The sequence below is a fragment of the Accipiter gentilis genome, chromosome 9 (genome assembly GCF_929443795.1).
Source record: "Accipiter gentilis chromosome 9, bAccGen1.1, whole genome shotgun sequence".
Classification (NCBI taxonomy): Eukaryota; Metazoa; Chordata; class Aves; order Accipitriformes; family Accipitridae; genus Astur; species Astur gentilis.
In genome coordinates, this window is record NC_064888.1 from 9312049 (window position 1) to 9384137 (window position 72089).

Below are 72089 nucleotides of genomic sequence, written 5' to 3' on the forward strand. Positions count from 1 at the left end.
ACTGGTTGTATTAGCTTGACCTCAGACCCATTAGCTTAGACTTGGTGCCATAATAATTACTTTCATAGAAATTCCAGCGAGTTCAGATCATGGAGGAAGAACTTAATTGTAAGATACTATGCAGAGGTACCCACAGTGTAAGCAAAAGCAGTGACATTAACTTTTAGCTTACAAACTTATCTTGGCAACTGTCTTAAAGCCTGAAATATTTTGCCTGTATGCCTAGTGTTCCATCTGTGAAAGGAGGTGAGCTTTTCACTAGCAATAGCTGCACCAGGAACCTGTGCCTAGCCACCATTTCATTGTGCCCCAAACTTGCACATTTTTCCTGCAGGGTCGTCACATGATTCTTACACTAGAAAACAGGAAAGAGAATGACTGGAAAGACCAGTCAAAGGATTCCTAGACAAAACTGGAAAGTGTTCCTCTTTGCTGAGAATGAATGTTACAGTTTTCCAGTGTTTGTAACTTTAGGGATCCCACTTCAACCATGGTTGAAATAGTGCCTTAGAACAAGGTTGTTTCCATTCTTCGAAATATGCAGTGGTGTAGAACTCCTGTGTGTTCCTAGAAATAAAGCCCAGACTGGTGGAGGAATTACAAATCCAAATAGAAATACTTGAAACTGTTTGTTGGGGTTTTTCCCCCTCCTAGTTCTTTAAGAAAAAACAGTCCTTCCAGAAGGCTTTTTTCTGAACTGTAAAACCAACAGAAAAATGTGTATAACTGTAGAAATTTATAAACTGCTCATATGCTTTCCCCCAACTTTTAACAGAGGGGAAAACATACCCCCCTGCCATATTTTGGGGCTGCAGAAGCTTTGATGTTAGGGGAGCTCTGCCAGCTCACACCATCTGACACTGTGGCCAGGGACCTAGTGCTCATTGCAGACCCATGCCCACTAATAAATGGCAATGTCATGTAGTAAGTGCTTTCACCTTCCTTTCTAAAATGCTGTACTCACGATTCATTAAAATATGAACTGAAGTTTGTGCCAAGGTCACTCTCCTGAATCAGTCCTGTCTTGGAAGGCAGCGGCCCACAATAGGTGGTAGCTATCCAAAACAGCCAACCATGAGATGGGCTCCATCGTCCAAGAAAGGGATATAGAGGAGGAGAGAAATGACTACAAGCACAAAAAGGGAAGCACGGAGTGAAAATTTTGTCCAGGTTCTAGAGGGGAAAGAGAGAAAATGAGAACAGGCTGGCCACTGGAAGCCTTTTGCTCTCTTTCTTTGTATGATGCAGTTTTGCACTTTGGATGATAAGCTTGTACAAGTATTTTTTGAGATTGGATTCTGCAGCTGGTGGTGCGGGTACAGGGTGGGACTTTGACTGTGTCTTGTGGCCCTTATAAACTTAGTCACAAATAGAAAAGTGCCCCAAAATACTGGGGGATGGATTTTCAGATTGGGGTGGTTTTTTACTTGCCTCCTTTCCTCTGAACAGAGGCAGGATGGCTTGCTCTATTGGAGACTAAAGAAAGCTTTTTTTTTTAAAAAAAAAAAAAAAGAAAGAAAAAGGAAGGGGAATAGGGGCAGAAGCAGGCTTATAAGAAAGAAGAGATATGATTTGTAATGTTCATGAAGCCAAAAGCTAAGAAATTAGACAAAAGAGAACTATCAAGAGGTATATTCTTGTGATTACTGAAACTGAGACTGCAAAGTTCTTTTTAAGTGAATTATGATTTACTGGCTAACAGATACAGAAAGATTTCCCCACCACCACCTGTAAAACTGCATTGGTTTTTATCAAGTAGCTCCTGTTGAGCCCATCTAGTTGATGAACATTCTTATCAACTAGCAAATATAAATGACTTATGGGGATAATATTTCAATATATAATGACATTGGTATATCTTGGATTCTTTTAAGATCTGGGTTATTAAATATTAAATATCAAAGCTGTAAATTATTGTAGCAGCTTTATACAACTAAATTAAATTCAAACAAAACCTAATTTCCTTAATCATTGACTGTAATCCTCCAGGAACATGTGCTATTAACTCAGCTACAAATGGCACAGAAATTGTATGACTTCAGTTAAGTTATTTTATATCAAATTCTAATCCAGGGCAGAGTCCTCAGTAAATCTCCTGCAGGGATTTTAATGCTTCTGCAATCATATTGGCTCTTTACTGGAGAGCTAATCTTTTTATACTCTGTTTTTTCACTCCTTTATCCATTTCCTTCACACCCTTACTGAGCTATAGCTAGTACCTTCTATCACATACCATGTTTTGAAAGATTTGGCTTTCCCCTCTTGCATTTGATCGGCAAGATTCAGGCTTTCACTTATGCCAGAATCAGATAGGTTTGGTTTTTTTTGTTTCACATGTGAAACGGAATCATTCCAATTCATTTCAACATGCATGTTAATTGGCACTTGTTATGATCTCTCTATAAGGCTGTCATAATTATTCACAGTTTGCAGTCAAGCATTCAGAAAACAGAACAATTTTCTCCTCTTCAAGAACCCTATTGGAAGTAAAATTAAGCAGATCTAATTTAAGCAAGAAACTTCCTCAGAGACTCAAGACAGTGATCAGATAATAAAGAAATAAACCTTAGAGCTCTAGGAGGTAAGACTCGGAGAAACCTCCAGAGATCTTCCAGTCAGCCCTCTGCCCCAGTCTGATCAAGTAAACTGCTGTCATTCCTGACAGATGTTCCCCTAATCTGTGCTTAAAAGCCTGCGACAATGGAGATTCAATATCTCTCCGTGCAATCTATTTCAGTACTTCACTGTCCTTCCTAGCAAGATATGTCTCCAGACATCTAATTGCAATCTTTCTTGCTGTTTAAACCTTTTACTTCCTCCCTATGCTTTGGGACCGGGAAATGGGCTATTCCTGGCCTCCCTGCAGCAGCTTCGTGAACACTTGGCCACTTCCATCTCTCCTCAATTTTCTCTTCTCTAGACTGAATCACAGCACCCCCTTATTCTTTCCTCAGCAGTCTTGTTCTTCTATGGACACTATCCTGTCAGTTCAATGCATGACCGGAATTAGGGTAGTTTAGCCGAGGGCCTTCCCAGCATCAAGAAAGGTGGAAGCAGTAACTCAAATCTGGCATGTTACAGGTAAGTTTATACATCCCAGTGCGCCTCCTTCAGAGCAGAACAACACTGCTGACTCACATTGAATTTATGAGCCATTCTCATCCACAGTCTCTTTCAGCTACTTGCTTAATATCCTATAATTATTTCTTTATGAATATTGTAAATCAAATCTTCAGAGTCTCTTGAACTGAAGATGGCAAATAGCCACTATCCCCAAATTTTGCTGCCAAAAGATTCCAGTTTGTAAATAAGCAATAGAAGTAAATTCTGAGACAGACAATCTCATTTGTTCAGATCTCCCATTCAAAAAAAATCCAAACCCAAACACATTACACATGATCACCAAACCCCCCAGAACTTCTGTACTGGAAGTCTTCCTCACAGGATTTCCAGCCCCTGCACTGCTGTCCAAACTGGAGTCTTCCAGGTACTTGAACAAGGGTCTGTTGATTCTATAAGCACTGCAACCTAATAAGGTTGTCACTTTTGCTATTTAAATATGAACCACTTGTTTCTGCAATTTATTAATTTCCTACTATAGAAATACTCTTGCACTTCTCCACTAGATTTTTCCTCGTTGACCAGAAGTAGGGCAGCACTTCAGCTAAGGCTTTCCCAAGTGGAAGAGAGCACTTTGCAGGTTTCGGTTCTGTATCTCTACTAGTGTGACCATCCGTTTCACAATGGCATGGTACTGCTGACTTGCATTCAGCTTGCAATCCATCTCCAGCCCTAGTTTCTTCTTGGGAACTGGTGAACTTTCAGACAGTTATGGGGTCTGTTTAGTGAAATCAGCGTAGTGACTCAACCTAAAAGCTGAAATCGGACAAATGCACGTGCAAAGATTCTGTGGCACGGCTTTTTGAAGTGCCAGATGTCCTGTTCCTGCAGCAGGTCACTGGTGCTGGGGGCACAGTAAGGTTTAACACTTCCCAAATGCATCAGACATGCTGCAATTGGCTATTACATGGAAGAGGCATGCAATAGGTCTTGCCAAGGTGTCTTGGATGAAAATCCCACATGCCATGACATGTTCACACCATTGTGTCCAGGATTTGCCAGAGTACAGCAGCTCATCTGGAAGCATCTAACTCTCAAAGGCTCCCAGACAGAGGAAATTCTCAGGATCTACATGGTCAAAGTTTCCAGACACAAAGAAGAAGAGGGTGTATCATTAGCAGAGCACTCCATACAGACATGAGTCTTGCTTTGAGCTTGGATCCAACCAAAAATACCAACCTACCACATGCATAAATTGTGCTGCTCTCACTCCAGGTCAATTTGTTTAGAGACTTTATAGTCTCTACTCTATTAAAGTAACCATTTCAGGTCAGAGTAAAGGTCCATCTATTCCACTATCTGCCTCCAAGAGTGGACCAAGCTCCATGCTCAGGGAAGAGTACAAGAACAAGGTAAACACAAAATTTCTGCCCCAAGTACTCCCTAGCTTGTGATCAATTAGCCTGACAACTGTAAGTTGCAAGTTAGTAGAAACTATGAAAAGAACAGAGTTAGTGGAACACTAGTACACACATAACATCATAAGGAACCCCCCCCCCACACACACACTATTTCTATAAGCTTTTGTGCAGGAGTCAGTGCCGTTCCGCACTACAGTGTACATTTATACTCATGCTGGGACTCCAAAGAGTTCATCAGCTTCTGCACAGCCTTATCACCCTGAGGGCACAGAAGTGCCACCTGACCATCCACGGACCCCACAATTCCCTGGCAGACTTCCTGTTCACGACGTGTTTGAACAGATAACAGACATTTTAGTTATTGTGCTTTTTCCCAATTTTCCCTCTCATTCCTTCAGCCAGCCGTCATGGTCCCCTGGTCAGCTAGGCAGAGTCAATATTATATATAATTCCTACTTGTGTTTGGGACTTGCACTGATGTGAAGTCTGGGTTGCTCATTGATGAAGTTCCCTTATTAGGCAGTTCAGCTCCAAGGTGTCTTAGTATGCAGAACTACTAGCTATAAGCAAAGCTCACCACGTCCTTCCTGAATACATAATATCATGGGAACATCCCATTGATCATCATCTTCCCAAGTTTGGTATCTGTGCTGTCAGGATCTCCGTGAACAATTAGACATACCAGTTCCCCCATGTCATTTCTTAGACATCAAGCACTCCCACAGAGGAGTATTTGTTTAAACAATCTCTCAATACCGTCTGTTCCCTGTTTCCTCTTCAACTAGGCCTGACCTTAACACCAACGGAAGGGCTGTGAACCAACAGCGCTCAAGGCACGATATGGCAGGGTGGCTGTTGGCAGGGTATTATCAGTAGTAGGCCCTTGACTTGAATTAATTTTCCTGTGAGTGAGAGGAACTTGATTTTGTTGCTTCAGAAATGGACGCTGCACAGTCCATTTATTTACTCAGGCATTTCCTGAGCGAGTGATCTATACCGTGGAATGGCCTTTTGTTTTTCTTTTTTTTCTGGGCAGGGTTATTTTTAAGTAGTCTTCTCCCCTGTCTCCCCCCAAGGGTATCAGCTGGCCAGCACCAGCTTCAGTGCTTCATAGAGAAAGAGGCTTAGTTTTGCAGTGAGGAAAACTTGGATCTTAGTGATTGAGGAAAAACACCTTCTTAGAAAGGTCACAACTCTTAGAAGAGTATCTCCTTGTGTTTAAAGTAGAACAGGATATTAAAAATTAAATCAGCTAGGAAGTGAGGACCTTTGGAGTGCCACAACAGGTTACGTGGACTTGATTCTCCATTTGTATTTTACAATGGTGTATCTCAATTTCAGTGCTTTGGCAGTAAATCAACACAAAACTGGAGCAACACAGTGACAATTTTGAACAAGAAGAAATTTGTCTTCGGTTACCCAAGTGTAAATTCAAATGAAGTTCATAATCACTATGAGAAACATTAAAGCAGTTTTTTAAACACACTCTGTGCTTTCTAAACTGTTCCCACAGAAGACACTATAGGTCAGTCTAGAGGTAACTCACCTAGTAGTCAAAATTCTGTGTATTTCTTGTATGTGTCCCTGGTGGCCTATGTGGCAACATTAGCGTTAGCCCGGATTTCAGCCTAATTTCTGGAGTTCGCCACCGGGCTCCTTCTTAGTCCTGAAGCAGGGTGTAGATTAGACAATATAGTAGTTTGACTAGATTTCAGTACTGGTTAGCTTTGCTAACTTCTGTTGCACACAGGGATTCCACTATTGAACTAAGTACGCAGTTTCTGCTTTCTGTATTGCAGTGCCAAATGAGCAATGTTAAAAGCTCCCCGATATGACTTATATCTTTCAGGAGGAAGGGAAAGAGGGTTTTGCAGTCTCTGTAATGCAGCAGAGCTTTTAGCAAGGAAGATTCAAGTTAATAATGCTTCCTACATTTTGTCTCTGCTAGAAATCTACAAGGTGGGAGCAGCAAGTGGGACTAGCAGAGAGATGGTAACTGTGTGAGATAGAAACCTCCCTGCCATTTAGTCCTTGAGCAGATGATAAAGAGGGGACAGAAAAAAACCCCTTCACGCCCCTGCCTTAGCGTGGTCAGCGCTGTACCGAGCGCTACAAATCACTGCAGCCTGGAAGCGCGAGCTTTTTCTTTTTTTTTTTTTCTTCCCTTTAAAAAGTTTTCAGGAAGTCTGGGGGAGGGGCAATGCTGTTTCTTTTTTGTTATAATGGGCCCCTTTGTGGAGATGGAAGAGGAGAAGAGATCTGTGCGCCTGTGGTGCGCACGCTTCCCAGCGATTCCCAGGGTAACTTCCCAGGGCTCCTAAAAAGCGCTGGGCCCCTGCGGTGCGTGGGGAAGGGGCGGGGGGGGGGGTGGGGGGGGTGGGGGTTGCTGCTCCACCATGGAGCTGATGGTGCTGCTCAATGCTCTGGTTACTCGCCTGCTTTTTGTGTTGCACTCTCTCATCGGGGTCTGGAGAGTGACCGCAGTGAAGAAAGAACCCAAGTACTGGCTGCTGGCACTGCTCAATCTTCTCCTGTGCCTGGAGACAGGGCTCACCCTCAAGTTTAAACAAGGCAGAGGCTACAAATGGTGAGCATTATCCCGCCGGAGCCCCTCTCGCTTCTTTGCATGTACTTGGCTGCAGATGCGAGGCTGCCTTCTGCAGCCGCTGCCCGAGAGCTTCGTTTCTGCCAGGCTTTCAGGGGATTTGCGTCCTTCTCCCCTGCTCCACCTGGGCGGGGGGCGGCGGGGGTGGAAAGCTGGTAGAGCCCCGGCTAGCCCACCGCCCAGCCCGGAGGGCTTTCAGGAGGAGAGGTACATGCTGGGGAGCCGCCGATGGGGTGGGCAGGGGAAGCAGCAGCGTGTCAGGGAGTACACGCGTGGTGTGCCGAAGGGGGCTGGGGGCCCACGCGGGCTATTCCACGCAGATGCCCCGCACCTCTTCGCCCGTCCTGCCGTGCCCCGGGGTTCGCACCTCCTTCCCCGGTTCTGCCTTCCCCTGCTAACGCCCCGCTAGTGCCCGAAACCCAAACCCGGTGACAGGTAAGAGGGGAGCAGCGGCCGCTCTTGCGATATAGCCAAGCGGCTTGCAGATTTGGGTGGGAGAGGCTGTTCCAGAGGGGAACTTTCCCACACGAAAGGCTGCCCCAGAAATGAACAAAAGAGTTCGCCATAGCAGAGTTTGCCCGAGCGCATGGGTTTTTACGTGCATCTAAAGAATGACCGCAGTCATCGACAGCTCGTCGGCACTCAGTCAGCCAAAACAAATGATCTGTAAAAAGGAAGTGGTCATGTAACTGATTGTCAAGATTTCACTAGTACCTTTTATTTTTAAGGACTCAAACTGCAGGCAGGCCCTGGGACGAATCCAGGACAAAAAAAAAAAAGCCCTAGAGTATTTCAATGATCTTAAATTCCTGCCTATTGCAACCTGTGAAACTCATTAGAGCAGAAGCAGCCTTGTGTGACAATTCACACAAGTGTTCTGTGCTCTAAATTTGAATGTAATAAAAGCAGTGATAAAGTCTGGAACACAGGCAAATTTAACCACAGCAGAGCTCCAAATGCACAGTTACGAGTCAGAGGCAGAGTGAGCAGACCCAGTTCACTGGGCTACAGGAGGCAGCAGTAAACTCTTCTTGAAGGAAGACTTGCTATGGCAGCTTTTGGAAAATCCAAAGAAAAATAGATACAGAAAAAGCAGCTACATCTTAGATGAATACATGTGCTAGAAGACTGGGCTAAATTTAGTTAGAAGGAAATTTTACAAATGGATGTCATCCAGCACTTTTAGCAGCACAGTAAAGAACGTTTATAGGCGAGAACTGTAGACAAACGGCCAGCACCTATTTGCATCAGGATAACTTTCTGCTCCAGTGGAAAACGCTCGCATTCAGAACAGGCAGCATCCTCTGCGTTTATAGAAATACCTCCATAGACAATCACTGATCCAAGGAATGGCCAGACAGTGCCACAGGACTCTCCTGCCTCCAAGAGCCTCATATTCTCTCCATTCATTATTGACAAAAGACTGTTACTTATTACACCAGCACAAAAAATTAAATGGCACATGTGGAAAAAAAAGTATTATTGCGGGCCTGGCCATGTGATATTTCCTCTAGATTGCTCCTTCTGAAAGAAAGGCAGGGTTAAAGCCCCTGAAGTCTCCTGGCCTGATCTAGTATCATTAGCTCAGTATTGCTAACCTGCCAGCTGGAGAGATTTTTCATGTGCTCAAGTCCTACAGGAAATACTGTAAAATATGTTAGTTCTCCCATTCAAATGAGGTGTGTTCTCTCCCAAAATGACCAGGCTAAAACCCCACAGAATCACTAACTTAAAAAAGCAAACAACAAAAAAACCCCACTGCCAAAACAACACCCCCTCACCCCCCACCCCCCAAACCCCACCAAACATTAAAACAACAACAACAAAAAAAAACAACAACAAAACCAACCCCCACCCAAAAAAACAAACTAGGACTGTCTTATTTAGAGGGGATTGTTTGAAACACTTCATAGCAGCTCAGCAACACAGTCATTTTCCTGAGCAGCAGGGTTTTTTCTTTTTCTCAATACTTAATCTTCACTGCAAAAGCCACGATTACAAAAATAAAGATACATTCAGGGTAGGAACAAACAATAAATGCAACAACATTTGACAAAAATGTTGCTACAGTTACATACTTATAAGCAATTTAAATTCACTGCAGAATGTGCTGACAATGATGGAATCAAGCAAGTATCCCAAGTTTGACTCCACTGCCCTGTCCTGGGCCAGCACGTACGTGTGATGCAAAGGCCGCTGTGCATCTCAGCAGCATTGCGGTGATGCTCACTCCATACTACAGCAGAGCTAGGTGGAACATTAGTGGCATCAGACCTCATTCCTACTCCAAAAGGATAGGAATTGCCAAAAAAGCCCACCCCAAACGAAACTGTCACATGTTTAATAAGAAAACATCAGCAACCCTCACAAGAATCAGTGCTTGCAGAAGGAGTAATGAAACCTCTCTAGTACTTCTGAATAAACTCAGCTCAAGAAGCTGAAGGTAATAAAGCTTCACCATCATAAGTTATATAGAAGACTGGCAGGGAGAGAAGAACTAGACAGAAATCCTAAATAATTATACAATTGCCAGCACAAATGGGGAAACAAGGCCAAGACCCATTTTCATAAACCAATTTAACCTGCACCAAAAAACCTCCTACTGAAGAAATGGTTGGTTTAGGCAAACTGATGTTATTTCTACCTTTCCCGTTTCAGTGTACAGGATTCCGATCAACAGCCTTTATCCAGCATCATTCAATGAAATGACTTGATGTATTAATTCACCTTTCATGAAATCAAAAAGAGTATGTTAGCTAGAGGCTTTTTTTTTTTTTTTTTTTTTTTTTTTGTAGTACAAAGAATGCTGTGATGGAAATAAAACAGCAAAGTGGCTTTGGTTAGTTCTTAAAAAGGTATTTTAAATAAACTTCCATTTATGATCTTAGTTGGATGTACAAATAAACCTATTATTCATAATACTGACAGCATGAGGAATTCAGCAAGAATAGCAACTCTCATTTGCAGTTACCCTATTTCTTAATATCCCATATGGTAGGAGGCACAAGATACTTTTCCATGCAGATGATAGGATATATGGTATTTACAATGTGATATAATACCAAGCTATCTTTTCTTTTCCTTCTCAGGTTTTCACCAGCAATATTTTTATATCTGATTTGCACAGTACCATCACTATGGCTACTAGAAATTCATCATGGGACTCAGGTACTTATTATGAGACAAGATGGACTAGTTTGAAATTGATGCATTATTTGATGGGTTGGATTTGGGCATACAGACAGAAGTCTGCCAGGTCTTGTTCCAATTTTTCCGTTTTATACTGGTGGGTCTCCCAATCTAGCTACAGCTATCCTATGACAACTGTGCATTTCCTAAATATCAAATAATGAACCTCATTCCTAGCTAAAAATGACATCATTTATCTGTATTTGTCTGGGGTACTGAGGAGCAGAGTTTTGAAAATCAGCCTTTCACCCCCAGGTTACCAGCTTGAGTCTTGCTCAGGATGGTGAAAAATTTCATTGCTTTAGAGGCCTTTGTAAAACAAAGTACAAGTTTCACAGCACTTACAGGCAGATATCACAACTCCAAACAAGCCAAAATTGAGACAGGTATCAGTGAAAGGGGTCTTAAACTCAAATACCTCACATTTGCAGCAACCTAGGAGAATACTCACGGACTGCTACCACAGATAGCTGACATCGTAGTCTGTCAGTGTTTATATCCTTGCTTTGTTCATGCTGCATCGTAATCTGGGAGGCAGGCATCTGGATTCCAGTTCAGGATTAAAACATATGGTAAAATTTTTAAAGGCAATTGTTCTTTTGGCAGATGGGGTCTGTTAGGGCCAGGACAGAGCCACTTAGCCCAGCAGCTCACACGGAGTAAACTACCTCCTCATGCAGGCTGCTTTCAAGTCCCCATAGCACTTCCACATAGAGAAAGGGGGATTTTGCCTGTCCCAGCATTTGCACATATGCAGTAGTTTACATCCACAGCAGAAAAGGGCCTGATAGAAACAGTAGCAAAAAGTAACAGCAGAAAACACATAAATTAGACTAAGACAACATAGTGCCTCATTTTCTCCTTTGAAACATTGTTAGAGCCCACAAAAGCATAATCAAATATTCAAAATTGTGTTTACACTGAAAACGCCTGAGGCTTTTTCTAAATACAGCAGCAGGAATTTATTGTCTTCTTGTTTTGCCAAACCTCCTTAAACAGTCACAGACAGGTAATGTGGATATTGAGAACATTTGTCATAGTTAAATCTGGTCCAAGAAACAGGCTAATTCTGCAGTCAAAGGCAGCAGTTTATTTCCCAAAATGATGTTAGAACATGGCATACTTTGTTCTTATTGATATACTGCTACTGCGAATTAAAGAGGGAGTATATCAAGTTAACAGCTTAGTTTATACCTGGAGAGATAGGATGGAGAGTTCTGGAAACACACAATCTAATAGATTCAAAACCAATACCTCCAGAAGGGGAGCAGCCTTCCTAACAATTATCTCTAACACAGCACCTGGGCTAGTACTACTCCTCATACTGAAGTATTGCTGGGATTTTCCTTACGAAAATAATATCAGAATGGGTAATTATGCAGTTGCTAAATCCCCATACTTAATATATACACCATGAAAACAGTTTGTGGTCTTTAAGGCAGTAGAACTTCGATCTCACATTGAATCTTCAACAGGAAACATCAACTGCTTGTGTCAGTGCTATTCTTTGAGGCACGTACTAACATGCAGTCTCTCTTCCTGAAGACAGAGGCAATTCTGCCTCCGAGTACTGCAGAACTGGACATAAGTAATACCATTCATATATCAACAGTGAAATACTGTCTGCATAGAATCTAGTGCTTTGCAGTAAAGTATTTGGGGATGAAATACATGTTTGGGAGAGACTATAAAGTAAATTGAACTTTACTGAGTGGAAAAAAAATTCCTGTCTGCAAAATAGTGGCAAGAAAATTAAAACCATTTAATCCATTAAAAAACCCAAACATTCTTTCTTAATATTGTAGAAGATCTCAGATAAACAAATACCTCTGTTAACTTTCCAAATGCCTGGTGCATAACTACCACAGAAAGCGATAACTGACCACCTTTTGCAGGGCTCACTGACTACCAGTGCTGTAGTCAACGTAGGCTTCCCAGTCAGTAATGAGATAGATACTTAGCAAACATTTTAAGGGAATAGTGAATATTACTGCCCATTCCCTCAGCCTCATTCCGAAGTGGCATTCCCTTACCAAATAAAATTCTAGTGTATTACTCTCCTAAAAGTAATCTTACGCCTTCGACCATTTCTTCCCTCCCATACCCATTATCTTCCCCAGTTTGGAAAACAGCTTAAGCAATCTTTTCTCCCTCTTTTTATGTTTCAGCTTTCCTATATGAGCAAAATGAAGCAGTGACAGTTGCTTTGAATTTCTGACATCACACATGTTGCCATAGTGACAGCCACACGGTTTCCAGCATATCACAGCGAACAAATGGGGTACCTGTTGCTTGGCAGAGGCCCCGCTCCGGCGGGGGCCGGGGGGCAGCCTAAATGCACATTAACAGGACTGAGGGTACTCTGCCCTGGTATTCCAGCACCAATTTTACCATCTCAGTGCTGGGCCCGTTGTGGAAAGTTTCAGCTAACCTCGTTTTGATTTGGGAATAATGGATTGCGAATAACACGCAAACAGAAATTTGCTGAATTAGCTCAGGGTTTCAGGAGTTCCCCACGCACTGACAGCGAGCTCTCTGCAGGCCACGCGCTAGGACAACACCCTGTCATGCAACAGAGTTTTCATTTTGATTAGATGTTTTATAAATCAGAGAAATGTAAGCTTCATCTCAGAAGAAGTGAAGGAAACCAAGCTAGAATTCATGCAAAATGTGTACAATTTCTTCCCGTTTTATTTTCGCACAGTAGAAAAAAAAAGGCGCTTTTGTTTAGCTGTGCACACAGTCTTGATACCTAGGAGTAACTGGGCTTTAGCAGGAACGAGGTAAATGACGTTTAGCAACTGCCTGTGAAACTTAGTATTCACTTTTGCCTTGTCATATTCCCATTAAGTCACTGCACATACATAATTGGCTAGGCAAATATGCCTGGCACCAACCCCTGCTTACATGCATATACATGATGAAACTAAAGGCTCTTCTCCAGACTTTCAAGTGAATCACCACCACAATCACCACTTAATAAATATTCAGAGAGAAACAAACCAAAACAAGAGATGAACGTATTTAAATTAAAAATCCGGAGGCTACTTAAATGACTGGCTTTGCAGATGTGGTTTTCCATTTCCTGCCTGCGTGCAGTTGAGAAGAGACGTGGACTCAGCCCTGAGGAGTGCCGTTCAGTCGGAGTTCATGGAACTTTGCACTGAAACAGCACCCCTCCATTCAGCTGGGAGTAGTTTCAAAAATTACATGCGAGAAACCTACAAGAGACACTGATAAAGTGAATTAATTTTCTTAAAGTATTCTCCGTACCTTTGTGCCACTAAGGAAAAAAAAAAAAAAAAAAAAAATTGGGAAAGAGCCCCCTTGCAAGCCCCCTGGAAGCTGTGGAGTGCTTTCCTCCACCTCCCTCCAGCAGACCAGCCGCTCTGGTGCTGTGAGAGCACCTGCGCTCTGTTGTTGGCATAGGGAGAGCCACAGAATCTGCTGAGCAGCACCCCTACACCTTGCTATCCACACAGTATAACTGCCACAGGCTCCTATTTCGCTCCTGTCCTTCAGCCAACTGATTTATTTGCTAGGAGTTCTCATAGTGTTTGGGAAGGGATTTTCACCATCCCTGCACATACAGCAAATGCAGCAGGCTGCCTCACGTGGGTCCTGCCTCAAATTTTGGCAAATTCATCCCTGAGAAACAGGGCTTTAAGAAACAAACAAAAAAATCCCCAACCGCTGATGTGAAGTTTAATGCAAGTTCATGGCTCCGTTCCTCTTACCCCTGCCAGACCAGGCAAGGGGGCAGAGAGTCAAGCTCAAATACGGACTTAATGACAAACCAAAGTGAATTGGCCTTCCTCCTCCAGCACAAGTTAGCAATCCCTTTGTCCTACCCAGGCTACTTGTTACAAGGTAGATACTCACTTCTTAGTACTCTGGAGCGGTTATGCCAGTTACGAAGTATTTTTAGGTCATGGTCTCCTCAGCCGACTGCGTCACGCTGACTGCGGGGGCTACTCAGAAAGTTGACTTTGACCTTGGGGGTTGGTCTCCGTAGGATTCAGACTTTTTCTCCAGGCAACAGGTAAAAAGGCTTCTCCAGAGCACCAGTTAAATTTCCTTTCCGAAACATCCTCTGAAAAAGCTGTTCTCTCTCTCTCTCTGGGTTAGCCCTTGAACCAAAGGAGAGATTAGCCCCACAAGGCTGTAGCTGGGCAGAGTACCAGCCCCTCCATCTTACTGTTTCCATGGCCAGAACTTTAGACTTCCCTCTTCCACATGGAAATATCATCTTGCCCACATCTGTGCGTCAACCTTTCAGTGCTCTCACACCCACCTTCCAAATACAGCAAGCATTCAGTATAAGAGCCTTTACCACCAATTATAAAAGCAACAAGCACTGACTTTTTTTTCCAGATTTTTTAGACCATGGGAAGCTTCTCCATTTATTTACGACAAGGTCAGGCAAGAGGCAGCATTTACCCAGATACTAAGCAACATTATCAGAGACCAAGTAAAGTATCAAAGTAGAATCTGAAATTTGCTAGAGTGTGACATTTGCTGGAAAATGTTGCCTTTATACTGGCAGGCATTATGCTGAACACAGCTACTCAGTACGCACTAGAACACATTCTGATTGTTGCAGAAAAATCACTCCCCGTGCAATAAAATGGCGGGGGACCCAGTGGAGAAATGCAAATTATCTGGTGTTCTCTGGCACAAATGGAATAGGATAAAAGTCTTTAATAACAGCATGGTTTGATTTTCTAATTACCCCTTTTTTATTACAATGAAGAGAGATGTTAAGGGATTGTTATGAAGATAGATTTTAGAACCATACCCCAAGCTGCTCCAGGGCCAGCCTTGGGCGTGAAGGTAGAAGGGCAGGGCAGCGCTGCAGTCCTCAGACAGGACAGTCCCACCCACTGGTTTACTGCAGTTGAAGTAACAGTATATTTTAGCCAACATTTAATTTCCCAGAGCACTGGGTACTTGGAGAAAGTAAAAATACCCTTTTTTTTTCCTACTCTGCAGGGGTAGGCAACAACACAGGCCCATTTTTATTAATTATATGTGAATCTCACCTCTCTCACTCTGAATTTCCTTGCAGGATAAGGAACTGGGGGGGGGGGGGGGCAGCAGCAGACATACAACCCAAACATCCTACCCCAACTCCATTCATTTCAGCCTGGGGGAAGTCATACAGAAGAATAAAAAAATGACATTTTTAGATAACTTTCTAGATAGTAGAGGTGAGCAGCAGATATTTTGAGAACAAGTTTGACTATAGAGACTGACCATGAACATAAACCACCAGACTGACCATAACGAATTTTTACCCTGCTTTACTGTTTTAGCCAGAGGGAGACTATGTAGGAAGCCCAGCAGCCTGTTCAGGAGAGCTGCAGGCAGATCGCATTCACAGAGCATGGTCTTAACAGCACAGAGAAGTCACCCACTCCATCAGCCTTTGATTTTTACATCCTGTTCTACAGTACAGTCCTCCACTTTCTCAGGGACCTACCAACACCTCACTCCTGCCCTCACGAGAGGAATTCCTCCCTTCTGAGCAAGAGGGCAATTACAATCCGAGTGAGCATGTACCTTTGTAAACATCAACTGACTTTCACAAATGAACACTCTGCAGTTCAGCAAAACAGGACTCTTCAGCATAGAGCACATCTGCTCCCTGTGCGGGATGTTTACACGTGTCTGGTTTTGTTCACAACAGTACTGTGGTAACGAGCCTGGAGCAGTTCAAATGAATGTCAGCAACCAAGACTTCAATCAATCCAGAGACACCAGTCATGGAAATGAGGGAACAGGTCACCACATCATTCAGACGGTGGGACACCTTTTCTTATTCCTAGCAGAGATCTTATAATATTAGAGCAATTAGAGAGGACTGTTGTGCCTATTTGCGCAAGCTCCTCACACAGTGCGTAAAAATCAAAAAGAAAAAGAAAGAAAAGAATAGTTTTGGAAAACCATATTGTGAAAATGGCCTACAGTGTGCTGCATACTAACTGTTGTTGGTAGGACAAGTCTCTGTGTGAAGAGGAGACTCTTCTACCATTCTTTTCCAAATCTCAGTAACTGAATTTGGAAAGCGTCTGGGTGATGGTTCTGCAAAGGATAATGTCCAGCAGAAAAAAGAGAACAAGAAGAGTAGTACACAGAGAAAGACTTGCTAACCATTACCCAAAGTTTGTATTAATGTGCCTTTTTCAAATCATGCCTGCCACATAGAAATGATCTGATCTAATACAATGTGAAGGAGAACAAAAGCAAGGATGAATACAGTCTCTGAAGGCACCTATAATGTCAGTCTCCTGAAGTTACAGTATGTTACTGTTGTTGTCTTTTAAACAGGCTAAAGTCTTTGTGAATCACCTTTCCACGATCTGTGAGACCGTATGGACACTGGCCCTCCACCAGACTTTTCTACTGCTACTAGTAGTTGGGAGATGGCTTCTCCCCATTGGAGTTGAAATCACGCGGGATCAATTGTCTCAGCTGCTTCTCATGTTTGTGGGAACAGCAGCAGATATACTTGAATTTGCTAGTGAAACCTTGGACATCGAAGATGTTCGGTAAGGACTATTTGCTGACATAGTTTCCATAGTGCAAGATCTTTGTGTTGCTTGAAGATTTGTTTGTGCGATCTGCAGTGGTCAGACTGGTGGAACTGCGTATCCCACAGGTAACAGAAGGCTACGTTCAAGGGCTCCATTTTCCTACTCTCACCTGTCCCTCTGTAAAAAACCCAAGTCCTATGAGCTTTGTTAGGGGTTACTCATCTGTTGCCAGCAGAGAAGCACATCACATCCATCCCAATAAAAGGGTACAAAGAGCCAAACAACTAGCATAACTGCCATGCAGCATCAGTTCTTACAGCTACAGAAGCTGAAACTGGATACACAGTAAGCTTCTTTCAGGTTAAATGAATTGTTTTAGACTGGCAAGGAAGTTACTGGAGCTTGCTTTAGTAATTCATTATCCAAGTTTCTTCTTTGGTTATGTCATACGTACTTTCTTCACGATAGAACGACAAAGTGTTCAAAGATAAGAAGAAAGGCAATGTCATAGTCTAGTGTGAATTTTCAACACGGCAATCTCTCCCAGAGAAAGTAAGCTCATCTTCCCCTCACAGCACTGAGATGAGCTGTGAACACCCATCATAAAGAAAAAGAATCACAGAAGAGGTTCATCCTCTCTTACAGACATACTATGTTACTTTACTTTTTTTAAATATCAAAGAAAAGGGTTTAGAGCAGGAAAAGAGGTCCTTCCCACTTGGCAGAGAAGCTTCAGGCTTGCGAGGAACGTGTAATCACTACAAGGGCAAAGATATCTCCTCTTTGAGCCACAGAGCCTATTTCCGTATGCTTAGCATTATAATGTTAGCATCAGATATTTAGCCTAATTACACAGCTGGAACACGTAGCCTGAACAGCAAAAATTCCATAGCAAAAGGTGCCTCTGTTTTCCTTAGTCTTACATCTGAAAAGTATGCAGTAATCACTGTTTTGCTCAACCATCCCTTAAATGACATTCCAAATACTACAGGAAACGTTTTTGTTATCACATAAGGAAACTGCATCTTCACTGTTATCACTTTTTTCCCCCTCCCATAGGAAGAATTATGCTCTCATAAATGCAATTCTTGCTGTATGGACCTGGAGTATGTTACAGTTTCCACTTGATCTTGCAGGTTAGTACTTGCACTGAGACAACAAAAGAGAACAAATGCTTTAAGTTTTTGCTGACATGTTTTGTGGCTGTGCACACACTACAGACTATGCCAAGTACTTCTGGTGGTGAGCAATTCATGTAACAATGGTGGTTTTTGAAGAAAGCCCATTGTGGTTTCTTTTGAGGAAACACTTGTTTCTGGCTAACCTCTGATCTCCCTGATAAAACTCTCTACTTTCAGAAAAAAATGGAATTGCATTATTGTATTGGAACATCTGCTCCAGTTGCCTGTTACCACCTTAAACTTCACTATGTGAGCTCTCAAGTTAGATCTGGTCTTGCATTATATTATGGCTCAAATCTGAGTAGGTCACTAGACCCTGTGGATCGATAGGAGATTGTTAACCACAGCCAAGAGCACAGAAGACATCATCATAGGAGAAATTACCTAGTCACAGGGAACCTAAAGGACCATGTAACGTTGGGACTATACACCCTTATCTAAATCTAAAAGGCCCAGCGTTCAGCCAGCTCAGGCTTGTATTTGTCCCTAGGCAAAAAGGGCTTCTCTATGTCCAAAAAGAATAATGAAAGCTGCCTCAATCATCATCTGTTCCAACCATTTTGGCCTCCAATCACTACAAGTTTGCAACTCAACTATACCAGTCCAAAGATACGTTATCCTCACTAACATCTTGTATAAAATTGATTACTAGGTTGACACACTGACTAAAATAATAAATTAATAAAATAATAATGAAAAAATATTCCAGGCATTTTTCATTAGCCTTTTCTTCACGGACAGCATTAGGTTTTGTTTTTAACACTGAAGTTACGAAAATATTTCAGCATTTCAGCTCAACAGCTTACCTTCTGAAAAAAACTGATGCAACCACATCTCAGATTTATCACAGCTAAAATTCAGGTTACTGGTGAAATATATTCTGTTAAAGATGCACAACACTCAAGTTTAAAAAAAAAAACCAACAAAACCAAACAAACACCAACAACACCCCCCCGCACACACACACACATCACCACCACCCAAATAAATTAAATTAAATAATCATAGTATTAATTTAAGTAACCTCTTGTACTGTGCATTTTTTTTCTCTGGTTATTGCTTTTCTGCTTATTTAATTACATTTACTAGTTAAACATTAAATTATTGAATACACATTGCCCTGAAATTTACTATGGGTACAGTTTATTTTAGGTAGCTCTATACAGTTGCACAGATAGTACTTCTTATTCAAGCATTAGAATGTTTACTCATACATCAAACATGACATGAAAAAGATTTTTTTAGGCACTTATTACTGGACTACAGCAATGCAGTTAGGACTATTAAACAGCAACGGTGCAAAAACATATTACAAAATTAGCTGCTGCTGAAGCTTTGCCTAATGCATTCAGCAAATTTCTACATTCTACAACTCATTTTCCACTCGAGTCTCATCTCCCACCCCCCCCCCCCCGTTTTGACTGAAAACAATAGAATTCTTTTGGTAAGCTGAAATGTTTGGCCGTTGTTACTGCATTACAAATAGCTATGTTTTTTAAATTAATGAAATCCTCCTGCCTGAGAGACAGGTTAGTTAAGCTACATGCATTTTCATAAGGGGCAGCCATATTTACCACACACAAACCGTTCTGATGACCCTTCTCTAGACACCATGCCACAAAGAGCACTCTAGCCCACCACAACTTGCATGCAATTTCATACCCAGAAGGCTAAGAACGAGTAACTGTGGCTCAAGTCTTGTATGGCAGAGACCACAGTTTCTTCCTATCCATAGTGCTTGATATTGCCCCACACTGACCTGAGTTACTCTTACTATGACACATGAAAAAGGCAATGGTTATCTGGTGAATCTTTTAAAAGCAAGGTCTTAGACAGCCTGGAACATATTGAAGTGCTACAGCTCAAGCTGTTCCCATTCAGCATAGCAGGTTTTTTTCTTCAATATACATATTAGCCTAGCATGTTGATTTAACAGAAAAATGTCTGGAGAAGTTGTTACAGAAAGATTAGGTGTTCTATTTCTGCTTCTTGTTCTAAAAGTGTATAAATACTGATAGCTTTGGGGGATAGAAAAGGGGAAGTGGTTTTTGGTCCTGTTCGGCAGACCATGTAAGTGCCCGCTTAACGTGAGCTTAGTGTGTTTTGCTGAAACAGATCCTAGAAATCGGATATGCTTTATGTTGAATTGTTCACAGTTGAATGCATTTATAATCCAGGGTACCCTGGATTACACCTGCCCTTTAGGCCAACCCTGGCTCAATTTTAGAAAGCTGCTTTAACATAACTGTGTTTTATTTCCAGTACAGCATATTGGCTGCAAGCCAACTGCATCGACTAGGCGGATCCCCAGCCTGCTGCTGTGCAGGTACAGTGCAGAACTGTGGAACATTGGGGTCAGCCTTTTCATACAGGATGGTCCCTTCTTCATTGTGCGTTCGATCCTGATGGGCCACTTCAGAATATTCAATCAGATGCTGGTGTTTTTTACAGCTAAGAATATCTTAGTTGTGACTCTACAATTGTATCGTTTGGCAGTAATAACATTAGACTTCCGCGCTACCATCCTGCAGAAGAGCAGGAAAGAAGTTAGCTGTTGCCCTTGCGAGCCTTATGAAGCTACTACTCATGCCATCGCTGACCAAGATACAGAAATGAAAGAGTTTGTTGCTTTTCCTCCAAAAGAGCGATCCCAAGCTCCATCAGAAGATCAGTGAGCACAGTTACTGACTTGAAAGAGGCTGCATTTCCCACAGCTTCTTCAGAAGGGCTTAGCCTATTTCTACAATCAAACATACCTTGAGTGCCCAAGTCATCTCTTCCACCAAGTGAGCAATAATTTCTTCTAAATTGTAGGGGAAATTTCAGAAGCAAATTCATAGAAATGGGACTTTTTTTTAATCCATTTGTATGGTGGGTTTTTACTAGTTCCCTATTATATTATCCACAGGGATTTTGTAGCCATAGTTTGTAGTAGCAAGAAAGGTTTGGCACACTTAAAGTTGGTTGTTGTCTTCGGTGGCACTGTGCTAACATATGTACTTGCATGTATTCAAACAGAAGGACAAGCCTATCCATTATAGGAAGTACGGAAGCATTTAGCTCTACTTGAACTGTCCAGCTATAAAGTGGAGCGCGATGAACAATATGCTCACCATGTATGGGAACAACTTCAGCAGCAACAACTGCGCAGACATGCAAGTGAAGGGTGGTGACAGATTTCTACTCTTACTGTGACATCTAAACATTTTTCTTAAGTTTCTTGAATGAACAATCTTCTTCAAAATGTTACCTCATCCTTGGCTGGATTCAGTTAAAAAACTGCATACACAAGACTGTCTCTTAGGAACTGCATGGTCTGAATAACCTAAACCTTAAAAAAAGGCAGCCCCACAGATCATTAGAAGACAACTGCATTTGTCACAGGCATTTTCTACAGAGGTGCTTGCCTTTCCATTTCTACCAGTTAAAAGACAAAAAAACCCAAAACAAAACCAGCCAGGTTTTTTTTCCTGGTTTCACTGTGCTTGCAGTTGAGACAAGTTTTAAAAATCATATAAAAACAGAGACATTTTTAAAAGCGGCCCAACTCAGGCATACAATCTAGCTAGAAAGAAAATGGCATTGTTCAAGTTTGACAAGACCATCTAGACAAGAGGATTCAGGCTTGTGCTTCACATTTCATAAAGCACCACAAGGTCCTATGAAATAACTTGAGAGATTGTCTGGTCTGTTGAGTGTCAAGATCCATTTTTAAGAAATGGCTACTAATTATTAATTTAGTACTTTCACATTTAGAGTGAACAACAGGGGGCCCGATTAATTTCTCCCAAGAACACACTTTAGATCAGTGTAAGACCGTTGACTTTGCTGGGCTTAGCTTGTAGAAGCTGAAAGTAAGATAAGTGATTTTTGAAAGCCTGCCTAGAAAATTATATTCTCACAGAAAATGGCAGGTGCTTTTACAAATTTCTGCATCCATTCTAAAAGAGAGCAGAAAAGCATATAAAAAAAATCTAGCAAATATAAAGTGACCTAATTAAGGTAATTTCCCTTATTAAAAATTCCCAGTTAAACCTTATTTTCTAAAGCCTCAGCTATCTAAAGACAGAGTCTGGTTTCCAGAATGAATAAAAGTGTTTCTGCCACAACTGCAGCAGTCATATACTTATTTATCCATAGCCTGATAAGCAATGACATGTTTATTCTTTGAAAGATGAACCTCATTTAACAATTCCAATTCCCAAACATGTGAACGTGTTTATACTTGTGAGCTGTTACTATTCTATGCAGGACCAGGCCCTTCCATTATGAAAGAAGAAAATGCACAACATAAAGAAGGAAGGAGGTCTCATATACTTCATAGCCCTTTCTACCATCTTACTTTAGTAATAACGTGCAGCACCTTCTGCTCTTCTTATTTTGGGCCTTTTTCCAGCGGAAATTTAAAAAAGCCAATCAGCATTTGCCATGGTGTTGTGAGGTAGACATATGGAGAGTAGAATGCAACTTCATTTGGGATTTTAATTCAAGTCTAGAGGTAAAAAAGCTAGAGTGCTGCTGCTGACCAGCTGCACTGTCTAAAACCTTTCATACTAGGGTGAATTTAGAATCAGTTGGTAGAACTGCAACACATCTCTTCCTTGATGCAAGCCAGGACTACTCACATTCCTTTTGAGTTTACCGCTTGCTGATATAGTAATTATCCTGTTAAAAGGATCCTTGCTAATTAATTTGGAGTGTACTGAGCTTGCTAGAACATCATTCTAAATTCATCAGTACAAAAATTGCAGAACGTACTTTTTAAAACTTGCTTTCTGTTTAAAGGCTTAGTTCAGCAACAAACCGCCTACCAGGCTCAGCCTGCAGCAAATGCAGGATCCCCTGGGGTCAGCAATACAGAGACTAGTTACAGCAGGAATATTTTACAGAGAACTGTATTTCCTGGTCTTCAGGCTGTTCCATTTTAGACAGCAATAAAGCTTCTAGTCAGATTTACAGCGAGAAGAACTCACTCCCATGCTAGGTTGTTACTACTAGATCCTATCCCCATGCCCTCCCAGACAAAATAGGCTGGATCCTCCCTCACTCTCACAACGGAATGGATTTGGACTTCCCCTTTCCTCCTCACCACCCATCAGGGGTGATGACAAACAAATTGCTTAAAAACAGAAGAAAACCCAAACAGAGAAACTTAGCACTGAAATGGTGGGTAGTCTACCTCCCCACCTGTGTGCAGAGGGGAATCCCATATGCCAAGTAGCAGCAGGAATGGCATGCAGTTGGTTCACTCCACTGGGAAGCCTGGAAACGGCAATTAAGAAGTCTAGTGGCTTGTGTGTTTGGTCACAGCGGCAAACCCCAGTTGCGAGCCCTCGTCACTTTCCTCTTGCAATTTTTTCACGAGGGAGGACTGACTACAGCACCGTTTTTTTCCAGCAGGCTGCTCGAGTCAGCTGAATCAGCGGCTGGGTGTGGGAAGGCATTGTGTCATCCTGCAGCCTTCCAGAGCTTTGCACTAGGCAGGTGGTAGAATGCGTTTTCTTGAAGATCTGCCAGCATCTGTGGCGTATCTAAAGAACAACTGATGTCATGCTTGCTATTCAGAAAGAGCTGTGGTAAACTTTCAGACAGGGAAAATTCAAGCCTTCAAAATGGAAGGATTTCAGAACGTTTATCTTCACCATTATTTACTGGAGTCAGGAGAATTACATTACTAAATCTGTTCTGCAAATAGATAACTAGCCATTTACTGTTATTTATTCTGGTTGTTCCTGCCTTGTCCGTTTAGATTATTCCATATTAAACCTCACTGAAATGTTTTACCACTTATCTTTTCCTGAGCTAAAATGTATTCCTCCTTTCCTTTGGACATTGGCTCAAATCAGATCATAGCCCTGAGCCTGAAAAAGAAAAAAACAAAACCCAACAACTGTGGTTTTATTGCATTCCTGTTGGTATTTGTACTGTACTGTGTTCTCCGGGACCACGTGGAAAAGGAAGAAAATGTGCAATTACTTTTAAAAAATTCCAACTGTATTTTACAAATAAAAGGCAGTTACCTCAGGCATAGCTGCCAATTTATTATGTGAGAACTGACTGTTATATGTTCCCATTAATTACATCTTCCACATGCTGCTTTTCCTTTCCATCCTTCGTAAGTTAATTACTTAGGCCAGATTCTGACTGCAGCCATTGCTTTGAAAAGCCACAGCAACTGCAGTAAATTCTACTCTATTCTGGATAGGTTCTTCTTTATCCAGAGCCTTTGCTTCCAAGTATGCAAGTCACAGCATAATCCCAGAGACGGTGTGTTTAATATCTGCACACAGGATGCGTTTTACAGATGCAAACAAATACACATATGCATTTAGACATACACACCTGGCAATGGCCAATACATTCAACTTTTATGTCTGTTATAGTGTGTGAGATTGCTGATGAAAACGCTCTGCAGATGCCTGTAAAACACTTACAGAAATACCTAAGCATTACGAATATCTTAAAGCTTAGGGCTCTAAATACTAAGCATACAATACTCTCTGAACAATATACTGATTTAAGATACTTTTCTTTTTTTTTTTTTTTTTTGTAAGTTTCCTGGAATATATTCTTTCCATGCAGGTTTCCTCAGCTGAATGAAACCTACACAATCATTATTTCCCCCTCAAAAATAAAGTCTTTGAAAAGAGCACTAGCATCTAAAACTGCACAAGGCTGTTTCTCTGGTTCTGTGTCAATAGAAAGTAGACAAGCCTTGAAATCACCAGGTTGGAGAGTCTTTGGTCCTCTGGTCTTTGCATTCAATTCTCCATCTTTTTCCACACTATTCTGTGTGGAAGGAAGCCTCTCCTTCCTTGTGAGAGGAAGGAAAACAGATTATTCTTAATCTGTAACGGCGAGGCAATAAAAACAGTCACGATGGCAGAAGTAGCAGAGATGTTTGCCCAAGACTGGTCATTACACCAGCAGGGAAATACAGTGACACAGACCCCTAATGGAATAGATACTAATGACTGGAAAAATCACACATGAGCTGTGTTCCGAAAACCTTCCATGGCCCTTCAGAGCCAACATGGGAAGAGTTCTTGCCAGCCAGCTCCACTCCAATGACCTCCAGCAAGCTGCTAATGCAAGAATTCCGGGGATCCTGAGTCTGTCTTGCAGGTAACCCTAGAAAGCTCTATGCAAACTTTTCATAATTTGTGCTCATTTGAGTCTTGTCTCTTCCCTTTAGATTGGGTTAAAGGGGTGGGAGGGAAAGTGATGTAACAATATAAAAAAAATTAATTTATCAACCTAAACGCTTACCTCATCCGCTACATACTGCTGTTCTTTCCTCATCTACATTTCTAGCTGCTTTCTGGGCCCACCTTCCAGATCTCAATGCACAGACAAAAGATGCTAAACACTGAACTTCCCACTGCTGCCTGTGAAAGTCTTCACAAAAGCACACAAGAATTCAGGCCAAAGATTAAGAAGATCCAAGCCTATTTCTTCCTGTTAAAGACGGAAGGTATCTACAGCTGCCAAAGAGTTTCCTCCATTTGTTTGTAGCCTTCTACAGAGGGAAGAATGTTCTCCCGAGTAGTCTGTCTGTGAAGGATTAGCTTATTAAACAGCAGCATCACTTTCTGGAGCCCTGTGGATTGATATCTCCTTCAAACGATCTTAACATCGTACAAAGTTTGAAACAAGGCTCTCATACTGTAGGTAAAAATAAGGGCATTGAAGGGTGGTATAATGCAAAAGTGATACCCTAACCCAACATTTTTAATGTTGGGAGGTGGAAAAGGCCTCCAAGCCACGTAAAGCAGGCCTGCATGGGTATAATCTGTAATAGCAGCTAGGAAGATCCGAATTAAAAATTGCTCTAAAATAGTCTCCTATACATCTAACTCATAGTATCCTAAAATAATCATACAGAATGGATATAATCACAGCTAACACCCAGGCCTCACAGAAGACTCCAGAATACTGTTAGAATAGATTTACAGTGTAAAAATCTAGTTGAGTCTTGCTGTTCTTTCATTTGATATTACTCTGAATAAACTGATGCTTCCCATTTGAAGAATGTGTTGGGCTTAATTTTATCTGGCATCCTGCCTAAGTGCTTCACAATTTCAGTCCCCTGATAGAATTCAGAAAAACTTGGTCTTTCACAACAAACTTGGCAGAAGCCTTGTTGGAGCATCTTTCAGGATTGCCAAAGACAATAATATGCTCAGCAACTGCAGTACGTGAACCAAGACAGCTGTCAGACACTGTAACTCACTGTAGGCCTAATCCTGCTTTCAGTAAGCGTTCCCAATGCTACTGCTGAAGATCATTACTAGCTCTGTAGTATTACTACAGAAAGATAAAAACAGGACTCACTTTCTCATGTGACCAATTTGAATGTTTTAAGAAGCACCTTCCAAAGAGATTTATCACAACTGCCAAACTAGAATACTCTCTTTTACTCATTAGAGGTCAGCTCTGTGAAGTGGTTGGCCTTGTCTCCAAGTGAAGGGGAAAGGGAGAACTCTTCTTTCCTTCCCTTTTTTTTCCTTCCAGATTTCACATTGAGATGAGATCTAGTTGTCCTGATCCAGCAACAAACCAATATGAGTTAATGTTCTGCCTTGTGAGCTGCATATCAAGTTTAACTTAAAATTTAAGCTCCATTGTGGCAGAAAAGAAAAGACTATTTTGTGGTCTAATCCAAGGAATACTAATTCATTAAAAAAACCTCTTACATGCAGAAAAAGAAGAGAATGCATAAGTAAGAGTTGCCACAGGGGTAGCCTGAAGCCATATGCCAGCAAGTTACTCTGCTTGTATATTATGAGAATTTTTATCCATCTAATCAATAAGAAATGAGTAGTTACTATGGCAATTTCTACACTACAAGGTACTTGTGCTGCAGTAGAGTATGTTCTAGAAGGACAAATACATTTACCACTCTGTTACGTAAAGTTTTGCACCTTTTACAGTGTTACAGTGCAGTGTGTAGGCTTGAGAAAGGTGAGAGGAATAAACCGAGTCAAATGGTGGTTATAAAGGATGGCTTGGGAATTCTTAAGTGACTAATAGATGCCAGGTTAGAGCAATCCACAAACATTCAAACAAATCAAGCAGTGATTTTGCAGATCTTTAGCTTGAAATCAGATATAACAAAACTAAGATTTCACTACTGTATTTCCCTTTGATTATCTTCCTCAAAGTTTAAACTGATGGGGTTAGAGTCTAGTCTCTCTTATACCACCATCAACTTATACTAATGTTTATTTCAAAAGTTAGCAATACACTCTGCAGTAGCCAGGGCTGATTACAATGGATGTACTCCCTTACATAACAATACTCCATAACCTCGTAGGGACTGCTGACACACATATGGAGAACAAGGATAAAACTTCACTTTCAAGATACAGAATACTACAATAAAAGTGCAAGTTCTTTTAAAGGTTTAAAAATAGTTGATCATAATCATCTTTATGAAATACACAGAGAAAGTACATATGGCTCCTACAAAATCTTTATCCCAATTCCATCACATTATATTTTGCAGTAATTCCGCCCCCCCCCCCCCCCGCAAGTCTTTTCAAAACATTATCATTTTTCAGGTATTAGAGCAAACGGGAAGGGTCAAATGCTGAGGAGAAACGTAAACACTACAGAGGCAGCAGGCATTCCCTTAGAGAGATCTGACAAGGCAGAGTTATCATGGCTGTATACAGAGACAAATTAAGACGCGTCACAACTGCTGAGGATGGACCAATGATTGTAGCACAAACCTGTCAAAAAGACGGTCAGGAGAGAAGCCTAGGTAAATTAGCATTGGGGCAACTTTAGATGAGAGAAACAGGCACGCACAAATGCAGGGGCCCTAGGACACTTTAAAACATCCATTAACATCTCCTAGAATCCATATACAAATAACAGCTAGCAAAGTTAAAGAGCATCCACTTCTGACAAATATATGCACCTAACTGAGGTTCGGATTTTGATGCCTTTTTTCAAAGTCATCAGTGCTGAGAACTGAAAGCTAATATGACTAAAGGTACTGGGTTCTTTTCCACAGGATTCAGATACAATTGTATTTTTACTCATAAAATGCTGACTCTAAAGTTACGTTATAAAGAAACACTAATTCCTACATAGGAAGGGTCTGGGCCTCACTGTAGTAGCAAACACACCCCAAAAACCTCACAGGTAGAAAATAATTAAAGAAGCAGTAGAGTATAACCCAAAATTACTACACAGGTTCAAAGGACATCTTTGAAGTGCGACAATCCCTTTGAAATCTGAGAAGAATGAAAGAAAGAGAGACCTTATAACAAAAGATGATAAACTAAGGCACATCTTTTGAAGGCTGGAAAGTTAAATGATAGTTGTATATCACAGTCCAAGCAAATGCTAAGGTAATGTGTAAACATGCAAACAGAAATCCAAAGCTTTGCATAACCAAAACTTTGCATAAAGGAAACCAAACATTGCATGAAGGAAAAACTTTTAAAATACAAGGGCTCTCTAGCAAGCTTACCCTATATGCACACCATTATGAAGGAGTGTACTAAGAGGCTGGGCTGCACCTGGAGAAGACACTCAGCCTTCCCATTCTGCCTGCAGCCTCTGTACCACAGTAGCCAACCCTTCACTGCTTGAAATTAAGACAGTCTGTCTGTATAGGGTTTTCTAGGACTCTTGAAAGGGTCCACAATTGGACAAGAAGAGTGTTCAAGCAGGCTCTTTGTTTTCTCCCAGTTGTGTTACCTCAATTGTACTCCCATCAGATGATTTCAAGTCCATTTCCTTATTAAAAAGGGACCAGCTGTATCAATTTTTCCACTGCAGAAAGAGGGAATGAAACAGAAGTAGGCTGGCCTAGAGACAGTCAACATCATAAAACTAGACTTGGAAAAGGCTTTATTCTCACCTCTTGGATGTTTACTGGGGTCCTTAATGCCACAGAGCAATTCCTCAGAAAATACCATGTAATACAGTTAGCAATAACATAGTTCAGAAGTTACAGTCCTTCACTTCATCAGCTGAGTATGAGAAATAATATGCTTTTAGAATGAGCAAGAAGAGAGAAGGGAAGATTTTTACAGCATTGTTTCCTTAAAAGAACTGTTTCTTCTCAAAAAGCTTTAAGGCAGTACATTTTTGTTTTAAAGATCTATTTCGGTAGATGGGATAGCTTACATCAAGCCTCTCAGTTTGAATCGAGTAAACTGAGCAAATCTGATACCTCCTTTAAGAAATCTTCAGCTGGTCACATTTTAATTTGCACCAAATGTTTCTGTGCCTACCTCCATACAACTCATCCTGGACAGAACTTTCTTATAGCAAGTTGTACTTTTAGCTAGCTCTGCAGCCAAGGTTCCCTTTAAAACACTGAAAATGGAAGAAAACATGGCCTGTAAGGAAACACAGCAGGAACAGACTATGCATCTAAACTAGTTCTCAATTTGTTTCTTTATGGAAGTGTTTCCAATAACAATCTTCAGCAAATATCCATTTTGCAATTTAAAGAGCCTGTCACTGCCATTTCAACAGATGTGCAATAGCATCAATTTTTCATATCATACGAAACCAAACCTTTTTAGAAGGACAACATACTTCATTGTGCTGCACTGAGAGAACTGGTACCTGCTAGGAACTAGAAGTTACCCTGGAAGTGGGAAAAACGCTATTTGTCCCAAAGAATGATTAGGTCTTAACAGAGAAGGTCTGAAGCATGTCAGACACTGTTGGATCTCCAAGATAGCATGTCCAAGACAGAGCCATAAAACATGTCCTGTGAATTGTGAAACACCATGAGCTCTCCACTTTCACTATTTCATACAATTCTTTGTCTTCCCTTTCTCCTCACTATGAGACTATATATGTTATAATTAACATATCTATCCCTTTTGTTTCTGAGTCTACCCTCACCAAAGACAGAGGAAAACTTTACAAAATAACCAGCTTCTGAATTCACAACTTCATTATCAACACAGGATGACAGAAAACGCTCTTACCGTATCAGGGCAGTTCATTTCACATCCAATGTCTAAGAGACCAAGAATACACACACATAAGCATTTGAGCTAAACTAATTCCCTACTTGCAACACTGTCTATTCACTAAGCTCCTCCCTTCCCTTCTTGCCCCTCCTGGGGCTCACCTGATGGCAGTTAGTAGCTCCTTGATTCAATTTACTAATTCAGCAGAAAACTAAGAAGCAGAGGTAGGGGAAAGAGAGGTACAGTGTGTTGTTGTATTAACTCAGCTATGTTGCCTAACTGCCTGATGAATGACAAGTCACGTAGCCTAGTTGGAAAGAGCCAGATCAGGAAACTGTTTCTATACTTAACTGTTGAACAATTAGGCTTGCATTTAGTGGATCATTACTGGCTTGAAGCTCTCTTTTCTCTGTTGCTGACTCCCACAGTATGACAGGAGGATTATCCAAGGATATCTCTGTCTGGTGCACAACATAGAACAAAACAGCAGAAAGCTCTTCAGATTTGCCTGTGCTTGGAAAGTTTCCCAGGAAGGACAAACTGGAGTGGCAGGATCCCTTTCTGTTTCAAGTGGAACAAGTCTATCTGAAACAGCTGCTTGCAACTGCAACAAGACACTGTGAAACTGATGAGAAACCAGAGTGGAGGACTGACCAAAGGGAGATGGACCCTTTCCCCAAGTAGAAAACAGAAGAGGGCAGCTCTGCCAGTTTTCCACTGCCTTCCCCGCTTCTCTGTATTACCTTAATAACAAAGAGGATTGGGATTCCAGGTGGTAAAGCAGTCCAGATCTCTTTGGCCTCATCCACTTTGGGCTCCAACTGCATTCAAATATAGCTGGAAAAAGGATGATTAACTAGCAGTGTCAGGTTGGCTTGTGGGAAGAAGAATTAAAAAATTGCATTAAATCACTGTTTTAGAGACAGGTCTGAGACTTGGCAGAATTTTTTTAAGTGACTTAAAACGTGACTTAAGGCCCCCATTTTCCTTTGGCAATTTTTACGAGATACAAACTTCTTCAGTGCTCCATAGCTTGCCTGAATATCAAGTGATTCAGCAAGTTTTCCAATTGTCTATATTAATATTTTCAGCCACAGGGAGAGGAAGACAATAGAGGCCAGATATGAAGAGCACAAACACAGCTGTACAGTCAGGCTCTTCTAGAATCATCCCAGTCTGTCAAGCCATAGTTCCAGAGTAGTCAATAGTGGCCAGTTTCCTATCCATGCTGCCCTACAGCTAGAACAACATATTGAGCAAACCCCTTACACTGAGGTAAACATGAGTCTCCCTGAAGATCGATAATCTTTTCTGACAGTAATTAGTTATATAAAGGACAGGGTGTTGTGCCTCTCAGCCTCCAACTTCTCTGTTTTTGACAGAATTTGATCTTACAGTTATCTTTCTGTTTGGCGTCACTCTGCTGTGCTTCACACTGGATCTTCCAGCCTTCTAACAATGAACCAGGGGCTCCATGAGACCCGCATGTTTGGCTGCCAGGCTCTCCCCCAGGCTCCCTCCCTTTTGTCATCTGGGTCTGCAGATGGAGTTCTATCCTCTGGTATGGAGAAGACGTTGTTATCATTGTATACAGCATTTCAACAAGCATTTACGCTGACGTGCTTGTAACAGATTGGTAGATTGCTTCCATAATGCTCAGGAGAAGGAACAGCGTTGTTTTTTTTTTTGCATTTGTAGTTTACTTAAGACTGGGGACCTAGCCCTAGACTTAGGCTTCTATGGTAATAGCACCAGCTGTCACACTGTGGACTGGGGGTGTTAGGCCAAGTGTTAAATCTTGGCTCAGTATATTGCAAGACAAAGATTTTGTTAGATTAAGTTCAGTGACAGATCCACTTCTTGAAAGTCACATGCACTAAGAAATTGAGCAAAGAATCTGCAGCCTCCAAATGAGGAGTGGCCTGTTTGCAGAGATGAAACAACTGCAGAGGTTTCCAGAGTTCTGGTACTGGAAGATGACAGGCCTGTTACAGCTTACACACAATCATACTGGTTACGACTTCCTCAAATTCTTTACAGCAAGAAAATAGCAATCCCTCAGGTTGGCTGACAGCCATGGGGCTCTCCATCTATCATTCCATGTATCATTCCTAATTTGTTAAACCTGATTGTCAAAGATTCATGCAATATCTAAGATGACTGGTTAATTGTTTTCCAAAGGTTTCCAACAACATTAGTTGTCTGAGAAAAAGAAACTGTGAACAATCTTCACCTAAGTGAACTGAAATAAAAAGCAACTTAGTTATTAGTAAAAGGAACAAAGTGTCTTGATAAGACACTTACCTCATTTAGAACATGGGATTACATCAATCACCATACCACTTGCACCTAAAAACCATGCAACGTAATGAAGCTCAATTCAGCACACACATAAATCTAAATGTGGCTAATCACATTAGTCTGTCCACACAAAATGAAATGACCTGTGACTAATATTAACACAGATGAAACAGAGGAAAATTATTTGTAGTGCAATACGAGCATCTGTTTGGGCTGCACTCAGTTCTAGCTGGTTAGGATGTGAGGACAACAAGGAAAATAGGACTCTTTCTTATGCTCAGCAAGGCTGAAAGCTCAGCAAGCTTTGCACACACAGTAACAAATTATTTTGCCAAAAGACAAATCGTTCAATATTTCGCAAATATTGTTTTGCCTCCTGAAGGACAGTTATTTTGTTTGATATATTCACATGATCTCCAGGGAACTACACAGAAACAAAGGTGTGGATAAAGACAGACAGAACAATAATGAAGTCAGATGTCCTGGGGTACTGATAATGTGCTTTCAGGTCACATCTAATGGCACTTTACTTAGTAGATATATATACAGTTCAGAAGTAGAAAATCAGAGATGTCTGTGCAAAGGCCAAAAAGGCTGTAATAGTTTACACCATCTGAGGGTGTGGCCCAATATACAACCATGTCCTCATTAAAGACTTCAGGTAAAGGCTACCAGATTCTTTTCCTAGTGGTAGATAGTTCAGGTAGAGGAACAGGCATCAATGGTTATAAAGGCCTAATGCTTCCTGAACGCACACAAGCATCAATTTGGGATGTTGCTGTATATGGCATCAGTATCCCTAGCTAGTCATGCACTTTGATGCTGGGGATATTATTGACTACCTTAGGCTCTGTGATTAAACAGTTATGCTTCTTCTACTCGTAGGGATTAAGCAAGAAAGAAGGTTCCCAGTCTCCTCATTGTAACACACAGAAAGTATAATCTGATGTCACATATGTTAATCACAGAAGGTAGCCTTAGGAAGGAACCACAGATCCCGTGACAAATCCTTGTTATGCCAGAGACAAGGCCTAGTTCAGCAGGCTTTTCCTAGTCTGAGCTGTAGTGAACAAATGGACCCTGCCAAAATGTCTGGAGAATAGTGACCTCACACCTCTTCAAGCTGCACATTCGTAAGTGTAGATGCAAAGACAGATGACTAAAATGGGTTGACTTTTGCACCAACATCAAAATTTGTTCAAGCATGAACTAGCAATCAGGACAGATGACTGCGGCTGTGCAAGACCTTTTCTTTCTAAGGCCAGGAACAGTAAGAAATGTCCTAGTGCATCTGAGCTGGATAAGCCATTTTCCAGTACTCTTCTGAATAAAACACAGTGAAATGGACAGGCTCTCCAGAGAAACCGAGCATGTAGATTGAGAGCCAGTCAATAGTATATGTTTATAAGCAACAGCCTGATTCAGCCAAAGAATTCTTTTTGGATATTTTTGTTTAAATGAAGAAGAGAGAAGCTACTGGCAGCCTGCCATTGTAATGTGATATCTTGGCAAGAAAAAGCTTTGTGTTATATCACAACCATATGGTAGTGGAAAAGATTTTTTTTTCTATTAAGTTCCTGTAATAGTCTATTCCCATTTTTAACACATACTTTCTGTATAAGAAGAATATGTTTGCTTCTCCGTTCTATCACAAGAGTTATTAGTATATGACTACACTTTTATAGTTAATAATGGCAAACTTTAAAAACATTACAGTTTCAGAGGTACAATTACCTCTTCTGTTGTTAAAAGGTAAATGAGCATACTGACGGAATGTAGCTTCTTTGAAGAGTTAACCCTGGTTTCCTGTAGGAAGGCATTCCTTTTTTTTTTCTTTTTTTTTTCAATGGATGAGAATACTGTCTAAATCAGCTATGGTATTCTTTGGTAACAGTGAGAACAGGAAGATGTGTGGGAAGTTGTTGCTTGCATTTCTCTCTTCACCAGCTCATCTCCATTCCAGGAACAGCAACAACAAATAGATTCCTTCAGATATCTTCCTACTGCTAGTAGAAACCCAAAGAAAGTCGATGTTACAGGAAACTGAGTTTTTCATATATTCTTAGGGCATGCTCCTACTCTGGTCCAGCTCACTTTCTCCCTCTACATGTCTAGGACTCAGCAGATACCAGCATCCGTGAATTCAAATATTTTAGATTTGGAAGTCTGCAGGCTTTGACTTTCCTGTTGGGGTAAATCTGTTATCAGTACGAGGCTACGAATGAGTTTTGGCGTATGCATGCTCCCCAGAACCCAGTACCAAGCATGTGTTACTATGCTGCTCATGTTTTCAACTTTTGCAGTTTTCTATCTTTGCAATACAAAAATGAATAAAAGCACACATAATTTCTTTTCCATTAACAGTGATCCAAACACCACCATAATCATCTCTGCAATCACCTTTTTTGCCAGGGAAGCTGAAATACAAGAAAAGACACAGAGGTACTTACCTAACAAAGCTTTCTCCAGCACAGCAAAAAAATTTCATTAAGGGCTCCTGAGGCTGATCTGTGCAGGATCCTAGTTCAGAACACGATACCCCTGCAGCTTGCTCTTGCCCAGACAACTCTGCTTGTACTCTCAGGATTGCATAAAGGAATGGATGGGTAGCTGGATTCTACTTCTTCACTGAAGTACTTTGGCCCACTATGGCTACACTGAAGTGCAGTAATAAATTAAATAATGCCCCTGAACACTTCCAGACACTTAAGTGTGAACATCTATGAAGTTAGGCAGATAGGACGGTTTCTGGCATGCTTCTGACCCACACAAACCAGTATTCACCCCTACAAACCCAAGGTGTGTGTTAGTCGTGATGTTCCAGAAGCTGTCCCCAACTGGCAGTACTTACACATGTGGAGGCCCAGATAGTTTCCAAGTGTAATTACATGCTGTTCTGTGCCAGTGAACCTCAAAGCCTTGATACCTCGTAATTTCTAATGGGTTTAATTTAGGAGGAAATATGTAAGCTAAGCAATTCCCATTGATTTCAGCTATAGCCTGATGTCAAGAACTAGTTGCACTACATGAGTGAAAGGAACAGAGTCCGGCCTACATTTGAATTTGCCCCAAGTCCTTCACGATATTGTTATGATCTGGATGCCTACAAAAAAACCCCATAACAACAGAAGTACTGAACTCTGGAATGAAAACCCATAGGGAGGAGTTTGTGAGAAAATGATCGAAAATTCAACTGCTGTGACATGCATGATGGCAGTGCTGAAGTTTCTGCACTCACTCCCTGAGCAGAAACATTACCAGGGCAGGTACAAATATGAGACTATTTCAACAAATGGTCCATAACTTGCCTACATGTTAGAATTCAATTTTCTCTACTTTCATATACCTTTATTGCACTTCTTGGAACATAACAACCTAAGAGGTTTCTCTTTATGGCATGGAGCATATGAATGTTATAAAAGAGTATTCACAGCAAAATATCCTCAAGAATTATTTACATTACTGTCAGCTCTTTTGAGACACTTAGACTAACCATGTCTTTAGGGATTTTCCTTTTTAAAAATGTCCGTGTCCCTTGATAAAGTCGTTCACACTTTAGCCAGAGAAACCATATTTTGCTCATATGATGTATTTCTGACTGACAGCATAGTTTGCAGCCTTTAAAAATATTCATATGCAGTAGTCAAAACATAGTATGCTTGCAGCCCCTCGGAATCTTAATTCCAAGTCTGTCTAACTTTCTGTCAAAACTTACAGAGTAAGCAGTAATCAGAAAGATCTACTGTGAGAAAGAGTGAGTTTTGCAGGATCCAATGAGACAAAAGAAAAGGGTTTTATCTTCTGATTTTCCAGAGCAGAATTGCAAAACAAACAATGCAGCCTCAAAGCAACAAATCTGAATTGGTCATGGTATAGCTCAATGGAGAATAAATACACTCTGAAAAGAAAATGAGAGATGAAAGAAAGACTTGACTCTAATTTACATTTGTTAATGTGGAAATTATGAAAATAAGTATATGCCTATAACAGACATAAATAGAAGTCACCCAGATTTACAGTTTAAATTTGATTCTGTCATTCCTTCTTATATATAATCCAACAGAGCTCAAGCTGCCTAACCATTATTACAGTAATACAGAAGTCTGCTATGCCTAGTCATGAATCTTAACTCTGCCAGTGAATGGTATACCAACAGCAAATGGGCCAAGAACACAGACTTCCTCTACCTTAACTATTAACCATACCTTCAAGCAAGTATCGCTTGAGTAAAGCTTTGTATTCTGCAGGCATTATTACCAGCTCTTTCCAAGCCTTTGCTTACAAGTCAGCTATAAATGACATTGAGAGTTTGCAACTGTTCCCCTTAAGATCAGCGGTGAAATTTGCTTAAACTTTGCTGCCTCTAGGAGTATAATGGTATGTGGAAGCACTCCAAAATAGCTAGAACAGTATAGCAGCTTATGACTCCCACTGTAGACTTCTGGAGAGGTAAACTGAAGTCTGTGGTCAGGTCCCAGGTATAAAGTGAAATCCAAACCCACTTCATTCCAAAGATCACGAAATCAAGACACAGTCACTTAAAATGTTCATGTGCGCACACACAGAGAATGGTGAGCAGGCCTGGAGACAGCAGTCGCAAGTCAGTGTGCCTGTCTTGACAAGAGACCAGACAGATTTGTTCAAAACCAACTTTTACTATGCCTAAGAGCAACTAATTCTCTCCTCGTGTTCATTACATTCTCTCTCCTCTTTATGTGAAAATGATCATTCTGACCTGCAGAAAAATGTTTAATTATTGCTCAGTTTCATGGTCACAGCATTAAGTTTTTTCAAAGATGCCTTACAATCTGAGAACAAAAAAACAGAAAAAGCCCCGTTACCTAAGAGCCTATTGAAATTCTTTAAGTCTCTGGGCATGCATTATGTATTCACCAAGTTTGCTGCTGGTGATGTAAGTTAGAAATTCTCCTGCTGGTTTTGATTACAGCTGCAGAGTCACAGATTTGAACAGCAGTAGACAATCATTCTTCTGAGCCTGCACATAAATATAAAACGTTTCCTTTTTCCTTATCACATAAACCTTCCACTATGATTACTTCAAAATGAATTCCTGTTTTCTTCAGATTTTCTCCACTTATCGTTTTACAATTAACAAAATGTATTCCATCCAACAAAGCTCTGTTATTTGCATATTCAAAGGTCACCATACAGGTTAAAGTTATTTAACTATGAAAGAGATGATAATTTCACAATCTTTTTACATGCAGATAAAATACAAAATTACCTCTGGGTTTTTAATTTGCACATTTACAGACACATGATAAAGAGTTTTACGATAATGGTATAAGCAGCATAACGAACTTTCAATTAGGCTGTGACAGCTCTTCCCTCTAGTCTTTGCATTGTCATTTTATTATTTAAAACACTGTCATCTCTTTAAGGGAGCAACAAAGAATTTTACTTACTACACCCATACTTTGGAAACAAAATGGCAGCTTCTCCCAAGAGTGCTGCTGCAGTGTGTCAGCTCACATGCATGCACTGCTTGGCATGCAAGTGCTCCTTGCCAAGCAGGGTGGGAAAGAGATGGAATCAGATAGAATAAGATCAACAGACCATCAGGTTTTACGGGTATCCCTAGCACTGAACAGTCCAGATCATCAGATTAGAGCAGTGATAAATGGCAAAGAAAAGTCCCATATATTGCTATAGCACTCTTGTGGTTTTTTTTTTACTTTATTTCATATTGCCTTTGTACAAACACAATAGAAATCCTTCTGGACATGAAACCTAAATTATTCCTGGAAAAAGCAATGCTCACTGAATTTCCTATGAAACTGTAACAAAGTGAAATTCTGCCCCCCCATCTAAGAAGTTCTTGACATACATTACAGAAGATTAGATTCCTTGGCATGACACTTCACCCACCTCAGGTAAACCAATGCAGCTGAGCTAGTTATGAGTCCAATCCATTCCAAAGTTACCCTTTTCTCAGTTAACACCATGGCCACAAACCAATTCAACCTTTTAGAATGAACAAGCAGAGGACAAACATTTCTTAATATTATGAACTACTCCGAAGTTAGTTGCCGTGACTACTTTCTATTTGTGTCAAAAGCCAACCTTGTCAAAGCCGTATTTTGGTTTTTGTCCCAACTCTGCACTTTTAAACTAGAGAGTAAATGATTGCAACAAAGCAATTGCTGTATTTTTAGCTGTCTAATCAAAACCTGCTACTGCAACTTGAAAATTCCTGGAGACACAAGCACTAAAAAATATAAAAATTATGTGAATTTAAGAAAAATGAGATCCTACAAACCTCCAGAAATTGACATTACTTATTGAAAATCACAGGTAATTTTATGTCTCAGCTGACTGCAATAGAATGTAGCCACTTCTGGTCATATCTGATGTAACAATATTGCACACTGATGGTAATTCTTTTACAAATGGAGCAATTTTGAAGGGTGTAATCAGTAGGTCACACAAAACAACAGCCAATTTACTTCTCTCAAGCACTCTGAATAGAAAAGAAAGGTCAGAGATATGTAGGCAAAGGAATCCCTCTATGAAAGTCACAATAACATATGGCTACAATGGGTCTAGAATAGCTGTTGAGCTATTCTGCTGACAGAGGTTTTACCCTCCTTGACATGTGTCTTCCTCATCTTCATTTGCCATGAATCCCATCTGCCTTGGAACTTGGACAGTTCAACAGGTTACACAGTGAAAGCAACCTCCCTCTGCCCCATCCTGAGACACCTTAAAAGACCTCTGCATCTTCTTGGATTCATCTCATTTTATTTTTGTCTCAGTTGTAGATTGGTTTTTATGGGGAGGAGAGGAGGAGGCAAATGCAAGTCACAATGAATAGCATCCTAACTGTACGGATTACAGTTACATGCTGCTCCCCCCATAGTAACTGCCCCCACCAAAAAAGATTCAAATTAGTAATACAAACCACACAATCTTAGTATTAGAATGCAATTTTTCAAGACTTCTACTACAGGAAATACAACCACATTCCTTCATGGGTGGACATGAGAACCCCAATGACAACATCACAATAGCAAAACCAAATGACATGCATTTAAAAGACTATTTAGAAAGACATGAAGAGTTTAGAAGTTTGGTACACATAAGACTGCATAAGAAGTGACTTAAGATTGACTGAAGTGGAAGTCTTAAGATGAACTGAAACTTTTTAGAAGTTGATAAAAATGAGAAACCTAATGAAGTACATTTCTCTTCCTGATTTCATCTGGAAGTTGTTCTGTGAGAAGCAGTACAAAAGACTTCCATTTTTATTTCATGTCAAATAAGGCTACAAATCATGTTTTGGAGGACTGGAAATCTTGGGGAAAGATGAAATTGCCATTGTAGTCCAAAAGAGGACTGTATATATTTTACAGGTAAGAAGCCTACTTGGACTGACCATTTACAGGGCTTGATACAACACTGAAGCTAAAACTAACAATGTTAAAATGTCTGAATTTAAAAAAAACTTCTTATATTTCTGTTACTATTACATGTAGGATGGAATTCACAGTCTGACTAAATTCTTATGCACCCAATATACAGGAACTATGGAACTACCAAGTTGCTTTTAGCAATTCATCCTGAAATCCTGTCTTTAGTTAGTGTTTTAGTGCAGAAAACACCTCGAAGCCAAACTCTAGCTGTTGCTGTAGTGGAAGAAAAGAGTAGTGAAGAGTGGTTTGCTATGAACATAATTTTGAAGCATGAGATTTCACATAGCTTAAGGAGTTAGAAGTGTTATTGGTCATAAAATTATTCAGCCCTTTTAAACTATCCAGCTACAGTATTAATCTTGGCAACCTTCTTTGACAATGAATTAAACAGACTTACCAGACACTGAATAAAAGTAGTATTTCCGTTTATTGGATCCACATTTATTCTATTTAATATCACCAAGTTTACATATTATAAGAAAGAACAAAGGAGGGTCTTGTTTTCACTATACATTTGTGATCCTGATGTAGATTTTTTTTTAATTCAAGAAATTCTTTGTCCTATTTCCTTGCCATCCTGCCCAACTGTATGCCTCTTCAGATTAACTAACATAATAACAATATTTTAAAACAATTGCAGGAGGCATAGAAGTTGACAGTCTTCTCCTAGGATACCTGCTTATTACCCTTGCCACCATTCTGAGATAAGAAAGGCTCTTTGAAATACCCTGTAATATGAGCTGTATGCCTAAGTGGTGAAATAAAAAAGACCCACTCTTCACCAAACTGTTTACCAGCCTATGCTGAGGAGTAACCAAGGCTTCTGGATGGAACTGGAGGAAAATCTTTTAACAGTCGATTTGACGAAGAAATTGAAGTTTCAGGCCAACTTTCCAGAAATCCATGCCATCCATTCAGAGACATTTTGGCTTTAGAAAAAGGAAGAAGAGCACACAAAAAAACAAGACTTGTGTGTTCATATTATGAAAATGTTTGCATGCCTGTCCATCTCTGCCACCATTTTCTCCCCCTAATAACTCAGACACCCAATAGCCAATGTTAATTAAACCTGGCACAGCAAGAGCAATTGAACAGAAAAACTCCTGGAAGTTTCAGGAAAACAAACAGCAAGCTAATGGAGGGAGGTCCTATCAGTGCACATACTAAGTGGAAACCTCTGATATGAGCTCTGCTAGTAGGTACCAACTCTACATTAGCAAGAGCAGTTGCATATGGTTCTAGTACAACTCACAGCATGTTCAACACCCGAGCACCAAAACCAGGAGCAATGAGTCCTATGAGTTCTGCTACTTTCAGGATGGAAATCAACACACAGAAGAAAAAAGCCATTTCTTCCAACAGTTCCACCACCCAATGGCTAAGGTCCATGTGGGGGAGGATGGAGAGAGCTGGTGCAGGTGGCCTGCACATCTAGTGGATGATGAAGGAAAGGCATTTCAGTCATAGCTCCAACTTAAGTCAGAAGGAAAATTCTTATCCCACCCCCGTTCAGGATTGGCCAAAGTGGAGAAGTGACTCAGAGGCGTCTTATTGTCGTAGAATCTCCATGGAGCCCCAGCCTCACGTGTTACACTTTGCTCAGGTCTCTGCTTCAAGCCACTGCATCACCCAACAGCTGGTCCAGATCGGGTACTACCTGAACACCAAACCACAGCACATTTTCCAGCAAAGAAAATGGACATTTTATTCTTTTAATGCACAGAAGTATTTTTCTCTCTGTATCTTATAAGTAGCTCTGAATTTCAGCTATTTTCACATTTATTTTAATCCTCTGCCTTCAGGTAATTTGATGAATCTTAGGGAGATTTTGGAACAACTTTACAAACGTATTTTTTCTCTTTTAATAAAGCCACTCTTCTTTTTTATCGTACCTTCACTTCAACATTTTTATGAATACAGTAAAAAGACAAAAGAACCCAATATTTAAATGCTCTTGCTTGCATTACAGGACTATACTCTCACCTTTCTTAACCTGACTGCATATCACTGCCTCAGAGCTGGATGCAGGAGGGCACAAGGCATTAGCTTAGCACAGGCTCAGTTAGACCCTGAGGTCTGAGGGCATGACTATGCAGAGACTTACCCCTTGGAAAGGAACCAAAAGGCAAAAAATGCTGCCAGTTGCACTCAAAGGCAAGTTTCCCAGAAAACCATAATCCAGAATTGGCAAGAAGGTAAAAAGATCTTGGCCAAAGGCAGAGTTCCTTCATTCTAACAGGGAGATTCTAACTTCCTCCCATCTTTTCTTCATTAGAACAGTGAGAGGTTTTCCATGTGCCCTGAACTGAAGTGATGGGAACATGGAGCCACTAAAAGGCTCCAGAGATCAGCTATGGAAGAAGAAGGAAAAGAGTACAAGGTAGAGCATTTTGTTTAAAACTTTTACCAGCATTATTCCTTAAAGAGAAGGAGGAGTCTTTCTTTTTTTGGAGTGTGGGTGGAAGAGTAAGTGGAAGGCATTGTGAGTCAGATCAGATCAAGATACTGCCAAGCTTTCCAGTAAGCTTTCTGAAGTCATGACATTGCAAACGATGTTCTTTTTGTGCCTCAGTTTCCCAGATGTAAAAAGATTACTTGTTTTAGTGTGGGCCCTTATAAATAAGGATTGAGGAGTAGGAGGTTCCAGACAAGACAACAGTCTGTGAAAAGTAGAGATTTTCATGTCTCAGTGCTGAGAATGTGTTATTTCTCAAGAACCATCCCCATTAGAGCTTAAAGTTCTCCCAAGTCTTAATTCCAGCTGAGTATGAAAGTTTGACATTTCAAAGATTCCTGTGGACACAAAACATTCTTAAAAGTAACTTTTTAATGTGGAAAAACATTCATTCTGAATTTATTTTTTTTTTAATGTGGGGGAAAAGAGAATGTGTTTGTCCATCTCCAGGGGTTCCCCATGCTGCACTACACTAGGAGCAACTCAGGATATTTGGACTTAAGGAACTTTTTAGCTCCTTTCCCATGCTGTTGTACGAATAGCCTAGAAGTCCTCAGAGTCCTCACTGTGCTGAGGCTCTCAGAGTATTCAGTACAAAGACAAGATCATGATCCCTGTTTGTAAGGCACCTTGGAGCAAGGATATCAGACCACCAGAAGATTTCCAGTAGCACAAGCAAGCCAGCTGGTACACAGCATTTTGTCCAGAAACCTGGAATTTTGGTCCAAGTTTCCTGAAACCCAAATAGTTTCCATGAAACATTCATCTGTGAGTAAATTTATACTGTCTGATGAAATCCATTTAACTGAGAAAGGGCTTGGTATTGATTCCCATTCATCCCTCTGTGGAGAAAAGAATGGACCATAAAAACATCTGATAACACTACAAAAGGAGGCTCAGGTGAAAAGAATGGGAACGTGGGGTGGCACTGAAGTAACAGTCCTTACTCTGGGGGTTAGGAGAAGCCCCCTGCTCTCCAGGTAGAAATATTTCTAGGTGTACCTTACATAAATCCATCTGATTTCTCTCTCCTGCATCTTATGTTATATCTGCAAAACAAGACAGACTGGCCAAAGGAGCCAAATGCCATTTAGGACAATCAAGTGTCACCACAGGCTTTGAAGGGAAGTTGTTGGCGTAAACTTAACTCCCTACCCAGCTCAATAGCTACTAAAATGTGGTTCTCAAGCAAATAGCCTAAAGTGAATGGAACAAATGAGCAGAATTTAGAATTGAAAGGAGTTAGTTTACTAATTATGCACAAAACATTGACATACCAAAAACCAAACACACAAAATGAAGTATCAGATCTCCTGAATAATACTGAAGACTTAATTGCCTAAGCACAGTTATAGGCTCTAAGATGTGCATTGTTTCAGATTTCAGCAGTATTTTCCAAGGCTCTTGGGAAATACACTTACCATGTTCTAATCCACGCCCTCTTGATTGTTACTGCTGTTTTATATGGTACAGATTAAACAAACTGACAACAGATCAACCTTAAGAGCAAAAGCTGATTTTGAAAATCCAGCAAGTTATCTTCTAAATGTAAAATCATTATGTCTAACATTAATCCATTAGTATCCTTAGCATATTAAACAAGAACAGTAGAAGCTGTTCTAATTTTTATTATCTTTTCCTTCTTTTTTAAAAAAACTATTAGAAAAAATTTCAGAAGATTCAAACCCTTAGAAACTGTAGATCGAGTGATTTAAACACAAAAGTAATCTGGCAGTATTGCATCACTTGATACCTGCATTCACATCACCAGTTGACGGAATCTTCCTCTCAACTTCTAGACAATTAATCTATTATGTTATGAAAAAAAAGATGTAATTTTTATTCTATATGAACCAACCTTCACGTACAATCCTTGAAAAAGCCTTAATTATCCATATAGCTTTCAGGGATAACACAAATCAGAAAGTCCTACCTCTTTTTTGAATTCTTGTTTATTTTCCACCATGCCATAGGTCACACTTGGATATATACACTTGAATTCTACTTTAAGCAAAAGCATCTCTTTAAGGCATGCCACATAGCCAAACTGTCAGAAAAGCATACTGATGACTAGCAATCATTGTGTGCTATCATTTTTCCCACAAAAATAAGCAGGAGCAAAGGTTGTTTCTCGTATTTGAAGCTGATAATATCTAATGAACATCCTCAGCAACAGGCACCGATAACCACAATCTTTGCTACAAAATAAAATTCTACATCAAGAGAGCCCAGGGAAAGCACATAATTTCTTTCTTCATGAACCAGTTTGTGCTAGATAAAAATAATAAAAAAAGGCATTTTAAAACTTAGCTTTCAGATGCTGCATTTTGCCTTGACAATTGAACTTTCTGAAGGGAAATTTCTGGAGTGAATATGGCTGAAATTAGCCCACTGAAATAATTCCTTGAAACCTGCTTGCCACTTAGGGGTTCAGATCCCATCAGTACTGGCTGCAGTCACTCTGGAATGACCTCATCATTGAAGATGAATGTATCACTATGACAGCAGATCATCAGATTCAGTTTGGTTATCTCTTTGCAGCTGATGTGTCTTTTCTTAGGCTGGATTAGTTCTCCTATGTGGGGCAATGCCGCTTGGTAATGGTATTCAAGAATGACCTATATGTACTGGGTTTTAGCCCTGAGTTAACTCCTTTCCAACTGGAGCTTTGGTGCCCAGCAGGACTGCAGCAGCAGTCCTTCCAGAAACTGGCTCTATGGTTCCTCTGGGTGATCCTTTAGTTTCCAGACCTACTTCTTTTGCCATTCAGAATGACATCCAAATTGATTCTCTGATAGGTAATACATAGCATTCATGGCTATCTGTTGCTTCAGTTCTCTTGATAGGAATCACATACCTTGCTCTACTGGTTTTGGCTAGGATAGAGTTAATTTTCTTCGTAGCAGCTCATGTGGTGCGATGTTTTGGACCTGTGACCAAACCAGTGTTGATAATACACTGAAGTTTTAGCCATTTCTGAACCGTGCTTACACAGCATCAAGGCTTTCTGAAGTTCGGAGGGGACACAGCTGGGACAGCTGACCCCATCTGACCAAAAGGATATCCCATACCAAATGATGTCATGTTTAGTAACAAAAGCTAGGAAAAGAAGAAGTGAGGTCATTTGGAATTATGGCATTTATCTTCCCAAGTAACCATTTCATGTAATGAAGCCTGCTTTCCTGGAAATTGCTAAACATCTGCCTGCTGATGGGAAGCTGTGAATGAAATCCTTATTTTGGTTTACTTGTGCTTTACTTATTAAACTGCCTTTATCTTGACCCACAAGTTTTTCCACTTTACCCTTCTGATTCACCCATACCGCTTGCAGAGATTGAGTGAGAGGCTCTGTGGGGCTTAGCTGCCTAGTGGGGTTAACCCACAACACTTGCTATAGTGCCCTGGACTGTCATTCAAAAGCACTTACCTCAGTCATCTTTGGCAGCATCTTAGTACTCCTGTCCTATTGACATTTCTAGAACACTCCAGGAGTCTTGTCAGAGGAAATTTTGGGTTCATTTCAGTATTTAGGAAATGAACTTTTGGGGGGGATTGTTTTGTTTTGTTTTGTTTTTATATCATTGGTATAAAGGCCATAAATAAAAGGCTTCCTTGGTGAAGAAAGCGTTTCCCAAATATACTAGCTGTGTCTTCTCACTACCTAGATGGTGGGCAAATAGGGGAAGTGATTTCTTGAACTTTATTTTACCACACCAGTTGCCTGAGTTTGGCATTGCTGCACATTCTGCCCTCTATCATGGAAGAACAAGCTCAAAGGAAAGAGGAAGGAAAGGAGTGGTTTTCTTCCCATTTAAACAGATCTTTTTAAAAGAGATATAAATATCTGTAGTGACTTGTTTTGCAGAATAAAGATGAGACTCATCTGTCTAGTACTGTTAAATCAGCAACAGGTTTAGATGTCTGCTGTACTGAAAGAGAACAGAAATGTATCCAATGTCAGGGCTGAGTGCACTTCCACACAAAAAAAGGCAATACATTCCTTGTCCAGAAAGATTGCAGTTCTCAGACTAAGGCTAGGACTACCCCATTTTAAGCTGAAATGGCTTTGCTGCCCACCGAGAAATTGTTCCTCTTCCCTTTGTGTAAATGAAAGCTTTAAACAAAACCCTAAAAATTAAAATCTAGACTAAACTCCATTGGCTCTATGTCCTGAACTGCAGCAATATTGTTATAAAAACAAGAACTGGCTCTAGTAGTACAAAATACAAAGAAACTTCAATCCAGTAGAAACTAATATAATAAGAATTTGTCTTAAAATATGTTCCCAGGGATGTTTCGACAAGATACAACAATGACCACCTCCCACAGCTTAACAAAGCTTTAGAACAGCCAAAAGAAAAAGAAAAAATCTCTTCAAATCAAACATTGAAAAAGGGAAACAGAAGCAAAGTAAATATTAATCCTTGTTAGAACAGCCTGTTAAATGTTCGGTTAGGCACAGCTAGCAAACAACCATTGAATAAAGTTACACAACCTGTGTAGAACCGTGCTGACTCTGCCTCTTGCCAGCAGGATGATGCATACCATAGCTTACTTCGTGTACAAATCACCATCAAATAAAAGAACATGGCAACTCTACCCTGCAAAACATCAGGACAGCAATAACCCACACTGCCTCTTTGACACCCAACAGAAATGTCACCCCGCTCCTCTCAGGAGAGCAGCTTCCTTCATCTAAACAATACCATGTCTGATGTCTCTTTTCTTTCTTTTGGGCCTTTTTGATTTGCCAGCTGTGAATCAGACTCCACGCTGACTCTCAGGGTTAGGAGTCTCTCTATTACCAAGAGGGTTGGTTGCCCTTCTTGGTTCTCAAACGGGTCATATATCCTCTTACATACCTTAGTCTGTCCTAGAATAATGATTTAATATTTGCTTGTTGGTGGAAAATCACGCGCAATACATCTTGTCAGCATTAATACACCAACCACTTGGCTCCTGTCTTTCTCACAACACTTGCAGGGGTCAGTGCTGTAGGGGTTCCTGTACAGCTTCTCATGAGAACAATCTGGTCAGCTAGGAAGAAAGTAACCAAAATGGGAACCTGGACTAAGGATGTTTTCCTGGACAGTGAGGGAATTCATAATCCAACAAAAGTCAAGTGTTTCTGGAGAAAATGAACTCCTTTGCTCTTATTACACCTGCAGGAATTCATCACTGAATCTGTTTTTTCCTACTGGAGAAGCGGTTCTGTGCCATCTTGGCCATGAAACAGTGAGGGGAGACCTAGAAGAGGCTGGAATCTCATTGTGAGTAAGATCTGGGAGTCACTATATTCTAGCAGGAGGATTTTATGTAGGAAAATTATAGACTTTACTGTAGGATAGGACTTCTGACTTGGTCACAGGAGATGCGATGACTCCAATCTCATCTGGAGACAGACTTCATGTTGTTCTATGGCTTGGAAAACTATAGCAATTTACAGCAGAGTAATACTCCCATATTGCTTATAGCAGATGTGGCTATGTTGACACACAGTTTCAGTGTTTGTTTTCTTAACATTTTTATTATATTTTGCCAATTTTTTATTTTGAAAGTAAAAATATTACTTAAATGGATCCCACAGTTTTCATTGCTTGTTGCTCTAAAAAGAGACTCATCAGATGGTTTGTGTTAAAGGATTTTCATAGCCCTTTCTTGGCCTAAGATGAAAATTCACTTCAGGAAATCAGAGTAGAGAGATATTCCTGCTGGAGCTAGAACTGATGAGGTTTCTAAGTCTAACGCATTTGAGAAAAGCTCAGGTGCAGGAAACAGCACAGTGTGATTAAGACTGGACAGGTGCTACCACAAGAATAAAGGGTACAGCACATCTAGCAATGATTGAGGGCAGTTTATGTTTTGATTCAATAAGTTATTAATATGGCTCATCCATATGTTATCAAACATCACACCTAGCAAGTGAAAATTGAAACATATGCCTGTGAGATATAAAAAGGGAGCTTTTAAGAGAGGTCTTGGCAAAACGGGTGGAAGGGAGGGGTAACAGCAGGAGGACTGGAATAGGGCTTTTCTCGCTGTTTGCTTCATCAGGTAAAATGAATGCATTAAAATTTTTCAGTAAGGGAAAATAGGCAATCCCCCGCCTTTTTTTTCAGCTAGCCTACCTTCTAGCTCCTAACAAAGAACGAGATGAGGATGGAAAGACAGTGCATGGAGACACCACAGCACTGTGCAGAAAATAAGTATCCCCTGAGGCACTCTGAGATGTTTCTGATCCCTCCAATTTTCCATTCCTTTGGCCTTTCCCTAATCCCAGAGCTACCTCAGGGCCCATGCAAGGGCAGAGGAGTGTGCATGCATATAAAAAGCGAGGCTTTTTCAGTCTGCCCCTGAGCTTAGACCAATACCTATTATAGTTTCTTCACCGTTTCACATAGGAAGAATTCACCAAGCTGGTGGGAAATTATACAGAGAAATGAAATTCCGTTCTATACCTCTTTCTTTAGTTATTTTCAGGAAGAACACCACTAGGTGGCACTGGGAACTGTCACTGCCCTGTACGAAGTACTTTCCCTGTAGCTGCTTACCTGTAAGGGCAGGCAGCAGGAGCGCCTGCCCAAGGGCTGCTCATTCCCTTCCTACCCGGGTTTGAAGGCAGCAGCAGAGAAGGCAGAGCAGAGGGAAGAGCACAACACATTGCTCCCACCAACAGTCTCATGATAGGAGTAGTTCTTCATAACAGAATAAAACTGAATTGATCAGGGGTTTACTGCTCTTTAAACCACACTCAAAATTTTAACGGCTATCTGGCATTATGGCTCCACATGCTATTAAAATAATGATTAAAATAATCAGGGACTAATGTTACTATTCACATTATCAGCAACATTGTTTTCAGGTCTTTCAGATTCTGGATGTGGGGAAGAACACTGAGTTAGTAAGGTATTCTTTATCCTAGCCTTGCTAACAGGGCTGACAAAAACCACAGAGCAATTGTATTTTGCATAGGGTTATAGTTCCTAGAGGACAAACAAACTTTCTGTGAAAGTGCATGAGAATACTTTTGATCAGTGGACTCCCATGATTGCGCATACGCTTTACTTATATGTAATCAATATAGTTGAGAGATCATCAGCATATACACCAAGTTTGTGATCCTAGTTGTCACTACATAGTATTTTTACATCTAATCATGTAATATTCGAGATACCATACACCACGTGTCTAAAATAAAATCCTGCCAACACACATAAAAGAATGCATTCATCATCCTAAATCCAATATATAAAACATATGCTACTTGTAGACCATTCACATATGTTAGATATCTTCCCCTCCCCTTCTCTCTATGTGAGAAACTGGCACAATTGCTGTCTCTAAGCAGAAGAACTTCATGTGAACATGCAATCCTGCAGCTAGTTCTGCATTGGTGAAGACCTATTAATTTCGGTTGAATTAATTTACCCCCAGAATCAGGGCATCGCTCTGAGAGAGGTTGTTTTAATGCTGCTCAGTACCTTGAGTTAGTCAGGCTAGGACTCAAGAGGACCTCTCTCAGCCTAACTTCTCAAGGCACTCCGCCTTGAATGTACTTGGAGCTCTGAGCAGAACCTAGAAGCAAAGAAACCAAGCAGTGGGTTTGTCAGAGATAAGCAGAAACATCCAAGCTCAACAAGAGAAAAAATATTTTGTCCTATGGCTCTGCTTCCTCATTAAAGAGTCAGTCTCTGTGTGAAAGGGGTACTTATTTCCATGTTAAAATGAGCTTAGGTACTTCTGCCATCTCAGTGTTTGCTGCCTGTTCAACATTCAGATGCCTTCCTAGGTGCCAGTAGGCCAATGACCTCCAGCACCTAACACATATTTCTATTCCTTATTCTCACATGCATTTTCTAGAGAAATCTTTTTACTAAGAATTTATGATATACTAGTCATTTTCTCTCATTGGCCCAGAGCCAACAGGACAATTGTCTCTCTCTATACCCATGAAGATTACTTCAAGGAAAACTGGGCCTCATGAACAAAAGATGATTACAAGCTCCCTCCAGCCCAGTTTCAATTCCATTAATACACACTGCACTCAATTTCCTTCCTCCAACTGTTTTCTGATGAAAGATGAAGGACTAGCAATTCATATATTGTCACCTCCCATCTCAAATCAACTCAGTAGGATGGTCACTGAAAAACTTGACATGTAGGTCAAAAACAGTGAAGGAGGTTGTGGGTTTTCTGGCGGTTAGAGGAAATACGGTGTGGAATATGTGTCCTCTATAAAGACAATTTTCTAAGTAGAAATATTTCTTGGGTGTGAGGCCCAATTATTCAGTTCAGTCTCATCACACACACTGGCAATCCCAGGAGGTAATTTTTTAATCATTCTGTGATACTCAGAAGCAAAATCAGACATCCAAAAGTTAGGCAACCAGATGTATTTTAAGAGACTGTGAAAAGTTCCTTTGGAATTTAATCACAGACTCAGGGTAATGAAAAGAAGTCATTTCCCATATGCTGCTATTCAGAATTCTCTTAAGCATCAGCCAAGATGTTACACCCATGTCACAGGTCTAATCATTTGCAACAGAAAGGATTCCTGAGCAGGCAACAATGTAGTTAGGAAATGCAGATAACATCTCTGAGAAGAGACTAAGGCAAGCCTAAATTCATTGTTCTACAGGTTAACAGAGATCCACAAAGCAAGACATGAGAAACCATTCCACAGAATCATGAAGGTAAGGGCCAGTCTGGCATGCTGGTGGACACAGGCCCTTGACAAGCCACACAGAGAAGTGAAAAACTTTTGGAAACAATTTTTTTTTTCTTGACTGCTAAAATGTTTTGTTTCAACATCTGACTTTTTGCTCCTGCTTTGAGAGGAAAAGACAGAAACATTCACTGAGTGTTACCAGTGTTCCTAAGATTTAATGATGCCAAAATTGAACTTTTTGGCAAGTTAACTTTTCTACAGAGGCGGCAAAGAATAATCCAGCTCCACATCTCTAATGCAGCAACCTAACTCTGCCACTGCAGTACTCAGAACAATTGACCAGCTCTCATCAAAGTAAAAATTCTGTTGCACCCTTGAAACATAAGTCTCTCTAATACTGACTTGAGTCAGTTTTTGTTTGAAATATTCCTCTTCTATTTTTAATTATTAGGAATACTAAAACCCAAATTTTAAAAGATGCATTAGTGCCTTTCTGAATGCAACTGATACAGACACAAATCTACCACTGGTATACAACGTATTAGCTCTTCACTACTCCGAAGATCCATCATAAACCAAAACTAAATCAACAAACACACTCCAGCTGGTGTCTGTAAATCTGGCCAGCAGAAGTATTTGGACAGCTCTTCCATAGGTCCTGGCTGACTTCCCACAAATGTCCCAATTAAGTCAGTCCTCATTCAGAATTCCCCAAACCCAGAAAGCAGCAAACCAGAAACCAGATAATTTCTACCCCCAGAGGTGTTTGGCTAGCTTACTAGATGCTAAGTAGGCAGTAAGATGTAAGTCCTCCAACTGTAGATTGCAGCAAAAAACAAATCCAAGCTAGCTTAACAGAATGGTTGACTTCACAGTTTTGGCTTTGTAGGACTTTGTATAAATTAGGAACCCTTTCAGCCTACTGCCTGATTGACAGTTCCTTCAGATTATAAACATTTTTATATAGGCCCCTTTTGAAAAGTAGACTTTCCTCAGTCTTGTCATTAGCTGCAATCTCATAGATATTCGTAGCATTATGGCAGAAAGGTGTACACAACCACATGGGTTTTTTTATGTGGACAGCTAATCCACGAGGAATAGCCGATAGACAATTGTCTCCTTTCTCAGTTGTTCTGGGATTTATGCTCATCATTTACAAGGATTTCAACAACCTGAAAAATAACTTTCTTTTATCTTTGGAGATAGTTCCTAGCCTAAAGACACCCAAAACAATGCTGCAAAGGCAAGAGTTTGTTGACTTTTTGCTTTGTCAAATGGTAGCATCAGTTCCCATTCCCATTTACTAGAATGCAGTACATTCACAGAATTTCATTCCAACTCCAAAGTTCCTCAGCACTAAAAGAAACAAAGTCCATCCATATCCAGCTTGCTATACACTAGGAATTCTTAAGAGCAGGAAGAGAGAGTTCTTGTACAACAGCTACACTATTGGAAGACTGAGTGTATGAATAAACAAACACCTTGTCTACACAGACCAGTCTCAAGACAGACCAATGATTACTGAGTTTCTGAAAATAAACATAAATTATTTCAACCTCAAACGTTTCCCCATATGTTACTGGATTTCTACCCTCTTCCTTCTGTAACTTTAAAAACTGGTTTCCCTGAAAGACATGTGCATGCTAGAAACGGATTCCTTACTTGTAATCCTGAAAGACTTGTGAGTTTATCAACACCAGGAAATTTCAGAAGAAAGACTTCCCCTTTTCAGAGAAGAAGGATTTTGGACATTTTTAACATGTTTATGTTACAGAAGTCAGGCAGCCTCTGGCTTCCTGCTACCAGTAAGAACAGCTAGAATGAAATAACTATGAGACTGAGAGCCCAATTTCAGTACCCAGCCAATCCACTTGCTTCGATTAACATTAGTACTATCCCTGGTTACATAGAAGAGAGTAAAAATTTTGTACCTCTCAAGAGATGGAAAACACTGCACAAATATTGATTTCCCTCTTCCTCCCTATGCCTTAGATCATTAAATATTAACACTGCCAATACATTAACGGTCTTAACTTTTACATCAAGCAGCAACTTAAATAATTGATTTGAGAGAATAGAAGATAAACATCTAATTTGTTAATTGCTTGAATGAGTAGAGAAGATGGTAGGAATCGGCATGATTGCATTGAAGCCATAGGGAAGCATTATTGGATCCAAAATCATCCCTACAGTCAAGAACGAGCTCTGCTTGCTCCCCTTTCCAGTTGGGTTCCCCGGCCTAGATTTCTGTTCATTGTAGACAGGCAGCAAGGGAAGGGGGATGGGGGAATATATTTGAGCCCAGAACATCTGCCGCCAAGGGGAAGAAGAAAGAACTAGATTCTCAGGAAATCATCTGGCTTAAGAGAAGGCCAGGCAACTAAGGATCAGGGTTGTAACTACATGAAGAACTTTCAGTGGAGATTTAGTAAAACTACATTGACTTCCTGTGATGGGTTAGAAACTACTGTGAAACCACATCTTGACAAATCTTTGATTGAATAAGCAGGTTTACCTTTTGTTATTAGGGAGAGAGTGCAGGGAACTTTAAGCACCTTGGAAGACTGCAGCCAAGATATTACCCTCGTGCTATTTTCCCATACTTTAGGTACAGATGTTTTTAATAAGTGAGCATTAACACTCTGCCTTTCTAATCATGCAGGCCTAGACTCTTACATCATGTTTAAGAGGTCATAAATTTAGTGTAATAAATCTCAACTAAAACATTTAACACAAAGTGTGTTCAGCACTACTTAGAAATTACTTTTAAATTCCACATTTGCAGGGGTCACATATTTCCACAGGATTTTAAGAACATCAAATTCATTCTTCTATGAAAAAGCCGCATTGTGTGTTTTTCATGCCTAGAGAATACTCTCAAGAAGATTTGAACATTCAAGGTTGAATGTTCAAAACAGTATTAGAAAATAATGTGAGATTAATTAACATCTCTCTTCTTCTGCCATGAAATCAATTCTGCCTGTATCATTGGAGCTGTTGGAGAAACCTCAGTTGCAAGCCTTGAATTGTAGATTACCAGTGATCCCTGCAACGTAAAAAAGGAGATGAGCTCAGGGGTTCAATCCTAAAGGTATACACCTAACTTATGAAGACAAATTATTTAGCAGAAAACTGAAATGGGACATTGGCTTGAAGTGTTCTGGAGAAAGTCTGGAGTGTGAAGGCCTGTTGATCATACCTCAGCTGCCAACACATCTCCAAGCTGATAAAGAGGAAGGGAAAACAACTTTTCAAAGATGCTTCGTTACTGTAAATCACCTTTCTTTTATGAGTTTTAAGAGACCCCTGAACAGTCTTTAAGGCTGGCTGACTCTCCATATCTTTGCTTGGTTTGTTTTGAATGAGCAACAAAATGAATTAGAGTCTTCAAGTGATTAATTACTCATGTCCCTACGATTTTTTTGTTACTCCCTCATAACAATACCCCATATTGCATTTGTACAGACATATTGTATCCTTATATTTGACATGTGACAGGAATTATTTTCTCATGAAAATAACACCTTGACAATCCCTAAGATACCAGCAGTACATCTTCTGAACCTACCACTAGATTGATGGATGAAAGAATATTATTTAGTGATTCACTCTTCTGCATTTACAGGATAGTTTATAGATGCTTCTACAGCAATGTTGGAAAATTATATTGACACTGACTGAGTAGCAAACACAAAGACAGCAAACAAGCCAGTCTCTGAATGAATTAAATCCATGAGCTTGCAGAAGCAAGTACAAGTTTTGTAGCATAAGCTGAAATCAAATTGTGGATTGGTTGGTGTGCTGGATATTTACTGCATCTTGTCCATTAGCTGTCTTTGTGACATGTCTGCAATCTGCTCCAGGAAGATCTAGGCTGGACATTCCCTTCCAAGCACTGGAGGAACATTCCTGCATTAGCGAGCCTAGATAGATGGAGGGAACTATTTACTAGGTCTTGCTTTGATTCCGATTGATCACACATATATAGGAGAAGCCAAAGGAGACAGCAAGTCACTCATTGGAGCTTGCAGGAGCACTCCAGGTTCGTGTTAAAATGTTCAGCTAAGAACACATCTCCCAGTCACCTGCCTCTTTGCCATCCGGACAAAAGTATCTCAAGCCAGGACAGAAGGCAAGAACAAAACAGTGCTGGGAACTTGATGACCACATATTATATATTATGGCAAAGTTATTTTAGACAAGTTCTGGTCTGATTCTGTGGCCTAAGGGCTGCTAGAAGGACTGTCAGCACTATCTAATCCCTTTTTCCTCTCTGCACAGTGGACCCCGCAGCTTCCTTCCACACCCTCTTTATTTTCAGTATCCCGAGTTTGACTTCATAATTACTTCATGAGACTAAACTTATTCCACAGCAACAAGACATAGTTTTCTGTAGAGTTTCCCAAAGGAAAACGAGGGTGTGTTTGCCTACAGTCATATAAATAGCCTGACCTATTTCAAATACCATTTTTCAGTTCTTCCAGGCACAAGTGCTCACACCTTCACTTGGGGAGTTTCATCACAAGATCCTCTCTGTGCTCTCAGGATTTGTTTTTTAAAAGGCCAACAACAGCTTCGATAATAAGGCCTTTATCTTCCATGCTGGCAATGGCAAAACCCAATAAAATGTCACTGGGTTGGGATACAGTAGGCTATTCTGGCAAAGTTAACCTATTTTTCTTATTCTGTCTTCTGAAAGAGACTGATCCATAGACAGTCTTCTGAGATTAAGTCAAAATGGACTTTGGAAACAATTTTTATGCTGGAGCCTGCTCAGTCACACAGGAGCTCAGATACATAAAGTTTTACACACCTTTCAGCAAAATCAGAGCTGTGAATGTAGGTTCTACCACTTAACAACATCACTTGTGTTTCTGGCATTCCTCAAAATATTTCTGACTCTTAAATCAATTAAAAACTGAAATAGGAATGTCTTTTCCTGATACGCATTTTCCTTGCTGCTAGATGAAGTTAAACTTAAGGTCTGCCCAAAGTAATTAATTCTTCTCAAGATTTGATTATAAAACCACTGGCAATAATTCTTTATTACTTTTCTCAGTACCAGTAACAATACCCAGCTCACTGTTCACTACACAATAGTAATAAACTGCTTGGAAAATGAATATTCTTTAAGACTATTTGAATGATGGCTGCATCTATTTCATCGCACAGATGTAAATGTCTTTGGACACCTCAGAATCCTCTTGTCCAGTAAAGTTTACTTCAATAGCATGAACAGTAAATACCAGAAAGCTTCACTAGGGTTAGGTCTCAGTCTTGTGCCTTCTTTTAGATGCCTGAACTAAATAATTATTCTAAGGCTCTAATTATTGCATCAGCTTTTCAAATGTAATTATTTTTTCATGAAGAGGAATGTTGACATTGTTTAAAGGAAGACATAACCCATAAATCAATAATGTGCTTTTAAAAAAAGCTGTTTCCAAGTAAAAACTACTCTGAAATCAGCACTGAATACACTCAAAAGAATAGAAGGAAGCAAGAAAATACTCTGACTCTGTGAAGGATGCGGCATCACATTTTTGGGGTAAATGCATCTGCAAGGGATGTTCAATTGCAAGCAGTAAAGTCCCAGCCACTAAATAAGTTACCACCTGTCAGCAGAGCTGCTGTAACAGGCGTGATACATCCTAGTCTGGAAGAATTGTCCAGGTAAACACTCAGACTCAGTTTAAACTGTTCTTAAGGCAGCACTGTGTTCCAACTAGACTAATTTACTCTGTTGAGGAGGATGAATAAATATAAACAGAGTTTTGTGCTATTATTACTAGATTGCGTCTGACGTCTAAATGAGACTGAGAATGCGCTATTTAGGTTGACAGTACAGTGAACTGAAATATGACCAGCTCCTAACTGCCCTGATAGATTATCTAGAGAGCTGACATGCTTCACATGAGCCGGTGATTTATTCCCGTAAGTAAACAAGGCACATTAGAGCAGGACACAGTCACAATGAGCACTTGAAAACAAAAGATCTTTGGATCTAGCCCAAGGGCCAGGAGTCATTTTCATTTAGCAATGTTCTCATGTAGGAAAGTTAAGAATACACACCAGAACTAATTACAAAAGCCTTGGCTATTGGGGGAAAAAAATCCATTTTTGGAGGGGTATCTCCATCTGTACTAAAGTTTTTCTAAAATATCGCTAACAACGAGAACAACAGCGCCCTCCAATTGTGAAAAAGCACCAAAGCTGCTGATGAGAGGGAAGAATATCTTACCTTTGATTTCTGATTAGAGATGCACTGTGCAAAACACAAGTCTTTGCAGTAGTATTTTCTCATTCCCAGTCTTTTTGAGCCTGTTAAATCTCTTTCCCTTGCTAACACAGTTCTGACCTCTCTGTAGAGATATTCCCTCCCCTGGAAAACAACCATTTTGTTTCCAGGGGAGGTAGAGGGAATATAAAGCATTTCTTTGAACAGGAAGTGACAATTTCTTATAGTTACTCAGAACAAATATTTGGTTGGGAGTTTGGGGTTTTTTTTTGTTTTGTTTTTTGTTGTTGTGGTGGTGTTGTTTTTTTTAAAGAAAAAAAAGGCTAAAAATCTATAGGTTTTTCCTGAAATCAGAAACAGAGAGGAGGGAGTAGATTTCAAGGTGAAACTTTTATGCTATGCTCTCTATTTATTAGCGTGTGCATATCTGCCATTTCTCTATATTTGTCCCGAAAGGCATAGCTCTTCATATAGGCTCCTACACATGTGCTAAAAAATTGTAACATTATGTGACAGGTAGAAGAATGGAATCCTTGTTCTGCTGCATGTACAACACTGCATGCACTACTAATCTATGCAGACAGGTAGGGTTACCCCATCCATGTAGTTTTTAATACACTTTTCCAGATTTACATTTTTTTGCTTTTTGTATTCAAAGCACTGTTCTTCCTACAAACACATTCCTTCCACAGACAATAGTGAAGCTTCTTCACCAGTAGGAACAGTAGGAGTTTTTAGGAAGGATACTCATTACCTTGGAAAATAGCTTTCTTCCAATTACTTTAGATAATTAAATACAGCTATCAGCCAAGGACATTCTTCAAAACATCAGCTTTTTCATTATTTTAGACATGCAGTTACCACTGTATTACAATCTGTTCTGCATTAGCATTGGAGAAGAAAGGATTCCTAGAATTTAGTGTTTAAAGCTGAATCTCACACTATGATTAAATTATTATTCCTTCTCCAACGAGGACAGAAAAAAAGATCTTTTAACCTGGGGGGCCGGAGGGAAATTGAAGTTTCACTGACCAAATTTTGAATACTTCTCCAGCCAGGCATCCTATTTAGGGACGTTTGCTCATTACCTCAGACACACAAGCTACATTCCCTGGTGTCATGTGCCCAATTCCAAAATCCATTAGAAAGTCACGAGGTAAAAGGCACGTGAGTGTGACTGCATAAACCACCCACAAGCTAGTAGGACACATTCCTATCTCTGCAACCCTGTCTTCATAACATCACCAGTGCAGTCTCCTGCTCCTGTTCATAAACCTGGGAATAGGAGCATCTTGGCCACCTACAAGTTTTACCAGACAAAGCATTCAAGAGACGGGGTCAGAGAAGTCATAGCTGGCTACTAGCACTAAGCCAGTTTTCCTTGCAGCCATTTGGGATACACAGCTTTGTTCAGCCCTGCCAGACTTTTCAAACAATGTGCGAATATAAGGATGCACTTCTAGCGCATCCCTAAAGCAACCACTGTAACAGGCAAAATAACTCTGCTAGACAGGAATAGGAGTCAAGGCCCTAGCCTCTGTTTAAGGCAGGTAATATTTCAGACATTTTGGCTGACAAAAGCTTGGGTTTTGGTTTTTCCACCCTTCCTGCTGCAGCAGAAACAAGGTAAGAGTGCTGCATAGGTCCCCTAATACTCTGCAGCATATTTCATCCAGCAACCTTTTGGCCCTCATTTTACTATAAGTAACAAAGAGCAGAGTCATATGGCCTATAAAAAACAAGGAGGAAAGTGTTATCTATGGTGGAACTAAGGGCTTTGCATGGTATAACACTGTTTCCTTCTTATGTCTAAACGTTCTCAAAAATGCACTGCCATATCTTTTCTCAAAGTGATCATGAATATTTTGCTCTATCCAAGTGTATCTCTTACCAGTTAAGCTTGTATTTCAAGATCAGGAAGTTCTGTATCATGTGAAATTTTGTAACTGAAAAGTACATAACAAATTTTGTAAAACAATCTTGGTGTTCAAGAAGTGAGTGTTCCTGCTTTTCAGATAAATTATACTTTATAAGCTTGAGGATTTTGTTCTCTTAGCATTTTACTTCATGTTTAACTACTACCAGGCCAGTGCTCTCAGCAGCCATAGCGAAAAAAAAACCAAACAAAAAAAACCCAACAAAAAAACCCAACCCCAAACCAAAAAAGCTAATCCATTGAGCTTTTATCATTTTTCATTGTGATTTGTACTATAAATGCTTCTGAAACTTTTCCAACTGTATTGGCTTTGTGTGCCAAGGTTTTGGTAGCGGAGTGGCCTCTGTAAGAAGCTGCTGGAAGCTTCCCCTATGTCCGACAGAGCCCATACCAGCCGGCTCTGAGACGGACCTGCTGCCAGCCAAGGCTGAGCCAAACAGTGATAGTGGTAACACCTCTGTGATAACATTTTTAAGATGGAAAAGTAGTTGGGACAGAGGGAAAATGGCAGCCAGAGAGAGGAGTGAGAACATGCAAGAGCAACAACCCTGCAGACCCCCAGGTCAGTGCAGAAGGAGGGCAGGAGATGCTCCAGGCACCGGAGCAGAGATTCCCCTGCAGCCCCTGGGGATGAAGACCCTGGTGAGGCAGGCTGTCCCCCTGCAGCCCAGGGAGGTCCACGGGGGAGCAGATCTCCACCTGCAGCCCGGGGAGGACCCCATGCCGGAGCAGGTGGGTGCCTGAAGGAGGCTGTGACCCCGTGAGAACCCCGCGCTGGAGCAGCTCCTGGCAGAACCTGCGGATCTGTGGAGAGAGGAGCCCACGGAGCAGGTTTTCTGGCAGGACTCGTGACCCCGTGGGGGACCCGCGCTGGAGCAGTGTGCTCCTGAAGGACTGCACACCGTGGAAGGGACCCACGTTGGAGCAGTTCATGAAGAACTGCAGACTGTGGGAAGGACCCATGTTGGAGAAGTTTGTGGAGGACTGTCTCCCGTGGGAGGGAACCCACGCTGGAGCAGGGGAAGAGCGTGAGGAGTCCTGCCCCTGAGGAGGATGAAGCGGCAGAAAATAATGTGTCTGATGAACTAACCATAAACCCCATTCCCTGTCCCCCTGTGCCACTGGGGGGAGGGGGTGGCAGAGAATCTGGGAGGGAAGTTGTTCCCGGGAAGAAGGGAGGTGCTTTGAGATTCGGTTTTATTTCTCATTACCCTACTCTGGTTGATTTGTAATAAATTGAGTTAATTTTCCCCAAGCTGAGTCTGTTTTGCCCGTGACGGTAATTGGCGAATGATCTCTCCTGTCCTTACCTTGACCCACGAGCCCTTTGTTATATTTTCTCTCCCCTGTCCAGCTGAGGAGGGGGAGTGTTAGAACGGCTTTGGTGGGCACCTGGCGTTCAGCCAGGGTCAACCCACCACACCAACCCTAGAGCAAAATAATCAAATATGTAAAGTGAGATTTTCTATAGCTAATTTCTCAGTTTATTGTTATTAACGTGATGGGGCCCACTAGGTCAATATTTTGTTTGTTTGCAAAATACCACAGCTGTTTACATTTCTGCTGTACATGCCACAAGGAATCTTGAGAAATGTGCCTGATTTTCTTCCTTATTTCTAACAAACAGGGGAAAGAAATGGAGGGGACAAGTCCTGTGTTTACAGGACTTGCATTAGAAGTTGAAAGTTCGGTGATTAATAAACAGCTCTAATAAAGCCCTCCCAACTCAAGATCTAGCTACATTAAAAAAGACTACTTGTTTGACTCTCTCTGAATTACTGCTCTTAGAACAAGGCCACCTGGGGATAATGAACAGCTGATTTAATTTTTAATCAGCATTTAAAAGCCTTTTAAGTGGAGCTCATTTTCATTAGTTTAAATAAAGAACACCTCGAAAAGTGAAAGGTCATTAAACCTCTGAAAGTACATTCATGCCAAGACTTCAGCTAAACATAGGTCCTTTTAACAGGGTGTCGAGGGATTTATTAAATATAATGTGAACAATTGCTCATTTCTGTAGTCAAACAGAGCCTCATAAAGGGTTCTATTGTCTCATCAATGCCTTACACAGGAAATTGCTGCACGAACTGTATTTTGAACCCGCCTGTGCAGTCTGAAAGCATCTTTGTAGAGATGCTACTGTACAAGGTATTCAGAGCTCAATTTCAGTGAGACCTAGGAAGACTGTGCACCTCACAGGATTAGGTGTGATGAGTAGCATGGCTGTAATAAGGACCCAGCTGCTTGGTAAGAAGGAATATTTTGCATCTCAGTACTTTGATACAAAACTTGACCATTTTCTAGTCTGCAGTCAGGTTCAGCACTTGTGAGAGAGTTGTACACACTTGGGTGCGCATCCCTTTTTACCCTGCTTGTTTAACTCAGGCTTCAGGGCTGGCTTTCCAAAGTAGACCTATTTTCCTTGCCTACAGAACAGATTGATGTTATAAGACTAACTTCCATACCCTTCAAGTTCTTAATAAAACATTGTCAAGCAAAAATAAACATAGATATGATCAATGATTGGAAAGTCCATTCAGTAAACAAGAGGCTAGCCTGAAGAGCATGAGGTTCAATTCTATGATTTTGCTCTCGGTTTTCTTCCATTCTGTCTGGGGCTTTATTATTTTTTTTTATGAGCCTGTAAACATATAATAGAACATTACTTATAATTTCAGACTGGGATCTTCAGCTCCTGTGATGCTCATTTTTCACAAGCAATCAGCAAAGTGAATGAGATTCAAGACACATTTAGAATTGTTCAGGATATTTAACACCACAACCAGAAAAAACTACCAGATTCATGCTAGCTGCATAATGTTGCTTCTTTTCAGGGAATTCATACTGAGCATGAGAGGATACAGATGATAAGAAGTCACACTACCCATGTCTTACTAGCCATAAGGTTTCTAGGTGAGGAATACCAAAGAATAGCCAGAGCCCATGGGGAAAAAAATAAAATGAGAGAGAGAGAGGGCTCAGGCTCTACAGAGACTTTCTGATGTCCTCAAAGCTTTGTAGAAAGTCAGAATCAACACAGATGTTCCTAGTCCCCTCACTACCTGGAAGAAAAATTAGTTTCAAACTCAAAAAGCTTCCACTTCAGGAAAGATTTAAAATAACACCTCCACCTCCTGAAGAGGTCAGGTTGGGATTCATCTGAATGTACTGGGTTTTACCATCCCTAGCAACTGCTCAGCTAAAGAGTTGGTTCTTATCATGACAATTCTTTCTGCTGATGTATGACATGGAGTAGGAATCCAACAGGGAGGTGGTGAGTGTTCTAGAGTAAGCTCACTTCAGAGTAAGCTCAGGGCACTCAGCAACCCTCAATGTTATGCTGCACTCCTCTATTATACACACGACTCCTATTGAGTTCAACAGTCTTATGGTTTATATAAAAAAGCTGAATTTGACCCCTCCATTCATAAATTCTATCCAAATCAGTTAGAATTTCAAGTTTGAGATAGTGCTTTGTGCACTGCATGTATATGTGAAATAGACTTAAGAATCCAACTAAATTTCTACATGGCATGAATGGAACAATCTCTGTGCCCAAGTTTTCTTGTCAGAAATATTAACTTCACTTTCCCACCCCAGCCTGTTAGGTGGCTTAACTGTCTCTTTATGCAGATGACAGGTCTAATGAAAATTAATTTCCCCTAATCACTAAGGATTTGAGGTTGTAGATTTGCAAAATGAAGTCACACATTATTACTCAGGTTTTTCCTTTAAAGCAGCTTTATAGCATTCCTTCCTTAAGAATAGATAAACCTACTGAGGCTGTCATATGTTTTTAAGTACAGGGAAAAGCCACAGCTATACATGCCTAAATGTTAGAAAAGTTACTAATTCTCCTGAAAGGATCAAGCCACTTTTAATTATTATTATGGATACAAAAGTAATTTTTTTTATAATGCAGAAATAGTAAAACCTCCATCTTTACATTTTCTTAGGTAGCGGTGTCTTTCCAACCCTATCAGCATCCAGCCTGAAACATGAGGAACAATAGGAAAGAAGGGGCAGTTTCACTGTGTAATGCTAGCAGTGCTGTTCTAAAAGTTAGAGATTCTAATGCTCTGATTCCTTATGTGTTTGTTGGCTTTTATCTATTTTTGAAAGAACTTAGCATATATTTCCATCCAACAAATCACAATAAAATGATTAAGTATATCATACCTACCAATTAACACAGGACTTTGATCTTTTCCAGGATGTACGCAGGAGCTGCCGTGGCAGAAAGATAATACATAGTTGACTGCTTCCAAATAGGGGGAAAAACCCTCCTAGAATTAAAGAACTTCTGTTTTAAATTAAAACAAGGACTAGGTTTCCAAGGGCATGTGATCATTAATTTATAAAGGCCATGGCTTGCTTATCAGGTGACATTAATGGAATCACTGACCTGTATCAAAAGTTGTGGAAAGAACAAACTTACGTTCTTCGAAACAAATAGATTGGTGCCATGTCTTGGCCACAGAGACTGCTCTAGCTTGTTTTCACCTGTGAAGTGCCCATACACAGCAGGGTAACACAAAATCTTTGCTGATATTCCCAGGAATCTCTGACTACAAATGATATTTCAATTACTGCAACTCTGGATTAAAAAAAAAAAAAAAAAAGCTTTAAAATCCCCTGATAAAGAATAGTAACACCACACTAAACTTTTTCTAGCTCTGAAAAGATGATCACTTGGAACTCAGGAATGACTCACACATCTACTACCAGCCACTGTATTTGCAGAGAAGCTGAGACCATATTTCTCCAGAGAACAGACCTGGGAAAATCCTCTAGTTATGCCTGGTGGGTCCTCTTGCATTACTGTGAAGTAATCACACTACAAAGAGTGATAAATACAAGGTCCATTCAGGAAAAGCAGCAAACATTTTGTCTAGATCAAATAACAGGGATATTTTGTGGATGGAAGTTAAGAATTACAGGTCCTATTTTTAAGATGTGCTGTCCTTCCAACTGGTAGTCAGTGCTGTGGCTGCTACAAAATATCGCAAACCCAGCCTTGCGCTTTCACCTCAGATTATCAGGAAGTGTATAAAAAACTCCACTTATCCCTAGGAGAAAATACAGTCTATAAGATCTGAGATGAGTCCAATGCTGCAACAACTTCCATGCAAAAACTACCCTACTTAGACTAGGTCTGGCTATTATATCAGCATGGAACAAATGCAAGGATTTTTACAGGAGGCATTGTTTGTTTTATTAGTTAGATTAATTTTAAACTCATTTTAACTAGCATAACAGAGAACTCTCCTGTTAAAATATGCCAACTTGGAGTTTATGAAGTGAAAAAAAATCCATCCAACATTGTTGGCTCTTTGTCTAAATTATTCCCTTTTAAATAACACCTTTGTTTCTGTTTACTCTTGAATGGACAGACTAGTCAACTGGAAAACCAAGTAAATGCTATTTGAAAGTTTGCAGGCCTCATTTGTTAAAACTGACTGAACTGACTTTCAATATGCTTACAATCTGTGTTTCTACACACTGAGAACAATTTAAGAAACTGGAACCACGAGGCTGACTCTAATTTATAAATTTTACATGATTCCCGATGTATTCATTGGAGGATATGCAAGCTTTCAAAAGCCATCCTTCACCTATAAACTTTTGGATGAGTCCAATCAAATGCCTGGTTTTTTAATTTGTTAATCCATGTAAAGAGTCAAATTGAAAGTATTATAGGAAATATCAGTTATTTGCACAGTAAAATCAAAGAGATATATCTGTTTAATGCCCTTAAGTTCCATTTACTTCATAGGCCTTCAAGCAAAAGCAAACCCTTACCAGATTTTGTACTAATAATTTTTTTCTCTATCTCTTTGGATGCAAGATAGAGATGAGATACAGAAATCTCAGCTAAATACAATTTCAAAATAGATAATTCCTAACAGTCATTTATAAATATTAATTAGGTACTTCTCAATATCCTCAGTGCTTTTATTCTATTGGTTGACATTATGTTTACGTTAGTATATTATCTGAGTTACAGAGTTGTTAAAGATTAACATTGAAAATGTCTTGGAAAACAAGTCTGACTTCATAAATGTCATGTAAGGATAGTTAATCCTAAAACATCTCCATTAGTTAGTTTACAAGCCTTTTGAACCAAAACCTAAATGCAACACAAGTTAATTGCTCCTATTTCTCCATGAACAGGAACCAGGTGCTGTTTCATATATTAAAATAATATTCATATATTTATTTCAGTTTCTGTCCAAGGTCTAATACTCTCTTGTCAGCTGTAAAAACTAACAAAACCTTCTGCCTCTCTAAAGCATAAGTGACATGTATATTTATACACAGTTTTACAAAAAGCCTTAGCATAAACAGAAAATAATCATCATAATAAACAGACATGGTCTTCTTCATGGTATGTGAGTTTAAAGGGGGAGATTACTTATTTCTGGGATCAGAAGCAAAATTTCATAACTCCTGATCTTCATCAGTTTTATGAAAAAGTAAAGAATAGAGGAATTTCCTGTGAGTTTAGCAGTGCAACCTTTTCATACAGGGAACTTCCAACATGTCTGAACCAGAAATAAGAGCACGTGTTAATCAATGGAAAGGAGGAAGGAGGCAGATGAGAGTTAAAAACAAGTAAGAGTGGTAATGATGTGAAAATAGATTTTCCATGGCTTTGCTGGCTTTTATGAATACTACTTCAGTGTGCTTAAAAGGCAACACTTTGCCTTTTGTGAAATAGAATTGGAGGATAGTTCTTAAATACAGTAAGTGTTATAGCTGCCAACCAACATTACCTGACATTTTTATTTGTCATTATCATTAGGAGATATCATCCCTGACATGGCAATGTGACACAAATGGCATGTCACATCAGTCTAATGTAATTTTAAAGCCTGTCCCCCTCCATTTTGGTAGCCGATACAAAAGCAGGTAACAATGAAGCCAGGGATAAGCAGGCTAATATTGTTGCTTTCTTTCCCAGGATGGTACCTACCAGCACTAGGGTTTATGTTTCTACACAAATTTCTGTAGCCAAAAAAATGAGGAGTCCTCACCATTGAACCAATTTTGCAGTCCTCTTTCCATTTCTAGGAAAGAGTCATGGAAACGCAGATAGAGAGTTAATGATTATGGAATTCCCTTGAACAATTTCACTGGAACAGATAAGTACTGCAGGAAAACAGGATGTGGAAATTAGATTACAAACCGGCTGAAATGTAAGAAAAAAATTTAGAAGCTATACAAAACTGGTTGCTGCAAGGAGTTCTGATGAATGATTAGCTATTATTTAAAAACCCGTCACTATAATAAAGTTCAAGCAGTTTCAACCTGAGAAATAAAACAAACAAACAAAAAATTTAAAAAAAAAATCAATGCTCCTCTGGTGGGTCCTACAGAAACTTGCTGGTTTTGAACCAAAATTAAAAAATGCTATTTTCCTTCTCTGCCATCAAAGCCTGACTGCAAATGCTTTGTGGGTGAAGGGATGGATACATGAAATTTTTAAAGGCCCAAGACTCTATGTCTGGCAGTCAGACTGTAAAAAGACATGACAAGTTACTCAGAAAATTACTTAGCTTGTCAAAACTCTCTGTCTCTGACTCACATCTGTACAGTGTTGTGAAATTTATCCTCAGTTTGTGCTACAAACCCCAGAGATTTACTCCAGTCTCCTTTAAATAAGGGGACACCCTGGGAACAGCAGAGAACTGGAAAATATCCCTGAAAATACCCCATTAATTGTTTTAGAGAATTAACGTTAAGGAGTTAAACCATGGGGAGGTGCAGAACCAGTGTAAATGGAAATGCTGCACAATCATAACATAATCATGACAGAAAGCAATCTACACACAGCTAGCATAGCATGGGGTGCCTGTGGGTGGAAACAGGAAAGGAAAGGTGCTGACATTTCTCAGTCCTTCTAATGAATTTGCTAGGTATATTGGAAATTATAGAAAAATTTCAGCAAAATAGGGTCATCAAAGTGGTATCAACAGTGCAAACATATAGTATTTCTCTCCAAACATCCATGATTTGCAAAGTTCCAATAAATCAAATTCAGAGTATCTACAAATCCTCCCTAGGACCACAGCAGACTGCTAGGGGCACCAAAGCTTTCTGGTGTGTGCTCCAGGACAGCCAGAGAGGTCAGGCTTCCGAGTTCACTGTCACAACTGCCACACAACTGGCAATTGTGTGGTCTGAACCTCCTGACCACCATGAGGAGCCTAAACACTTCCCCACCCCTGGCTCCTCAGTACAGCCTTGAAGTAGGCAGCCCAGAGTCTTTTAACAGCCTTTAAAGCAGACTACCCAGAATTGGAGAGATCACGGTTTTCAAAAGTTTCCAAAATTCAAAGACAGGTCTGTCTCCCAACCACAGAATACTGAGAACAATAACCAGCTGCCAACTAATCATATTCATGGCATCTTCTGGTATACATGTTTCTTGCATATTTTATTTCCAAGACATTGTGCTTTGACCTGTCAAAAAACATGATCTGCAGGGAAAAACTGAAAAGAACCATCCAGAGTCTTAATGGATCAGGCTTAAATAAAAAAGAAAAGCTTTTCCATTATTTACCTGTTCACATACTCGTCCAGCAGCAGTGAACGCTCGAAAAGTCAGACTCCTTTTCCTTACTCAATCCCAGCCATGCATGATACCCAGGTTTATTCCATTGAAGATATTAAATAAAACTATGAATTAAAAAATATCAAAAGAAAGTCTTCTACAGAAAAAGAAAGGAACTTGTTCTGCTCTAACTCCTGCCATTGGTTTATTCTTTATGCTTCCAAGGTTTTTTAAAACTGATGTATTTACACTTGTAAGTATACAGCAAGCAGAATATATGTCCATGTAACACATGGCTTGAAAGTGTTAATTAGCTTCTTAATTTTCCTTATGATTAATAAACTCCAGAGTGCATGTAATCCAGAATATAAAAGCATGTATTATGCAATGCATCCAGGAGGAGAGAAGCTGGTCTTTTCCTTTACCTAGAGCCAGGCATAGATGATGAAGCTGTAACTGTGATAGGGCTGTCATTGTGGTTCAGCTGAAGGGCCTCTGTGTTCTTACAGGTTAAGCAGTTATTTTTACTGGAACAGAGTTGTGAAAATGAGTGACATCATTGGTTTTTTCCATATTTTCCTTCAGGGATAACACACCTGTCACTACGAATCCAGACGAGAAATAGAAAACAGTTTCTAACTCTATCAGTTTAGCATTTCTTTTTTAGGAATGATCTGCTGTGGCAGTGCCAAATTTTTGTAAGCAGTAGGCAAAGGAGCATGTAATTTTAAAGGAAATACTAAGTTTCTCACACATAGCCTACTGTGCAGTCCCCTTGCCTACCTCCTAAATGTTCTTTTCAAGGAAATCTATGGGGTATCCTACTGGTGATGGAATTCATTGCATAGATTGCATTCCCTTCATCTTCCTCCTGGGTACCCCTTGCTAGTTGGTAGTCAGACACACATTTTTTCTTTGGCTGAACATATTATTACAACGACCAAATAACAGTCATGGCCATGAAGTACCATTGCTTCACACAGTTCTCATAGCATTACATTCAAGACCAACCTGCAGTGAAGTACTAGAAAATACTATAATTTGTGGGCTATATGCCTGCCTATGCCATCCCCTATATCAGTGTAAATCCATGACTCATATTGCATGATGAACCTGTAAAAAACAGAATACTAGGTGCAATACCAAGAGATCCTAATTCGGGACTTGTTTGCATTAGTATAAAATAGACATGACTCCACTGAAATCAAAGGAGTTAAAATCAGTTGACATCTGAGCAGACTTTAGGAGAATTTGCCTTCTCCTACACAAGTGAGCTAACAGAAGTGTTCCCCTACACCCTGCATTTCTTAAAGCCAAAAGGCATGTCCTCTCTTCCTAGTGACAAACTACATGCAATTTCCTGACAACTGAGGTGTTTCTATGAGTAAAGCTTTGTAAGGAAGTTTAATGACACCAGCTTGATTTATCAAGCCAGTAGCAAGTTGCTACTTTTATTGTGGGACACTGGACACCCACCACCGAACAAGACAATGTGACTTCCTTTGCCCTTTCCTGAAAATGGCCTGAAGACCAAGCAATATGCAAAGAATCACTACCCTCATCACTAATTTGTGTAGAGGTCATTTGTAATAAAAACTGTTTCAATGTCTTGATGCTTCAATTAATTATCTCCTAAGTTTTCCCTTAACATAAGGACGTTAAATAGATGGAAACTTGTGCCTGCATTACATGAAGTCAATGTTTAGTGATATTGATTTGAATACAATCAGTGAGAGAATCAGACAGTAAAACCAGCCTAAAAGCAATGGCTTCATTTAAGGATGATTTCACCTCAGACTTTAAGGTTTGTCTTTCCACTTTAAAAAAAACACACCAAAATGCATATTTGCACATCTGCTAAATTGCAAGTGGGGTTTGTTTCTGTGCAAAACTTATGTATTATATACATGAAGTATGGTACATGATTTCTAAATACAATTACATATTCATTAGATGTTTTTGTTGGCATGGGTCTACTAGTTGAGACTCCACAGAGATGTCACCCCTTCCCGATACAATGTGCCAGCAAAAGGCTCTTAAGTAGACAAACTGATGCCTGCAAAAGTGTATTTTTGACAGGGCTGGCTGATTCAATGTGTGTGTGCACATGCACGCGTGCACACACAGGTGTGTATGAGTGTGTGCACAATAAGTTTTGTCAGTATGAATTATGCTCCTATATAAGTTGAATTTTGCTGAACAGCATAGCATACAAGTATATTGTTATAGACAAAGTGCTCCTAAGAAAGCATCTAAGATAAGACATTCACAAGGTACTTCACTGCTGCTGAATCGCTCCAGCATACTTTAAGAGGTAGGCTTACTAATAAAGATAGACAATCCTAAATTCAAGACAAATCTCACTATTATTCCCTTATTACCAACATCAGATCATGTCTGCTTTAGGAGAATGTCATAAAAGCAGTACAATTTTTAACAGAAAAGTTCAAGGTGCCTTTGAATAGCAACATTATTCTAATATTGCCTTAAAATAATTTTAGTTAAGTATTTGAAATGTAGCAGTGCCTTTGCAAATCCTTTCTGCCTCTTCTGAAAAGCTTGCAAATCTTACTACAGCAGTACAGTAGATTTATCAATGATCTGGACCAGGGGATTGAGTGCACCCTCAGTAATTTTGCTGATGACACCAAGCTGGGAGGGAGGATTGATCTGCTGGAGGGTAGGGAGGCTCTACAGAGGGACCTGGACAGGCTGGATCGATGGGCTGAGGCCAATCGTATGAAGCTCAACAAGGCCAAGTGCCGGGTCCTGCACTTCAGTCACGGCAACCCCATGCAGCGCTACAGGCTTGGGGAAGGGTGGCTGGAAAGCCGCCCAGCAGAAAAACACCTGGAGGTGCTGGTTGACAGCCGGCTGAATATGAGCCAGCAGTGTGCCCAGGTGGCCAAGAAGGCCAACGGCATCCTGGCCTGCGTCAGAAATAGCGTGGCCAGCAGGAGCAGGGAGGTGGTTGTTCCCCTGTACTGGGCACTGGGGAGGCCGCACCTCGAGTCCTGTGTTCAGTTTTGGGCCCCTCGCTGCAGGAAAGACATGGAGGTGGTGGAGCGTGTCCAGAGAAGGGCAACCAAGCTGGTGAGGGGCCTGGAGCACAAGTCTTATGAGGAGCGGCTGAGGGAGCTGGGCCTGTTTAGCCCTGAGAAGAGGAGGCTGAGGAGAGACCACATCGCTCTCCACAACTACCTGAAGGGGGTTGTAGTGAGGTGGGTGCTGGTCTCTTCTGTCAGGTGGCTGGAAACAGGACGAGAGGAAATGGCCTCAAGTTGCGGCAGGGGAGGTTTAGATTGGATATTAGGAAAAATTTCTTTACTGAAAAGGTTGTCAGACATCGGAATAAGCTGCCCAGGGAAGTGGTTGAGTCACCATCCCTGGAGGTATTCAAAAAGCAGATAGACAAGGCACTTCAGGGCATGGTTTAGTGGGTATGGTTAACGGTTGGACTTGATGGTCTTGAAGGTAGGTCTTTTCCAACCTAAATGATTCTATGATTCTATGTTGGGCAACCAAATATACTGCAGTTTCAAAGTATCACAGGTCACCTTTCATGCATTTTCTTCACGTAGTATATGTAAATGGCCAATTTTTAAATTGCCAGGCTCCTCACATGGCTAGCATTAAAATCGAATAAAAATGTAGTCAGTCTAGAGTGCCACTTTATACTTCAAACACTTTTCACTACAGTCATCTGCTGATGCAGCCTACACCTTGTCTGATTATTACCTTAAAAAAATGTGAATATGAGCACTCAGATATGTGCAATAAGAGGTCTTGGGGAAGGTTGCTTGGGTCACCTCACTTCTCTGAGTGCATCTTGGTTAAAGTTACAATATCATTATAGCCACACATCCTTTACATTCAAGAAATGTTTCTAAAATGTCAGCAACTAGCACAAGCACATCTATTTTCTGGCTTCTTCTGGTGCAATGTTACTTTCTAAATAGAGAGGGTCATACTGAGGCAATAGTACACACAAAAACAATCAGGAGAGGCAGAAAGTGTTACCTGATCACAAAGGTAGGAAGGAAGGATGGCACTACATACTGGTCTGGAACCCAGGGTATATCCTGGCTTCATGATAGAATTCCTGTCAATTGGTCTTAGTCCTTTTTTCATGTCTGGGCCTGGCCCTCTGCTAATCCACACTGCATGTCTCCTTGTTCACTTCTGGGCTGCCCTCCAGAGCAAACTGACAAGCTTGTCCCAAGAGGAAACTGCAGCACAGAACAGTTCATTGTTGGGTTAGCTCTAGTATTATGAAGTAGGAAGCTAGGACATGGACCACATCTGGTTCGTCCGCCCTCCACCAGCATCAGTCCTCCACCAGCACCCAGCAGGCAGTGCTGTTGCCCTACAAGACTCCACAGACCACCTCAGCATACCCAAGGGTATGCAGCCCAAGCTCCCCGTGTCATGCTATGAAAAAGCATTCTGGCCTGTTCCCAGTGCAGAGGTAACAGAAGGAACTGTGTCTGAATCTCTGCTTTCCGTGACCATGAAATTTGTTTTGTACTGGGGAGTTAAGACACAAACACATGGTCCCCATCCT

At 40.4% G+C, this 72089-nt stretch overlaps 1 protein-coding gene across 2 annotated transcripts; it reads left to right on the forward strand.

The window, feature by feature from the left end:
* The first annotated feature begins 6877 nt into the window (after positions 1–6877).
* Positions 6878–24635, forward strand: TMEM26 (transmembrane protein 26). Of its 2 annotated transcripts, XR_007507274.1 has the most exons (7): positions 6878–7068; positions 10176–10254; positions 15965–16078; positions 16606–16826; positions 17871–17947; positions 20255–20778; positions 24547–24635. XR_007507274.1 is itself a non-coding variant. In XM_049810320.1 (6 exons), exons 1-6 carry the CDS (start codon positions 6878–6880, stop codon positions 20665–20667), a joined length of 1095 nt encoding a protein of 364 aa, XP_049666277.1. In that variant the 3' UTR covers positions 20668–23795. The 2 variants fall into 2 exon arrangements, 1 of the variants encoding a protein (XP_049666277.1); XM_049810320.1 differs by lacking the exon at positions 24547–24635 and having other exon boundaries at positions 20255–23795.
* Positions 24636–72089: the final 47454 nt, after the last annotated feature.

Excerpts from the sequence above, each read along its gene's own strand:
- TMEM26 (XM_049810320.1), top strand. The coding sequence starts at position 6,878 with ATGGAGCTGATGGTGCTGCTCAATGCTCTGGTTACTCGCCTGCTTTTT. Across the intron at positions 7,069-10,175 it reads CAAGGCAGAGGCTACAAATG|GTTTTCACCAGCAATATTTT; the intron begins GTGAGCATTATC and ends TTTCCTTCTCAG. Across the intron at positions 16,079-16,605 it reads GTCACCACATCATTCAGACG|GCTAAAGTCTTTGTGAATCA; the intron begins GTGGGACACCTT and ends TCTTTTAAACAG.